Source organism: Phacochoerus africanus, chromosome 4 (assembly GCF_016906955.1).
Source record: "Phacochoerus africanus isolate WHEZ1 chromosome 4, ROS_Pafr_v1, whole genome shotgun sequence".
Lineage (NCBI taxonomy): Eukaryota > Metazoa > Chordata > Mammalia > Artiodactyla > Suidae > Phacochoerus > Phacochoerus africanus.
The window spans coordinates 52,838,301-52,909,856 of NC_062547.1; the positions used below are offsets into that span (position 1 = coordinate 52,838,301).

The window sequence follows — 71,556 nt, forward strand, 5'->3', positions numbered from 1 at the left end:
ATCTGCAGTATGTCACCAAAGCCTTGGTGACAAACTTCCAACAGGCCTGGTCTGGATATCTTGGGAAAGCTTCAGTTCTAAATGTTGCCTGTTTCACTGCAGGAAATCTTTACTTTCACGTCACCAGGTGTTTTCCTTAGATATGTCAAGTGAATTCAAGAGTTTATTCCTTGCAAGATAAAGACTTCATAAAGCAAAGAAAAGGCACAAAGTACAGATTTAGACTTACTTAAAAGGAGTCTAGTGACATTAGGCCAGAACATAGCTGTCCCTGGACATTCTTGACTTTTTAATGGCCCTTCAAGGACTTGTCACCCATTAACTTATATATAACCTAAAATTTAAAAGATACTATTTTCAACCTTCTAAACAGTTCTGTGTGCACTACTTTAATTGATGAAGATTTTGAATCTTAAGTGTGCTGGCTAACAAACTGGGCTCTAATAAAAAAAAATCCACCCTTGCATATTGACAACATTGTGCTATGGAGTTCCCATTGTGGCTCAGTGGAAATGAATCTGACTAGCATCCATGAGGATGCAGGTTCGATCCCTTGCCTTGCTCAGTGGGTTAAGGATCTGGCGTTGCCATGAGCTGTGATGTAGGTAGCAGACAATGCTTGGATCTCAGTTTGCTGTAGCTGTGGTGTAGGTCAGCATCCACAGCTCCGATTCAACCCCTAGCCTAGGAACCTCCATATGCCGCAGGTTTGGCCCTTAAAAAAAAAAAAGACAAAAGCAAAAACATTGTGCTACCACCAAAACACACTGCATAGTAACTGCTTCTACATACATCTTTCCTTCACTCAGCTGTTAAGCATCCCCAAAGTGAAGACCAAACAGGGACAGGAGGGAACAGATTTTATCCCCTTTCGGCAATCTGGCAGTGTTTAGATTTTTATCAAGTTAAAACCTCAACTAATAAAAGCTTCCAACCATCACCAATGGAGGAACAAGTCCTTACACTCTTCCTGAAAACCATGCTCAGGTTGTTTACACACAGCTCTGCTTTGGGGAGTATGAGTGACTGCTCTCATAGGGTTTTCCAGCAAGTTCAGACAGTCCTATGGGTTGAGAAACTTTTTGCTAAGTACATGCACATTGATCAGCTGTTGCCACGGATGCTCACTTCCAAGGCAACATACCCTCCTCAAACATTAAGACTAGGGGCTAAGCAGCGACTTGACATAGTTAAGTCTCAAAGGCCGTGTTACCACGCAACCAGTTAGGTCTCTGGTAGGCTGGAGATAAGGGGCAACCTAAATGTTTTGTGTACAGTGCACTTTGTGAAGAGGTAGTGGCTCTGAAAAGACTCTCTGGGGTAAGAGCAGCGGCTGTGTGCTGAGAATCTAGACACGCTCCCCACGAATACGCCGAGCCAGCTGGACATCTTTAGGCGTAATGGTGACACGCTTGGCAATGAATAGCACACAGGCTGGTATCTTCAAAAAAACCCACCAGATATGCCTCGCATGCTTCCCGCAGTGCCATCACAGTCGAACTCTGGAAACGCAGATCCGCCTTGAAATCCTGTGCAATCTCACGTACCAGCCGCTGGGAACAGCAGCTTGTGAATCAAAAGCTCTGTAGACTTCTAGTACAGGAGGATCTCGTGCAAGGCTACAGTATCAGGCTGAAATCTGTGCGGCTTCTTTACACCACCTGTAGCTGGAGCACTCTTTCGAGCTACTTTGGTAGCCAGCTGCTTTCGTGGTGCCTTGCCGCCGGTGCACTTGTGCGCCATCTGCTTTGTGTGGGCCAAGGCCCTTCAGCTGCTATTACAATTCTTCCTCTTAGTCGCCTGAGTCGCGCCCATTTTTATAGAGGTTGCTACCTTCCTATTGGCCAGTTTCCGGGCGGTGTGATGGCAGGCTGAGCGCTGATTGGTGTGTGAGGTATTCCGCTCAGCCTCCTGCCCCTTATCTTCATATTGCTTGGTCTTGGTCTCACAGTCAGCCTGGCATCCCGGACTTCGCAGATCTGCTTGCAGACTTCTAGGGTCTAGTTGGGAGTCCTCTCCTTGTGGGTGTCATGGACGGTATTGCATCTCCGTGCACAGCTCCCTTGTTTTTCTTGAGCACTACCCTTCTCCTCCTCCATGAGCTAAGGAGGGCAGAAACTACTAGAAGCTTGCACTGTGCATTTGGCCTGTAGGTGGTGACAATTTGAATTTTCTCCACCTATGGTTAAAGGAATTCTCTCACCCTTTGTGTCTTGCAGAGAACCTTTTTCCCCATATGACTCAGATGCGACTGATGATGGCTGCTTGTTGACCCATGGTGAGGCCAGGCACAGACCCTGCAAATCCCCATCCTTACTTCATGCATGATTATCTGAACTGCTTGTCCCCACTGCATTTTAATAACGTTAAAAAGCAAAACTCGGGAGTTCCATGTTGATCTAATGGTTAGGACTTGGCACTTTCACCACTGCAGCCCCTGCAGTTCAAACCCTGGTCTGGGAACTGAGATCCCACACCAAGCCACTGCATGGAGATTTAACTGAATAAATTTGATCTAATTGGTGTAGATTCATGTATCAGGAAGTATTCCATCTTAGCAGATAAACAGGAACTCCCAGGAGCTGGAGCTGTACAAAATGGAAGGCTTTTACAGGTAGAAGGAGTCAGGGCAAGGAAGTTATTCTAGCAAAGTGCTGATTGTTTCAGGTAAGGTCACCTTCCTTTGGGGAAAGGTGGGGGTCTATCACGCAGATTACCTCACTATTGCTGACCAGGTAATTCTAGATTGATTGGTTAAAGGTCACAATCTTTGGAGGGGCTGAAACTGCAATAAAGTTAGGTAGTAAGTCTTGGTTTGGTTTATTGAAATGGAACTAAGCACAAGTGACTCTATTTGTGGCCTGTTATTTCTTTTTTGATGATAATTTATCAACATCACAAGTCATATTTATAGATTTCCCCATGTTGAAAAGTCCCTGCATTCCTGTGAGTAAACCCAGCATCATTCTGGTGACAAAAATGAAGGGGTGCCCTTTAAAGGGCCTCTGGAAGTATCTTTGTTCTAATTGGCTGATGTCCCTAGCTGTTTTATCCAATTAGAGAGCTGAAAGCTGATGTTCATTTAAATGTTCTCTTTAATCCAGTCAGGTGTTCAGTTTCTCCAAGTCCTCATTTCAATGCAAACCATTTAAGTAGGAGCTTTTGTACCATCCACTCTTTCAAGGACTGTGCTGTCTCCACTGGAAGTATGTTTCTGCACCTAGGAAGGCTTAATTGTGAGATGTGACTGATGATCAAAAGAATGAATGAGCAGGGCCCAGTGACTTTGTATCCCACTCAGATCTCTTCCAGTTTCACCAGCTGGAAGGAGGCTCTTATTTCTAAAGCAAAGTAAATTCCAAGGCCCTGACTGTGAACCCAACTCTCCTACCTATCTATAAAACAGACTGCATGGAGTTCCTGTCCTGGCTCAGTGGTTAACAAACCCGACTAGTATCCATGAGGACGTGGCTTCAATCTCTGGCCTTGCTCAGTGGGTTAAGGATCTGGTGTTGCTGCGGTGTAGGTCGCAGATGCAGCTCAGATCCAGCATTGCTGTGGCTGTGGCATAGGCCAGCAGCTACAGCTCGGATTTGACCCCCAGCCTGGAAACCTCCATATGCCATGGGATGCGGCCCTAAAAACACAAAAGACAAAAAAAATTTCCTTAAGACCTATATGGTTGTCTTTTATTCAAATCACTGGGGATACCTAGTAAAAATGAAACTCATTCCTCTACAATGGTAGAGTTCACATTCTCATCAAAGACATTTAGTGATGCCTCAACAATGAAGCTGAACATTTCTTTTCGGAAAAAAAAAAAAACCATCACATGTTGGTATTGGGGTGTGCCAGAGAATCCTACTGCAGAAGCAGAAGGTACTATTATTTCTCTGAGTTTTTTGAGGGTAGAGAATTTTTGCTTGCTTGTGTGGAAGAATATGACCATTACTAGAGACCTATGGGAAGTTGGAGTAAGAAACTATTATGGTTATATATGGATATAAAATGTATTCAAAGCAGAGCTCATCTGCTCTCAATGGAAAGTGAAGATGACAACAATAAAAGTACACCCTCCTAGAACGTATGCTAAACATGACTTTGGTTATTACCATATGTATGATCAGGGTCAGGGCAAATAAGGTTACCTCAATAAGTCTTTGTGATTCAGACTCAAGAAGAACCAAAATATTGTGTTAAATGAGTTATTTTCTTTAAAGAAATAAGAAATTTAAAACATACAAAAGAAGACAAAATAGTAAAATAAACTGGACTTCAGCAATTATCAGCCTAAGACTGATATTGACTCATTTATACCTCTGCCCTTCTCTTGCTCAGATTATTTTGAAAAAAAAAATTAATCCAAAATACTATATCATTTCACATGTAAATATTTCTCTGCATTCTTAGGCCATCCAATTCAGCTGAAATGATTTGGTTTAATATTTCGGGGATATAATTAATCATGCTCATCAACAAATCACAGGTCCTATCTTCCATGTGTTTATCACTCACAAAATTTCGTAAGAGTATACTGCACAGAGCGCATATAAGCCTGAGTGTTTTCAAAGCAACGAGGAGAAGAGTGTTTACACAGAGTTCTGGAATATTAATTTACTAGGACTGACAAAACAAGGTACCACACCCTGGGTGGTTTAAACAGTAGGAATTTTTAGTCCCATAGTTTTGGAGGCCAGAAGTCTAGGATCAAGGTGTGGGCACGGCTTGTTTCTCCTGAGAAATCTCTCCTTGATGTGTGGACTCCATCTTCTCCCTGTGTCCTCATGGTCATCCATCGGTGGGGGTCTGTGTCCTAATTTGCCCTTTTTTATAAGGATACTCGATTAGCTCACTCCAAAGACCTTGGACGTCCTTGAGACTGGACCTGCAACACCAACTCTTCTTTGGTCTCCATTCTTCCCTGCATATTTCAGACTTGCCAGCCCCACAGTCATGTGAGCCAATTCCTTAAAATAAATCTTTTTTTTTTTTTTTAAATATTGAATCCATGACACTGCCTTTTTTTTTTTTTTTTGTCTTTTGTTGTTGTTGTTGCTATTTCTTGGGCCACTCCCGCGGCATATGGAGGTTCCCAGGCTAGGGGTCTAATCGGAGCTGTAGCCACCGGCCTACGCCAGAGCCACAGCAACGCAGGATCCGAGCCGCGTCTGCAACCTACACCACAGCTCACGGCAACGCCGGATCGAAAATAAATCTCTTTTTTAAAAATATATGCCAGTGGTTCTGTTTCTTTGGAGAATCCTGACTGATAAAACCTGGAATCAGTATTCTCTCTTTTCACTTTCACCTCTAATTGTAAACAAGCCAAGTTATTTTCTAAGCCTATTTTTTCTTTCTTTCTTTGTCTCTTTCTTTCTTTTTCTTTGTTTCTTTGTTTCTTTCTTCTTTTTCTTTTTTTTTTTATAACATCAAGTGCAGCTAACAACATTCTCTTGTGCACTAACACTCTATATCAAACAGTGGTTTCACTACACAAGGAGAAGTGTAGGTTTCTGGACTCTCGTTTCCTGTCATATGATGCAGGGACCACCTTCCCAGCTCACCATTTCTTCTATGATAATGCTGCATAATGACAGACTCGGTGACCTTCAGCAGGAAGCCCCAGGGCTACTGGTCACCATGGCTGCTGGCTCTAGCTTGCAGCTCCTACACACTAGATCTCTCTCTAGGCTCAGGAAGCAGTTCCTCTCCAGGGTGTGCAGTCTTGGAGTGCAGGATAGGAGTGCAAGGCTGGTGATGACTCATTGCACCAGAAGCCCTTGCTCTGGAAATAGGCATAGTCCCTTTTACCTAACTGCCATCAGCCAATGAGGGCCCAAGATGTGCAAGCTTCCTGGGGCTGCCCTAATTACCACAAATGGAGGGGCTTACCACACAAATTTACTCTCCCAGTTCTGGAGGCCAGAGTCTGAGGTCAAGATTTTGGCATGGCCTTACCCCTTCCAGAAAATCTAGGGGTAGATTTTTTTCTGCCTCTTCCAGTTTCTAGTGGCTCTAGGCATCCCTTGACTGTGGCTATATCACCTGAGTCTTTGCCTCCAACATCAACTTATTCTTGCATGTGGCAATGCTCCCTCTGCGTCTTGCCTATAAAAAGATATTTAGGGCTCACTTCAGTAATCCAGGGTAAGCTCCTCCTCTGAAGATCCTTGATTTAGTCACAACATTTTCACACAAAGTAATAAAACAGATTCTGGGGTGAAAATGTGACTATTTCATTGTGTGGCCATTTTTTGAGCCACATGCCGCTGCACCCAAGGTTATGGGGGGGTACCCCTGGAAGTGAGGAGTGGGGCACATGATTGGGGAACATTTGCTGAACTCAAACTAGCACAGGCAGATTTAGTGCAGGGCAAACCCTCCTACTATCATAACTGAAAACTAAATTAAGGAAACAACACAGTGGTGACCTTTCTAAAACTGTGTTGCCAAATGGAGTAATTTGCATGGAAAAATATGTATATAACTTAGCTGGCTATGCCAAAGGGAAAGGCCATTTAAGAGTTAATGTGGATGAAAGGAATGTTCTTAGCATGAGTGGTGACACCAAAACCCAGTTTTACCCAGTGTCAATTTGTGCTGGGTAAAACTGCATGGATGACAGAAAAACTGCCAAACTTGCAGTGGTTTTCATTGAAATAACACTAACATATTCTTTCCCTTGAATCTTTTGTTATTCACATATGGAACACTCGCCAAAACCGCTAGGCGGAGTCAAACTCCTGCTTTTAGAAATACTTTGTACAGTGCCCTACAGAGACAAAGTCCTGTGAAATTTTGGAGGACTGCTAGTGATTGCAGTGACTATGAAGATCAGTCTCCACAGGATGGATACCATTGAAAGACAGAACAATGAACAAGAGAAGCAAGATGGAGAGTCCCAGCTCTCCACACACCAACAAATATGGACAGAATAGAAGCAGCATTTGTTCCCCTTCCTCTATAGCCAACATCATGTATGTGCCTAGCTTTTCAATTCTATCTGAAATACTAATTTCCATAAAAAGAGAAACAAGCTTCAGTACAAAGAACAACAAAAATAGTTGAATCCATCCATGTCTTTTTAAAAAAAAATTTATTTTTTAATGGCGCCACCTAGGGCATATGGAAGTTCCAGGCCAGGGCTTGAATCCAAGTTGCAGCTGCAGATTTTTTAATCCACTGTGCCAGGCCGGGGATCAAATCCCCACCTCCACAGTGGCCCCACCTATTGCAGTCAGTTTTAATCCACTGCACCACAGCAGGAACGCCAGATGAATCCATGTCTTCAAAAACCAAAATCTGATGTGTGTTTGCCAAGGTTTCCACGCAATTCTCCAGTTCTTAGTAGACACTGAGTGTCCCACAGATTTAATTCAATTTTGACACCATGTACCTGGAGATAATGTCAGACCCCACAGGTTAAGGGCTCAGTCCTACAAGACTAAATTATTTAAAAAATTAATAAAATCCCACAATTAATTTAAAAAATTAACCAATAGTCAAATCTAAGAAAGAAATAGAAAATTTTATTTGAACCAACTTGAGGATTATAACCCAGCAGACAGTCTCTTAGAAAGCTGTGAGGACTGCTCCATCCATTAGAGGTCAAAGCACAATTACATAAATTTTTGAGGCAAAGCGTTATACACCAAAGTGTTATATATCAAGGTAGTACATTGGCAGGTTTTTTTATGTTAAATCTTTCTTTTCCTGTCCTAAAATAATTTTGTTTCATCACTGCCTTCACTTCAGAAGCCAGTCACAAGTCCAGGATGTCACCTGTGCTTTTGACTGACTGGCTATAGATCAGAAGTTCCAATGTACCTTGTGTTTGATTAACTTGTAAGAGAGGCTCACAGAACTCAGAGATAAAACCTTCCTTATTAGACTGCTGGTTTATTATTAAAGGATATAGTTCAGCAACAGCCAGATGGAAGAGGTGCACAGGGCAACAAGATATGGGGAAGAGTCACAGAGCTTCCATGTGCTCTCTGGGCATGCCACTCTTACCAACCTGGAAGCTCTCTGAGCTCATCCTCTTCTGTTTTTATGGAGGTTCCATTATTAGGCATGATTGACTAACTCGGCCATTGGAAATTGTGTTAACCTCCAGCACCTCTCCCCTCCCTGGGGGTGGGTGAGGGGAACTAAAAATTCCAACATTCTAATTACTTGCTTTTTTCTCCTGGTAATCGGCATCCAACTTCAAGGACTTTCCAAAAGTCACTTCATTAGTGTAACCAAAGACACATTTATGGTGCTCATCACAGGAAATTCTAAGCGTTTAGGAGCTCTGTGCCAGGAATAAGACCAACTATGTAACTTCGTATTATAAGTCACAACATCGCACAAAACAAAACAAAACAAAAAACAAATCAAAATTCCTTGATGGATCTGAAGTAACTTGTTGCTGTCAGAAAGTAAGAATGCTTTCAACCATCTCAGGGGCTGTGCTTAAAGGAGAAAAGAGCCATTTTATTTTGAAGGGTCTCCTTTCGGCCAAATTTAAGAATTTGAGAATCATGTAACAGTCATAATGGTTAATTAGAATATGCTTATAAAAGAAGAAAAGTTAAATGTATACAATAACAAACATAGAACAATTAAAAATGTAAATAATTCTGTGTTGCATTTTTACAGATTTCAGTAAAATAGAAAGCAAGCCTTTGACATATATGGGTATTTGGTTTTAAGCCTATGTCTGCTTCTAACGTTCAGATGTGGAAGTGTGTGTATTCCTTTAAGCGGGAAAGAACGAACAAAAATGAGACATAGCCCAGAAGAGAGATCGAGGAGATGCCAGGCAGAGAGGAGGCGGAGATAAATGTACTTGGAGAGAGCCAGGGGAGAGCACGTTTTGCTGGTGTTGCTAAGTAGGGTATTTGGGGTGTTCAATTCCCGAGCGCACAGGAACAACGGTGACAACCAAACCGTCATCATACAGAGGAGAAAAGGCTTCCCTTTCAGGAAGAATACGCCATAGCATTTATGTATAGGGAATGGGTTACCCTGTGAGAAATCGATGACACCAAGTGTGCAAAACCTGGAGAACTTCCAAGATTCTGAGCCGGGGAAGGAGCAGCAAGGCGGAGTTCACCGGGCGCAAGACAGTGGCCACAGCGGGAGTCCAAGAGGGCGGATGCGTGACCAATGCGGTCAGGCCGACAGCCTTTGAATTGAACAACCAGGAAACGTTCCCAAGTCCAAACAACAAAAACGGCTTTGTTTTACGCAGCGAGCCTAGACCACAGTCCACTGGAGCCAGAGCCTCCAAACCTGCGACCTTCGCTTGCGCTCTACGCTGTCCACACCGCTGTATCTCCACACCCGCCCCCACCCCGACACTTGCACCCCTGCATCTCTGGCCCTGTAGCCCGTACGCCTCCATCCCCGAGCCCCTAAATCCCCTCCTCCGTACCCTCTCAACCCCTAGCCCCTATATCCCTGCATTCCTCCTGCTCATATACTCCCGCCCCCTGAACAGCCACATTCCCTCAAGGTCCTGTATCCCCCACTTACTCACTTCGGTATCTCTGCAATTCTGCGCCTCTCTATCCTGGTGTCCCCTGTATTCCCACAGTCCTGCATCCCATAACTCTGCACTCTTGAGCCCACGCGCCCCTGAGTCCCCACGGATCCTCCTCAGAACCCACCACCCACCAAGGACTGCCGAGCCTCCCTCTCACGCGCTACCCTCCCAGCGCACACAGCGTCCCATCACCTAGGACGCAAAGACCGAGCCTCGCTGGGTCGGCACCATGGGAGGGTCTCTGCAGTCACTACGCGTGTGTACCACCCCGCCCAGCGCGTCCCAGTCACGCCCAAGGACCACGAGCTAACGCGCGGCATCCTGGGGATGTAGCGGGAAATGGCGACCTGAGCTCTCAGTAACATAAGCCCATGGCCCTTTTTATGTTGCAACAAAAACAGCTCTCTTCTGGGCCAGTCTCTGAAGAGGCTGCGCCTTCAGAGTCTCTGCGGGAGGTGTCCCTCATCCTTGGTTCCCTAATTTTCTTTTCAGGGTTAATATCCTGTCAACCGAACCTGGAGTCCGGCTCAAGGACTGTTACGGAAAAGGATCCAGTGAGGCAGCGGGCGGCGCCCAGCGATGGCGTGGCGCACTTCCTCCCCACTCTGGCTGTGTAGCCTTCGAAGTTCAATTTCATTATCTGCTTCCACTGACTAGAGGGAGAAGCATTCCTTTGGTTTTCCTCTTTCCTTTTATTCATCATATATTCACTTGGTACCTACTGTGTGTGCCCTGTAGAGCTCTGAGCACTTGGGAGAAAAGTGCCTTCATGGAGCTTACATCTAGTGGAGGTTATGACCAGTAAACGGAAGATAGAGCCGTAGAGGTTTACACACTAGGCGGAAATAGAGCACCATTGGTTTGGGGCATGCCCAGGACCATGAGAACGTGAGCGGAAACTTGAAGGTCTTCAGAGTGGGGATGGGATGGGGTGGGCTGGGCTGCAGCTCTGGGGACAGTGGGACCCCTGGTTTGGAGGGACAGAGACAAACAAAGGGTAGGAGGAGCCGGGGCGGGTAAGGAAGCCTGGTTCAGGTAAATGGAAGAGCGACTCCTGCTGTGCACGGAAAGATTGGGGCTGTTACTTGGAGAGCAAGAAGCAGTAGGAGCTGTTGGGCCTGCTAGAAGTGACCACCTTCAAGGGTTTTGAGGCCCTGCACCTCTGCAAAGTTCTCTCAGACCACTCATGTGACATTTGGGGGGGGGGGTTATAAATAGGAGGGTGATGGGGATTTTACACACAGCGTTCATGTTCACTCATTATCAGACTCAAGGAGCCCTGTGTACAGCACAGCTGTGGTGCTGGCTGGGCTGTGCCATTCCAAATGTGCAAGTGTCCTTGGAATTCTTGGACATGTCCTTGGTTGGCCACAGTTTCTCCCGCCCTCCAGGAGCTCGGCTTGAAAGTCATCCCCAGTGCCCATTGGTGAGGGGAAGAGACAGAGCTGTTCCATGGAAAGTATCCTGTCTGGGTCACCTGCCTGAGTGGTGTCCTGCAGCTCTCAGCTGGAAACATTAGGGGCAAACCTGCCTTCCAAGTTCACTACTATGTTGTGGAAAGGCTCACAGACCACATGAGAAGACTCAAACTACACGGTTGATTAAATTGATTTAAAACAGGCCGCAAGAAGTAAGGGAGAAGAGATGGGGTGAGCTGACAAACTTGGGACAGGCTTCAGTGAGGAGGAAAGCTGCATCACCTGGTCCTGGGCACACATGGACATGTGTGTGTCTTGTAGTTCCCTGCGACCTTGCCTCCTCACTTATTGTCCAAGTGACATCAGGGGCCCTGAGCAAAGGTGTACAGGTGCAGCCACACAGGGAAAGGATCTTCTGTTGAGAGTCCCAGCAGTGGCTGCTTAAGATTTATGAAAACTGAGTGCCTCAGGGGTTCTGAATGCTTAGTACCTACTACATACTTAGTGATCCTGAATATTTAATGTCCCTCATGCATTTACGATCATGAAAATTTTGAGGCTTTTGTGTAGTGATCAAGGATATTTAATGCTTCTTGTATACTTAATGATCACAAATATTTAGTGACCAGATGCCTCACATTTACTTAACCTGTGTCTGCATCCTCCTATCCCATCCATCAATTTGGGGAGAATTAGAATATTTGCTACATTATGTCTTCCAAGGCACAAATACTGTATGGTCCCCTGTTTATTTAGATCCTTTTTTCTTTCTTTCAGCATCATTATGTACTTCAGCAGCAAGTCCTGTCCATGTTTTGTTAGATTTATATATTTCATTTTCTTTGGAGTGATTTTACATGGTATTGTGTGTTTTTGCTTTTTTGCTTGTTCGTTTGCTTTTTTTTTTGGCCACACTCACGGCATATGGAAGTCCCCATGTCACATCAGGAATTGAATCTGAGTCAGAACTGCAAACTATGCCACAGCTATGGCAACGATGGATCCTTAACCCACTGCACTGGGTTGGGGATCGAACCTGAGCCACCACAGGGACAATTCAGGATCCTTGACCTGCTTGCCACAGTGGGAACTCCCATGGCACTGTGTTTTTAATTTTTTCACATGCTCACTGCTTATATACAGAAATGCAATTGATTTTTGTGTTTATGTTGTATCTTGAGATTTTATTGAACTTAGTTATCAGTTTTAGTTAATTGTTTCATAGATTTCTTGGGATTTTCTGTGTAAACAATAATTTCATCTGCAAATAGTTTTATTTTTTGTTTCAATCTATATGCTTCATTCATCTTTTTTCCTTCCCTTCCCTCCCCCTTCTCCATTTCTTTTCTTTTCTCTCTTTCTTTTCCTTCCTTCCACTGCCTCCTCTCTCTCTCTTTTCTTTATGGCTTATTGCACCAGTTAGAACTTCCAACACTTCATTGAATGAGTGGTTAGACAGACATCCTTTCCTTGTTCCTGATCTTAGAGGGAAAGCATTTGGTCTTTCACCATTAATCATATTGTTAGCTATCAAATGCATTTTTTATACTTTTTCTGCACCAGCAGAGATGATTACATGATTTTTCTCCTCCTCCTTCTTCTTCCCTGCCTGTTGATGTGGTGGATTCCAAGTGTGGCCATTGGGAGATCAGTATGGAGTCAACAAAAGTAGTTCAGGTATGAAATGATGTTTATGAGTTTCCTGTGGCTTCTGTAACCAACTATCGCAACCTAGGATGGGGTTAGGGAGGCTAAAACAAGAAATGTTTTTTCCTCCCAGTTCTGGAGACTAGAAGTCAGGGTGTCGGCAAGGCTGTGCTCCCTCTGGAATAAGCAGGGAGGGAAGGATCCTTCCTGCTTCTTCCAGTTTCTGGCACTCCAGGCATCCCTTCCCTTGTGGTACTTCACTCCCGTCTCTACCTCTGTCATCATGTGACCATCTCCCCATGTCTCTGTGCCTTCTCCTCTTCTGTCTCTTATAAGAATAGTTGTCGTTGAATTTAGGGTCCACTTCAATCCAAAATTACCCCCTCATCTCAAGATCCTCAGTTTAATTACACCTGCAAAGACAAATAAGATCACAGTCACAGGTTCCAGAGAGGGAGCACCCTTCAGTTACTGCAGATGGAGTCCTGGACTAGGGTGGTAGCAGCTGACATGGAGAAAAACCTGCTTTCTTGATGTTTACTAACTTGCTGTTGATCTCCATGTGAGCAACCATGGAAAGGAATGAGTCAAAGACAGCTTTTAGGAGTTCCTGTCATGGCACAGCAGAAACGAATCCAACTAGGAACCATGAGGTTTCAGGTTCAATCCCTGGCCTCGCTCAGTGGGTTAAGGATCCGGCATTGCTGTGAGCTGTGGTGTAGGTCGCAGATGCAGCTTGGATCTGGCATTGCTGTGTCTCTGGTATAGGCCGGCAGCAACAGCTCTGATTAGATCCCTATCCTGGGAACCTCTGTATGCCATGGGTGCAGCCCTAGAAAAAAAAAAAAAAAAAAAAAGAGGTTTTATTTGTCTGTTTATTTTACTTGAGTCACTAGAGTATCACAGGACCATCTACCCTACTGGGGAATAAATAACTGGGGAGGTGTTTGTGTGTATGTGGGTGGGTATGGGTGTGTGTGTCTTCCAGTGTTGGGGGGTAGTGTGGTGGTGGTGTCAGGCCAAGAGTAAGGTCCAGGCACCACAAATTTGTGGAAATCCCAAGCAGGGGTGTTGAGCCTGGCACTCTGGAAAGATATCTGCCATCAGTGATGCCTGGGCCCACTGAAGCCCGGCCTGGATGAAATCATGAGCAAAGAGGAAGCTTCTGGTCCAACCACAGAAACTGTGGTGGATGGCGATGTGACTATTGCTGCTCCTAGCATTGAGAGTAGAGGCTGTCGGTCCACACATGGGGTACAGAGGGCCTTGTGATTTGCTGTTGACTCCCAGCTCGGGGCCAAAGTGACAGTGTGCAGGCCAGGCCTTTAGGGGTCCTGAGCATTTGTCTTCTTTGGACTGTGTAAGGAATTTTGAATTAGCCACGCAGAGAGACTGTGAGAAGCACCAAAATGTCCAGACAAGTAAAAGAGGCTGCCAGATCAGTACCTTTCCAGGGACCCCACCCACTGACCCATAACTGATCAATCAACTGAATGCCCCAGCCCCCAGCACCAGCTGGCTCCAAATGCCTATGAGCCAGCCTTCAGCATGTTTAGTAACTACCAGCTCTCTCGAGGAGCCTGGCTCAAACTGCTGACCCACAGACCCATTATGACATTTAGGGGTGATCTGCCTTTCTGCAGGAGAAACCTGGAGGGACATGACCCAAATAAGGCTGCACATGGCTGGGAGTGAACTGAAGGCAGGGCAGCAGGAGACAGAAGTGGCTGAGAGGCCCAAGGGCAGCATTTGCTGGGTCTAAAGTTGAGAGGGAGGATAGAAGTGCCCTGGTGTCCCCAGAGACCTGTGTAGTAGGCAGCAGGACCAAGTTGCCCAGGAGGGAGGGAGGGAGGGGAGTGGATGGAGAAAGATGTGGTTTAAGAGCTTTGGCTGGGCATGAATTGGAGAAAAGCAAAGACTTCATGAGGCTTTGTGAGCAACGCATGGAAACAAAGCCCTGGTGAGGGTGCAGGGTGGGGGTTGGGGGCAGATTCTGATTACCAGGGCTGGGACAGCCATGTAACAGGGTGACAGTATGAGCAAAAGAGCTCAGCTCAGCTCAGCCCAGATCCAATAGCACTGGATGTCAGATGCTATGGGACTCGGGCCAGCCTGAGAATTCTGGAAACGGGATATTTCATCTGCAGTGGGCATGGATGTTTCTGAGGCTACCCAGGCTATATTCTTCCTCTGGGACCTCCCACCTCCATAACTCATCTTTCTTTAAATAAAGTACCTACCCTTAAGGATGTGTGTAGAATGAAGAAGATAATTCAGGTGAAGGGAATGTGTGACATGGCAGCTGGCTGGGGAAAGGCCTTGAAGCTCCACTGAGGCAGACAGAGGGAGAGGCTGCTGCTACTCATGCCCCTCTTCCCATGAGGTCCCATGAGGTCTTCAAGGGATACAACAGTCCATTTCACCCTTCACCTACTGATAGAAGGGACAGAGACACCCGGTCTCCTCCTTTTCTTCTTTTTGGTGCATATCTATGTATTAGGTTCATGTTTCTTTTTAAATTGAGGTGAAATACACATAAACATAAAACCATTCTAAAGCGAACAATTCAATAACACTTAGTGTATTCACAGTCACCTCTTCCTAGCTCCAAAATATTTTCATCACTCTAAAAGGAAATAGTCACTCCATATTCCTCCTTCTACCTCCCAGCCTTGCAACCACTAATTTACTTTCTGTCTTTCTGGATTTGCCTCTTTCAGATGTTTCACATAATGGGATCCTACAATATGTGACTTTTTGTGTCTCGTTTCTTCAACTTAGCACAATGTTTTTGATGTTTATCCATGTTGTAGCATGTGTCATGCCTTTTTATGGTTGAAGAGACCACATTTTGTTTATCTTTTTGTCTGTTATGGATATTGGGGCTGTTTCCACCTTTGGAATTATGAATAATACTGCTGTGACTGGGATGTGGGTGTTATGGACATCTAAGTCCTTGTATATATCTGGGGGTGGAATTGCTGTGCCATACAGTGCTTTCTTTTTTCACCATGAGTCTGATGAGTTTTCTCTAGCAAGGCAGGCAGCTCTGCATGTTTTATCAAGTTTCTGAACCTGATAACCCTGATAAATGATCAGATTTTGGATCTGAGTTGCCTAATAGAACTTTCTGTAATGATGGAGACCTAAATCTGTTCTGTCCAATGTGGTAGCCACTGGCCGTGTGTGGCGAGGGTGATTGAGAAATTGTGTCTTTGTATTTACTTTTAATTAATCAAAAATTAAATAGGCCCTGGGGCTGTATATACTCAACATTAGAGATGACAAATGACCCCTTTAAGCACCTCCCACATCACGGTTCCTCTTAACAGGAATTAAAAATCTGGAGCTCCATGATGACACTTGGAACACTCAAGCCCCCTGTTCTTGAAAAATCTTTTTTTCTTAATTAAATACCACTGAAGAGGATGAAGACATATAATAACCTACAGGAGAATCAATGCAAAAATCGAATTTAGGCTAGAATGAAGGCTGTCACTAGAAACAGAAGGTATTGGTCTCCAGAAGGCTCTATAATTTCTTGCCTCATCCTTGGTCCTTGCACTGAAATAGGTCCCACCTGGCAATGTGGGTCCTGCTATCTACCTACACTGCAGGTGAGTCAGGTGTTTTTCACCCACACTGATTGCAGTTCCTATCAATTTCTGGTGAAAGTCTCATAGCGCTAGGATATTTTCTGAAGACTAACAGATATGTGATTAACTCAATGTCTAGGCAGCCCTGGTTTGAGAACATCTAATTTTAGTAAGATAGATATTTATTAAATATCCCTGAATTATCTCACTAGCTTGTATTTATCGTTGTAATAAAAAATAACGACAGCAAGAATAACTAACATTCACTGAACTCTTATATTGTGCTAGAGCTTTTTGAACAAGGGGATTATTATGGATTAATTCATCTAATCCCTTCATCCCACGAAGTAAGTGCTAATTTTCATCTCAGTTGACTTTGCAGGAGCATCTCTAAAATAAACAAACCCTCTTTTTTTTTGTCTTTTTTGTTGTTGTTTTTGCTATTTCTTGGGCCGCTCCCGAGGCATATGGAGGTTCCCAGGCTAGGGGTTGAATCGGAGCTGTAGCCACCGGCCTACGCCAGAGCCACAGCAACGCGGGATCCGAGCCGCGTCTGCAACCTACACCACAGCTCACGGCAACGCCGGATCGTTAACCCACTGAGGAAGGGCAGGGATCGAACCCGCAACCTCATGGTTCCTAGTCGGATTCGTTAACCACTGCGCCACGATGGGAACTCCCAAACCCTCTTTATAACAGAAGGTACAATTCGTGAAAAATCATCTTCTGAAATATCCACATGTATATTACTTAATCTAGTCCTCTAACAATGTTCATTTTAAATATACTAAACCCATCAATGTAGTTTTCCTTATCAAACTCAATGTGCAAATTATTTTATTCTGATTTTAGCTGTCGACTTGAGGTGATCTCTGATTAATGTCTGGCAAATCCAAATTTAACAGTTTAAATTCCTTTAAATAATTGTTCTTTTTTTTTTTCCTTTTTTGGCCACGCCCACAGCATGTGGAAGTTCCTGGGTCAGAAATCGAACCCGCGCCACAGCGACCCAAGTCACTGCAGTGACAAAGCTGGATCCTTAACCCTGTGCACAAGGGAACTCCAATAATTACTCTATTTTTCTAATTTACACCTCTTTTCAAAATAACTTAATACTTCTCAAATACTGTACATGCTTCTAGCAAGACAAACCTATTCTAAGACCTTAGAATTTTCAGTGCAGTAAATTAGACAATTGTAGTAGATAGCATGTTCTTTAAAATACTAGTTCATACATTATACACTTAGAAATCATGTCTGCCTATCAGAACCTGAAACTACGATTTTTCTCTTAAGTTTAAATATTTTCAATACCAGATCACTCTACACGTTTTTCCTGGGATAAGAAAAGTCTGTATTGGACATCTAAATGTCACACAGTGACACTTTACGGAGCTAAAGCAGCTTGTCACTGGTAATAACATACACATCTTCAGGATGAATAGGACTGAAACCTCATGAGAGCTTGGGAGAAAGATTCAAGGAAACGAGTTGCATTTTCGGCGACATTCCTCGCAGTAAATGAACTCTCAGCCCTCTGTGCCACTAGGCGCACCCCAATCGTACCTCAGGTTCGATTTCCCGCGAGCCCTGCCTTGAGCAGGTGAGCTGTGGAACGCCATCACTAGTAAGCAGCCCTCAGCCAGTGCTGCTCTTTTCTTGAAACTGTGGGTGGCTCTGAAAAGAGCCTTTGGTGTCACGGGGCCCCCAGGGGGCGCACGGCCGTTTCCGGCCCGCCTCCGCGGCCTCACTTGCCCTTGGCCTTGTGGTGGCTTTCGGTCTTCTTCGGCAGGAGCACGGCCTGGATGTTGGGCAGGACGCCGCCCTGAGCGATGGTCACGCGGCCTAGAAGCTTGTTAAGCTCCTCGTCGTTTCGGATGGCCAACTGCAGGTGGCGCGGTATAATGCGAGTCTTCTTGTTGTCGCGCGCAGCGTTGCCTGCCAACTCCAGGATCTCAGCCGTCAGGTACTCCAGCACCGCAGCTAAATACACAGGCGCGCCCGCACCCACGCGCTCAGAATAGTTACCCTTGCGAAGAAGCCGATGCACTCGACCCACAGGAAACTGCAGGCCTGCGCGCGAGGAGCGCGACTTAGCTTTTGCGCGCGCCTTACCTCCCTGCTTGCCTCGACCAGACATCTCTCAGTCAGGCGCGGGTAGAGAAGAAAGTCGAGAAATAACACCCCAAGTAACGATGAAGCAAGCCTCAGTGAGCCCTTATATATGGTCTAGAGGTAGGTGAGTCGGAGCCTTCCCATTGGGTGGTGATAGAGGCCAATCAGAAAAGGAACCCGCTATCCCCTAATTTGCATGTGCCTTTTGCTGTGATGACGTATGGGGCGCTGGATCCTATCAGAAACTAGGAGCTCTTGATGCTTCATTTGAATACAGGATGTATAAGTTGAGTGGTTTAGGAGGTTTGGAGCTTTTTGTGTGTTGGTGTGTGCGAAGATTTGCCAACATGCCTGATCCGTCCAAATCGGCTCCGGCACCCAAGAAGGGTTCTAAGAAGGCTGTTACCAAAGCGCAGAAAAAAGACGGCAAAAAGCGCAAGCGCAGCCGGAAAGAAAGCTATTCCATCTACGTGTACAAAGTGTTGAAGCAGGTACATCCCGACACGGGCATCTCTTCTAAGGCCATGGGCATAATGAATTCCTTCGTCAACGACATCTTTGAGCGCATCGCCAGCGAGGCTTCCCGCTTGGCGCACTACAACAAGCGCTCTACCATCACGTCTCGGGAGGTGCAGACAGCTGTGCGTCTGCTGTTGCCTGGCGAACTGGCCAAACACGCCGTGTCTGAAGGTACCAAAGCCGTCACCAAGTACACCAGCTCCAAGTGAGGCGCGCCGAGGCGCCGGGGAACCCAAAGGCTCTTTTCAGAGCCACCCACAAGATCGAGAAAGGGTTTTGAACACGTGAAGGGTTATGTAAACGCATCCTTTTCTGCTCCATAGCGGTTCTTCTGTTCCTTAAGAGGGCTAGATCCGTTTATCTCCCCCACAAACGTGTGAGCCCGTGTGTATGTGAGCAGAATGCGAGAATGCCCCTGCTTCTTACAGTGGTCGGATATGGGAACGAAACAGCTGGATCGTGGGGGAGGTGATCAAAGAACCGATGTTGACTCTCGCCTCCGCCCAGGGCTATTAATGCTTCACTAAGCAAAGTAGGAACTTTGACCTCAAGTGTGCTTTTGTGTTTTGAGCGTGCCACTTCCAGGGATTAAGCGCAAGAACCCCACCTAGGTCCAGTCCTTTACTCCCCTGGCGTTCACCTGTGGCTGAGGGGCGCGGGTCAACTCCCATCTCCCGCCCAAGGGACCTCCGCCAGTTCCCCTCACCTCCGTTTCCCTGATGGGTGAGTCTGAAGGTGCACTATAAAGGACCGCTTGATGAGGCTCTGGGTCTTGTGGCGCAGCTCTGGCGGTGGCGCCTGGCGATGCATCCCACCTAAACCAGACATCTTTGTCCTAAGGCAGTGAACACTTAAAGGAAGATGTTTGCATGTCTGGATCCTTCAAGGGCAGGATGTTTGAAACCGAAAGAAAAATGGACGCTTGGTGGAACGCAGCGCCCTGTGCAGGGGAGGCGGATATAATAAGCCGACCCCCTGATGCAGGTGGCTTTAATCTTTATGGGGGACGGGGGCGAGCGGCAATTTAAGAACAAAATAACCTTTTCCCCAGCAAATGTAGCTCTCTCCCACTTCACCTACATTATTTTCTGTGATGTGCTTAATGATGCAGAATTTTCTTTTTTTTTTCTTTGAATTCATGGCATTCATTTGGCCAAATGTCATCTTAGCTCGGGGATGCTTTGGCGTGAAGAGACTTCACTCTGAGAACATCGCCTACCTGTTTTCTTGCTTTGGTTCTTATCATTTGTAAGAATGAGATTCCAAATAATCACTTTCCTGAGCTGTTTTTGAGAATTACATGTATTGAAAGATTATGTCATCATCTCAGGCAAGGGGCAGAGCTCATTAAAATGTAACAATTGTGTTTTTTTGCACACCACCTCCAAAGGAAGGGGGTTGCATGCTCGGGCGGGCAGGGAGGGCTGGGCTGGGCTGGGGAAGAAGTGTTGCCACCACCACTCAGCCAAAGCGGCTGGCTGGAAGCCCTTCTCCCCTCATACCTTTTCTTATGTGGGTCCTCTCAAATAATTTATGAAACCCTACACATTTTAAAGTTGGCATCCAAAATATTTTTATGATTAATTCAAATAGTTGCAAGGATGCAAATCCCAAGATACAACTTAAACAAAACAAAACAAAATGGTTTCACATCAGTTTTTTGAAGGTATCTGTTAAAATAGCAATTTGATATAATAATTCATAAAATACACTGTTAAATTCTTTGGTAACACTGAGCTATTTTAGATGAGCTTTTTCATCCTGAACTCCTATTTCCATTCCACTTCTGCCTAGAATTTCATCCTAATGTAAGAGATATGCACACACACACACATATATATATTTTAAACTATTTTATCTACCTACTTTCTATACAAAAATGGAAATTGAAATTTAGAAATACTCTCAGGTGACCAAAAGTCAATGTTTAAAAATTGTCTGGACACTACACAATTATTTAAAACCTAAATAAGTTTTTATAGGTTAATATAAAACAAAAAAGAAAACTTTAGTGAAACCTGCCTCATTTAATGAGATGGATTGTTGTCCCCCCACCACCACCTTTTCTTTCTGCCTCAGTTAGTTCATGTATCCATGGACATATATAGTATTGTTATGGTTACAATGATAGCAGTGTGCAGCATCATTTCTTTTCCTTTGTTCTCTTTCAAAGATAAGGGCTCTGAAACAGTATTTACAAAAATAAGTATATAGGAAAAGAAATTACATCATAGCTTTACTCACATCTTTGCCTTCCTAGTTTTAATGCAAAAATTAAAGTCATATGTCATCAAAAGTCTGTACCTTTAATCTTCTCAATCAATAGCTGATTCATATTAATAACTACAAAATCGAGTCCTCCACTTTTAAATGAGGGCCTGCTGACTGGGTCCAAGCCCTCAGCCTCCTACCAAAGTAGATAAGTCAGTATCTTAGCGAGCATTTATGGTCACATCTAACTAGTCTCATAGATCCACATGATTTGTTACTTTAATGACCTTAAAACATAAGTTTAATAAATGAAAATTGTCTCCAGCAGAGAATGTGATAGATTGTCCTAGCAACAGCATTGCTAAATACCAAAAATAAAATCAAGAAGTAAAATGAACATTTTACAATAATTTGCAAATATGGTATTATAAAAAACATTTTTCTGGGAATAATGTAAAATATCAAATTTCTCAGTACTTTTGACTCCTCTGGCACGTAGAAATACCTTGAAGTAAAAAAGACTGCTTCTATTTGCTGAACAGTTCAGGGGAGACTATATAGATAGTACAAACACAGGAGACTTGACCCTCTCCTAGGAGAGGAATCAGTTAGGAAAGGAGCAAGCTGCTATGGAGTCTCTGCTGTTGAGATTTTATGATTAAGAAAAATCGAGAGAAACTGTATTCAGAAACTATGTCTATAATATTGTTAGAACAGAGAAAGACCCAGAATATCCAAGCCATGTTGAGAAGAAAGCTACAGTAATCAAAATTAGCATGGTACTGGCACAAAAAAAGAAAAATATATCTATGGAACTGAATGAATAGAGAGCCCAGAAATGAACTCACATTTATATGGGTAATTAATCTATGACAAAGGAGGCAAGAATATACAGTGCGAAAAAGACAGCCTCTTCAATAAATGGCATTGTAGAAACTGGTGAGCTACATGTGAAAGAATCAAATGAGACTACTTTCTCACACCATACAAAATAAACTCAAACATAAACTCAAAATTGATTAAGGGAGTTCCTGTCATGGCTCAGCAGAAAAGAATTCGACTAGGAACCATGAGGTTGTGGGTTCGATCCCTGGCCTCAGCTTAGTGGATTAAGGATCCGATGTTGCCGTGAGCTGTGGTGTAGGTCACAGATGTGGCTTGGATCTGATGTTGCTGTGGCTGTGGCATAGGCTGGTGGCAACAGCTCCTATTAGACCCCTAGCCTGGGACTCTCCATGTGCTGTGGGTGCGGCCCTAAAAAGACAGAAAAGACACACACACACACACACACACACACACACACACACACACACAAAATTAAGGACTTAAATGTTAAGACCTGAAACCATAAAACATCTAGAAGAAAACATAGGTAATATGCTCTTTGACATCAATCTTAGCAGTGTTTTTCTGAATATGTCTCCTTAAACAAGGGTGGCAAAAGCAAAAATAAACAAATAGTACTATATCAAACTAAAAAGCTATTTTGCACAATGAAGGGAAACTATCAACAAAATGAAAAGACTGCTTACTGATTGGGAGAAGATGTTTACAAATGGTATATCTGCAAAGGATTATTATCCAAAGTATACCAAAAACTCATACAAATCAACATTTAAAAAAAATACCCAATGAAAAATGGGCAAAAGACATGAGTAAGTGTTTTTTTCAAAAAGACTTACAGATGGCTAACAGGCACATGAAAATATCCTCAAAATCATTGATCATCAGAGATATGCAAATCAAACCCACAATGAGATAATACCTCTCAGCTGTCAGGATTGCTATTATCAAAAAGACAATAACTAACAAGTGTTGGTGAGAATGTAGAAAAGGTAATCCTCATACACTGTTGGTGGGAACGTAAATTGGTGCAGCCACTATGAAAAATAGTATGGAATGTTCTCAAAAATTTTAAAACAAAACTACCATGAGATCCAGCAATTCCATTTCTGGGTATTTATCTGAAGAAAATGAAAACACAAATTTGAAAACACTCCTGTGTTCATTGCAGCATTATTTATAACAGCCAAAATAAGGAGGAACCCTAAGTGTCTATCAATAGATGAATGAGTAAAAAGATGTGGTTTATATATTCGATGGAATATTATTTAACCATAACAAATAAAATCTTGCCATTTGCGACAACGGGGATGGACCTAGAGGGTATCATGCTAAGTGAAATAAGTCAGACAAAGACAAATTTTGCATGATTTCACTTATATGTGGTATCTAAAAAACAAACCAAATGAACAAACATAACCAAACAGAAACAGAGTCATAGGTACAGAGAATAAACAGCTGATTACCAGGGAGGAGGAAGGTTGGAGGAAGAGAGAAATAGGTAAGGGAGATTAAGCAGAACAAACTTTTCATTAAGAAATAAATGAGTCACAGATATGAAACATATAGTATGAGGAGTATAGTCAATAAATTATGTAATTTTTTGTATACTAACAGATGATGCCTAGATTATCATGCGGACCATTTTCAAATGTATAGCAGTGTCAAATCACTATGTTGTGTACCAGGAATTAACATAGTCTATGTCAATTACATTTAAAAAACAAGCAAACAAACTCATAGAAAAAGAAATGAGATTTGTGGCTACCAGAGGCAGAGGTGGGGATGGGATAGGGTATTGAATGAAAACAGTCAAAAAGTACAAACTTCCAGTTATAGGATGTAGTATACAACATTATGAAAATAATTAACTATGCTTTATAAATGAAAGTTACTGAGTAAATTCTGAGTTCTCATTGAAAGAAAAAAATTTTTTCTCATTTTTTTAGGCTAACTTCAGTTGTTATCAGAATCTCTCTCTCTCTCCACACACACACACACACACACACACACACACACACACACACACACACATTTTTTCCTTCTTTTTATAGCCATGCCTGTGGCCTATGACAGTTCCCGGGCTAAGGGTCAAATTGGAGCTGCAACTGCTAGCCTACGCCACAGCAACATAAGATCCCAGCCACATCTATAACCTATAACCTTGTGGCAATGAAGGATCCTTAACCCACTGAGTGAGGTCATGGCTCTAACCTGCATCCTCATGGAGACTACATCCAGTCCTCAGAATGGGAAATCATTTTCTATTTATTTAATGTTGTAGCTACACAAGATGATGGAAGTTCACTAAATCTATTGTGGTAATCATTTCATATATGTAAGTCAAGTCATTATGTTGTACATCTTGAACTTGTACAGTATTATGTCAATTATATTTCAATAAAACTGAGGAGAAAAAAACTTAACTATTTAAGAGGCTTATGTTTTTTCAAAAAAGTATACATGCATTTCAGATAAAAGAATACTAATATCCTAGTTTGAAGGATTTTAGCTGAATATGAGGGTTTATGTTAGTGTCTGTGCTCCTATCTTTTTGATGTTTGGAGCAGGACAACCTTAGTGCTCATAAAGAGCTGCTCAAACTCAGTGCTGCTTAAATGTTCTGGTCAAGAAGCTCATGCTGCTCTGCTGTTGTAAAGGCGAAATGGATGACCCCAAAAATCACCACCTGGCTTGCCTCACAACACCCTGGATCTCATCAAGTGTGATGTTCAGCACACCCGGGGCTGACCCGCGAAGGGGCATACGTAGAGAAAGAGGCTGGCACTAAGCCTTCTTAGAAGTGACCGGCGCCCCTCACCTGCAGGGCGCCCGTCACACGCAGACAAAAGGTGCTTGGACAGAGTCCAAGCATTCAAACATCAGGGCTACATCCTTTCAGGCTTGTGGCTAGGGCCAAGGTCCTTTTGGTGACTATGCCGTTAAGAAGCGAGGCTTAATTTTATTTCAGGATTTACACTCCCACCAGCTCACTTCAGCTCCCCTATAACCCGGACTGAACAGCCCTTCATGACTACCCCACATGGCATGCCCTTTTTTGAGCATGGGGGTGGCTGTGATAAGATACTTCGGTTTCCCGGGTGCCAAGGCGCACCTCACTTGCATCTGGTGTACTTGGTGACCGTCTTGGTACTTTCTGCCACAGCAAACTGCTCGAGTGGCAGCAGCAGGCGCACATCCCTCTGCACCTTCAGGAACGTCACAGTAGAGTGATAGTTGCCCTGTGCTAGGCGAGAGGTCTAGCTGGCTCCAGAGCTTGAAAATGTCCTTGAACAACGTGTTCGTGATACCCATGGCCTTGAAAGAGATGTCAGTATTATGCTGCACCTGTTTCAACATTTTATATGCGTGCGGATAGATATGCTCTCCTTCTGGCCACCCCTTACTATTTCTGTCAGCCGCGTCTTTTCGGAGCGTGTTTGGGATGAGCCCCTCATACATAAAGGCGGAGGGGAAGGGAGTAGGTTGCCGGCACCGCTATTTATTTTCTCCTTATTCAAATGAGGGTTCCAAATTTCTACAATATGATTGGACAGCTCATCCAGTCTGCTCTTCTTTTCTATTGGACAATAGCCTAACCAATCCGAAAGGGCGTCTGTTCTGCGCTTGGAGTCAGGTTGAGCAGTTGTTCGAACCCTTTGTTGTAACTCGAGAGGCGTCTTTCTTTGTTACTGTCTGGACCCAGGACAAAGAAAATGAAGAAAGTAATAAAAACCGATTTTAATCCCACTTCTCCACATTTTCTGGATAGGAGACAAACACAAGGAGACATTTATTCTTTAGCCCAAGAGCTTGGGATGGGATGCTCGTGCTTATTCAGCAGGCGGAAAGGCGACTTAAATCTCATCTACATCATAGTGACAGTTGTATGCTATGTTTGTTATGTATGATCTCATGTACTCTCCTAATAACTCCAAGAAGGAGATACTGTTATTGTTCACTAATTAGCCATCGGACGCAGGTTATGAAACCGTTAAGGAATGAATTGAGGTCTATTACATTTTTTAAGTTTATTTGAGCAAATACCGGTTTGAATCTGGCAGCATCTAATCTAGCTGTTAGAAATTAGCTTGGAGGTGCCATACAAAACGAAAGACTTTTATAGCCAGGAGGGAGCAGGAACAAGGAAGGAACTAGGCAAAAGAGCAGGTTGGTGACTCCAAGATTACTTCTCTTTAGAGAATGGCAGGAGTCTGTCAGGCAGATTACATAACTCGTGCTGTCAGACTCTTCCTGATTGGCTGGTTTAAGATTCTATTTCTAGGAAAGCCAAAACTATAATTATAAGTCAAGTCTTGGTTTGATGAGGTGGGGCTTAGTATGAAGAGATTTTATTGGGGGTCTCTCGTCTTCTTTTTAACTGAAGTCACCAGTACCCAAGTTGACTTCTTATTAAATTAATTCCTATATACACAATGTTAAGTTCCACTATTATATTAACTCCTAAGAAAGAAACATAATTACTTATGAATTCACATTCCTCTCTAGCTTCAGCACAGCAGTACCTGGGGAGCCAGTTAGAAATGCAGACTCTTGGCCCCACCCCAAATGTATTGCGTCTGAATCTGCATTTTAAATAGATTCCTGTGCACATCATAGTTTTCAAAGTTATGGTCTGGAGGTCAATTACTTGCCAATTTTGACCATCCAGAGCATTATCCAAACAGGTCAGGTATGGTAATTGCACACACAAAAGAGCGGCTCACTGCATTCAGAGCAGTTAGCAAAGTGTTTCAAGATACCTACAGAAGCACAAGTTTGAAGAAATCCAAACAGGATACTTTTTGCCCTAGTTTTGGGAATGAAGAAAGTGGAGGAAGAGAGATGCCTGGGGGCCACTCTTAAGAAAGTCTGTGATAGGCCCCCTACCTGGGGCTAATAATTATCTTCTTTGCCCTTCTACTTCCAACCATGGGATTTCTGTGAGTGAATGCTGTATTAGGCAGATGGTAGGATGTGGGCATGTATTTAACGCTCAAGTCCTGTTGGCTCCATTTTATCCTTTCCTTTTCAGAACAGGTGGGGCTGCCTCAGCTGAGCTCTCTCTGTGCCATGGACAGCTCCATCCCCTCAGTATGGAGCCTTTCTCTTGCCCACCAGAACACGAACTGTAATCTCCAGGGTAAAGAATGTGTCTTTCACTCTACATCTTTGTGAGGGAATGCAGAGCTTGGCACATAACAGAGATTCAACCAGCATTCCTTGAATGAATGAATAAGTTCGTGAGCCGAGGCAGCACTTTCTACTTGCAAGTCTGTCCTCTGAGGTGCATCAGGTGTCTTGAAATCTTAGGTCCCCTGAGCTGCTCTGGACATGCTCAGTATTAACCATTTTTTCTGTTTATTTTAAAAATAGGTAGCTGATTTAACAAACCCTTCTAGAGAGCTCATCATGAGGTAGGTAACCACTTAATAAATATTTAACTCATTTGAATGTTCATAACATCCCTTCTTCCACGTATGCACTATTATTAACTCTATTTTTGCAGATGAGTAGCTAAAGGCAGGACAAAAATACATCTTAAGTGAAACAGCTGATGAAGTGGGGAGCTGGCCTGGGAAATCAGGCCAGAGGTGCTAAGCTCTGCACTAACCACAACTTAATTTTTTAAGTTTTTGGATATTGAATTTCATTTTGAAGAGAGAATAATACTTATGATGTGGCAGGAATAAAAAAAATATTAAGGAGTTCCCGTTGTGGCTCAGTGGGTTACAAACCTGACTAAGTATCCATGAAGATGTGTGTTCAATCCCTAGCCTCACTCAGTGGGTTAAGGGTCCCATGTTGCTGTGGCTGGAGCTGTGGTGTAGGCTGGCAGCTGCAGCTCTGATTTGACCCTTAGCCTGGGAACTTCCATATGCTGCAGGTTTGGCTCTAAAAAGCAAAAAGCAAAAAAAGAAAAAAAATTATTGAAATCAAAATGCACTGCTCTGTGTTTAAGTTTCTAGGAGGAAAAAAAAAAAAGAGAGATCCTAAAATTTCTATTGCTGTAGAAAGCTGAAAGTACTGCAGATGAAATTTCACTAAATTCTACAATCTCCAATTCAGCTTTCAAAAATAGTCTTTTAATACAAAGCACTTTAATAAAATGGACAAATGCTTACTTCTGGATCATTTATTCAAACTGTTTTTGTAACTATCATTATGTTTTAGTAACAGAGACTTAATGATCAATGCATACAAATGTTTGACTACCCCCCCCCCCCCCCCCGACCCCAGGGCCTTTGGAAGCAATCTGAAGCTAGATCTTGCTTAGGAGTTAGGTACTCAAAGCAAAAATCTCTTTCTTTTCACCTGTAGATGGGGTTAGCACAGACTCTCTGACGGCAAACTGCCTCCTGTTCTTAACAACCCACCGTTCTGAAATTCTGCTGTGGCACAGCAGGTTAAGAATCCAGTGCTGTCTCTGCAGCCTAACATGGGCTCAATTCCTAGCCCTGCACAGTGGGTCAAGGATCCAACCTTGCGCCCAGGAACCTCCATATGCCACAGGTGTGGCCATAAAAGGAAAACAAAACAAAACCAAACAAACTTACCCCATTCTAAGCAGGTCTTTTTGTCCCAGTTAAAGCTCATTGGTTGTAGTTATTGAAGCTGTTAACAAATCTGTAACGTCATGGGAAAAAAACTTTCCTTCCACCTTCTTGGATTCAATAGATGGGTCTATGAAGTAAACTGACAACAGGCAGAATAACAGGATAAAAGTTAGACAATATTTTTTTAAAATGTTATGTTCATGGGGGCATTGCCAGGGGAAAAAAGTGAATACCTCCCCAAAGCAATGAGATTTGAGAGCTTATATATTGTCTTAATAGGAGAAGGGGAGAAGTAGTCTTCTTAGCAGAGAGTAAGTGATATTAGGAAAGCTGACTGAGCTCTTAGGAGACTAGACAGGAGTTATGACAGTTTGTGACACAGTCTGTCTGGATGTGGCATTGACTTCTAAGTTCCTTTCCTGTGATGACTCAATCTTCCTCTGCTAATGAAACTTGTAGGAGGGAATTGATAGCAGTTGAGTTCATTCTAAAGAATAGATTTTTAGGCAGATAAGGGGAGTTCAGAGAAAGTTTCTCCCAGCATTGGCTGTTTCTCAAGTGGCTTAAGCCTCAAATAATCAATATACCAAGTGTGGCATATTTTGGTGTGGTAGGTCCCAATTTCCTTCAGTAGCAAAAGTACTGATCCGAGGCATCTGGTATAGAAAATCTGTGACTTGAGGTTTGGGTGGGATATGATTTGAGTATGTTACAGGACCAGCAACATGATTTCCAGGGCCCAGAGCAAAATGAAAAAAATAGGTGTCATGTCAAAAAACTATTAAGAAATTTTGTTTTCAAGTGGCCAAAACAAAGCATTGAATCAAGCACAGAATGCTTCTGAGAGCTACCCAGGTGTCAGCCCAGGTCACTAGACCATGAAGCTGTTCTGAGATGGCCCTTCGCCTGCAAGCCATGTGGGAGGAGGGGTTCCCAGCAATTTGAACCACCCATAGTCCCCTCCCTTTACCTGGTTCCTGCTAGTTCCTGGAAAGGTAGTTGTCCCATTGGGGTCCCGGTGGCTTCCTTGTGGCATGAGAAGTCTTGGAAGAAAACCTGGAGTGGGGTAGGAAGTGAACATTTCTAGGAAGAGGTTTGGGTAAGAAGTTGTCTTCCCATGTAGGTGCTAAGATTTGGGAACTGTTCTGCACCTGCCACTTTCATGTAGAGGTTGGTTAATCCCATGAAATCAAAACCAGAGTGTCATGGACTGAATGTTTGTGTTCCCCCCCCAAATTCATATTTTGAAAACCCTAATCCCCAATGTGATGGTATTTGGAGATGGGTTCTTTGGAATAAGATTGGGGCATGAGAGTGGAGCCCCCATGAATGGGATTAGTGCCCTTACAAGAGACAAGAAAGAGCTTTCTTCCTCTCCTACTCTTCCTCTTTCCTCTTCTTCCTCCTTCTCTCCTTTTTCTCTTCCTCTGTCACCTCTTCCTCCTCCTACTTCTTCTTTCTCTGTTTCAAGTCAGGACACAAAAAGAAGGTGGCCATCTACAATCTGGAAGAGGGTCTTCATCGGAACCCTCCCATGCTGGCATCCTGATCTTGGACTTCCCAACCTCTAGAACTATGAGAAATAAATGCCTATTATTTAAGCACCCCAGTCATAGCAACCAGAATGAACCAAGGACAGTCTTCAAGATCAAGAGCAACAGTTTATATTACAGACAAAACACTATAGGGCAAATCTGAGGTTTTCCAGAAAGAGAGGAAGAGGAAAGGAAGGAAGGGTGAGAGGAGGAAGGAGAGGGAGAGAGAAAGGCAAAGAAATAACAGAAAAAGAAAGAAAAGCAAAAGAAATAGAGTCTTCATCTTAGCTACCAGGGACAGACAGTGCTTGGAAATAGTAGCCTGGAAGAGTAATTTATAAAGGGATTTGGATGATTTAAAAAAAAAAACCTTACAACACACTTTTTTCTCTTATTATTATTTCTAGAGCATGTGGCTTAGATTCCATAAATACATTGAATAAATGGTTTTATACATGATATGAGCACATTTTATCATCCTGGATTTTTGTTCAGCACGGATGAAGCCACCTTTTTATCCTAGAGGAATGTGTGGTAAGCTCTCTCCTCACTCAGCCAAGAAGCCAAATGTCTTTAAAATTCTCATAAACAAGCATATCATATAACTGAAACATTGCAATGGCAAACACATAGGGTTTTTTTTTGTTTGTTTGTTTTTTTCTTCCTCAACAGAATACTGATTCTCCCCATATCAGAATTGCTTAAAATACAAACTGCTGGGAGGCAGGCAGGGAAGGATCTGCCTGAAGACAGCACCCTGTAAGTTCAGAAAAGACACTGTGAAGGCTTACTGAGGAAGAATTTTAATTCTTTAGGGTTGAGCGCCACAGGAAGGTGGGTATTTGAAATCTTAGGGCATGCAGTGGAGCTCTGCAGTGAAAAGATACACTTTACAGAATGCTTGCAGGATTGCGAGGAAAGAAAAAGATGGCTTAGGCAGCCTTTGTCCTTAAGCACAACTTCCTGCCAACACCCTTCGGGCAAAAGCCATCTTCCCGACGGATGCATGGCAAGGGGCTGGAGACCCCTGTCTCCAGAGCCCCGTCCTTTTCCGTGCTGGCATCTGAAGACCCTTGGACCACACACTCATGCAAAATGCAAGATAGTCAGTTGCTGGGCCACCTCCTGCGCAAGACGACTGATTTGTTTCCCTGGTGGTCTTTTCTAAATGCTGGTGTTGGCCAAAGCGATTTCTGTGGCCATTTGATTTCAGCAAATTACAAAAGAGTAGGGCTGCAGTCTAATCCCAGAGCCAGGTGTAAATGAAAGGTGACTACAGATGAAGAAATGAGACAGGACCTCGAAACAGAATCTGAGAGCACCGCATATACCATGATGAAAGCACAGTTTGTGGAATGTGTCCTCATTCCAATCTCAGGGCCCACACAGACATACATACAGAGGCAGAACATGCTCACCTATCTGTTCTTGAGCTGGGACAGTCACACCCAGACGGACTGTGGGGGTGCAGAAAGTGACAGAAGCCCGGCTGGTGTCACTGGGGCACAGAATACTCCCCACCACCACACAGAACCCTCCCCACCACCATTGCTTCTTCATACTAAGGGTGGTTCTGGCTATTTGTTCTTCCTTGGGAGTGTCACACCTCCCCATGCATATACTGTGTTTTTCTGTTACTTCCTCTCTGATTATAGTAATTCAAAGATCTTAAGAGGCGTTGAAATCTAGTATCTTCCGGTAGTATTGAAGGAGATACAGAAAGCAGAAAACACATAGATCTGAAAACACAGGACTTAAGATTTTATGATAATGATTTTCTATATTTTATTTCTATATTTTTAATATGTTCAGGAGGTGTGATCTGGACCTGGGAAAAGAGAGTTGGAGGATGGGTGGGGAGGACTGTGGAGAAGGGCATGGGGAGCTTGGGGAGGAAGGACAGAAGAGGGGCTAGGAGCTGGGCTGGAGGAAGGATTGGAATGGGGAATACATAGCAAGGGATGCTCTGGGCAATGTGAGGGGTAGTAGGGAGGGTTTTGGGAGATGGAAAGGGGGATGAATGGAAGATGAGAGATGGGTGGGCAGATGGTCTCACTCTGGATATATCCAGGGGATACCCCAGTTTTCCAGGGTGATTTTGCCTAAATCCCCCACCAGCACCCTCAAAGCAGCAGCATTCCTGTGTTACATGCATGTCAGGAAATCATGATAATATCCCAAAAAGGTGTGAAAACATTAAAGCAAAAATATGCATAAAATACAAGAAATTCCAAATTCAGACAAGAAATTGAAGAATGCCACAGAGGTGGTGGAATAATGGAAAGCTTTGGAAATCTTGAGAAAGCTCCTTAGCAGATCGGTTTTGTGGAGTGTTGGCAGGATTGAGTCTGAACAATGGAGATGGGCCTTTTCAGGTAAATAACGGAGGCTGCTGCTTGTCCTGATCCCGCGCGGGCAGTTGTCAGACTGTGCGCGGGAGCTGGCCACCGCGGGGAACGTTACCCTTCACCCCCAGTCCATCTGCGCCTTTGCACTGCCTGCGCTGCTTGTCACCCCATTGCTTCCCGCGTTCTTGCACTCCTCTATCCAGCACCCTTGTGGATGCTGCAGCTCCAGAGCACCAACGCGCTCCTGCGCTACTCTTGTGTCCTGAAAGCCTGGTTGCTCAGGACCCCAAGCTCCAGGCCGACCTGGAGGGGCTCTGCGGTATCCACTTCACCCGCACCGTCCCCACTCGGCGATTCCCGGTCAAGCGCCGCAACTCAGCGCGCCCGCCGTATTTTTGAGAAGCTGGTGGAAAATGGAGACTCTGGCAACGCGACTGGCTGTTGTCTAGACACCCCCTCACCCCCCGTCCCGTGTTTAGTGGCTAGTGGGCTTTTTCCGGGTGCCCTTTGTCTTCTTTCGTTGTCTTGGGGGGTGGGGCACAATTTTGGGAGGGGTGGAGTTTTTCCGACATCTTTAGGAGGGGGAAGAGCAGGCGAGGGGTGGGGGGGATGCTGGGTTCGTGTTTGGCACTCTACGATCTCAGACCAATTAACAGACCTGGACAGGGCAATTAGCTCACCTTCAGGTCTGCCTAAGAAATTTCGTCAAGTTTGACCTCCTTGAGCTGAGAGCCCCAGCTTCGTCTTCCTTTGGTATTGCCTGCAGCCATAGACTCTGTGCCCAGTTTACTTCCCAGAGTCCTATACTGGAACACCAGATAAATCCTCATATGTAAGCGCGAACTCCTTTCTAGAGAAGTTACAAACACCCCCAAGATTCTCCGGGCAGACTGGGAGTACAATGCCTGGTGGCTGTGTTGGGTGGTGCCATTGATTGACATTTATTTATTTATTTATTTATTTATTTATTTATTTATTTATTTATTTATTTTTAGTGTTTTAGGACCGCACCTGAGCATATGGAAGGTCCCAGGTTAGAGGTTGAATCAGCTGCTAGATCCCAGCTGCAACTGCCACCTATCCCACAGGTCACTGGCAAGGTAGGATCCTTAGCCCACTGAGCAAGGCCAGGGATAAAATGCACATCCTAATGGATACTAGTCGTGTTGGTTGCTGCTGAGCCACAATAGGAACTCCACATTGGCTATTTTAAACTCCTATTCCAAGTATCTTCACCTGCATGCGTTTATCAAAGGGCATATGCTACTATCTGCCTGTCCCCCTGCTTCTCACTGCACTATCCCTACCCATCTAGAATAACAACTTTCTACGAATTCTTTCTTATTATTTATACTGGTAGGGGTGTGTGTGTGGGTGTGTGTTTTACAATATGTGATTCTGATATGCACAGATTTACCCAATTTTTCTTAGAGCCTCCCTTCAGATTTTCTGGGAAAGTTCCAATTCTCTTCTATGGCTGCATAGCTCCCAGCTGCCCAGCATACACAACTATTGAATTCAACCTTGCCCCTATGGATTGATATTCACTGTATTTCCAGGGCTTTGTTTCTCCTCAATCAACAACTGGTTTTACCCTTAGAAATAAGAAGTTTTAATGCTTTTTGCAATTTTCTCAGAGTCTATAAAGGGGCTGGGTTCTATTGCTCCTGGGAAAAGGGCAGATAAACTTGCTCTTGGCCTTTCTTACAACCCTGTACTTGGGCAGTGGGACATTGGGACATTATGGAACCTGGTCACATTTCCCTTCAGTGTAAGCCCTTGCTCTGCAGGAAGTCACTGGATGTCCATCCATATTTGGCAGCTTGCCTCCCAGACACATCCCTTGTTGTGTCTTACTCTCAGCTTTGTCTCTGTTTTAAAATACAGCAAAAATTCACTATACTCTAAATTTCTACTTCAGGGAATATTCAATTCTAACTTGAGATTCCTGATAAAGTAAGCATTATTTTTCCAGTTTAGCAAAAATCATTGCTTAAAGCAAAGGAATTGTTAGAAGCAAGGGAATCCAGTATCTATTAAAATTTCTTGGGTGGGTTTCTAAAAAAAAAAAAAAAAAACCTCCGGATTGTTTTTGGGAAATTGAACATATGGGTAGCACATTATACATTATTTGCCCATAAAATCATTTCTAAGTTAAGTGCCTAGGTATTTATTATTTAAAACTACTAAATAAAAGTTTCAAATTTATTAAAAAATAAAGTACAGCCAGTTTAAAAAATTATTGTTTTTATTCAGGTATGGTAAAGCCAACAGATTAAGACATGACTGCCATTGAAAAGACAGACGGTTTCCAAGAGGAGGGGCACATTCATATGACACAGGGGCACACTGGGAAGCACCAGGGTCTGTCAGGAAGCAGAGGGAGTGAGGAGAAAACTTGGACAGGGCCTTTGTTGTGGTTTCTTCAGGAAAGATGAGGTAAGGTAGAGCAAGCAGACTCAAGATTGGCTGGTTTGAGTAATTTCAGCCGGCTCTGGGGCATAGGTCCTGTCCCTGTTTCTCTGGTACCTGCCTTGGGGTGATGAGAGCAGGTAGACCATGGCTTCCTCATGAATGTGAGAGGAGGTGGTTGGGGGTGTGGCCTCTGGACTGGTGAGCTTGCACACAAAAGATTTGCTCCTGGGTCTTTTGTTTCTGCCCTATCATTCATTTCCTTCAGATACCAATCCCAAGTCCAGGAGCAGCTCACAGAACATGAGAAACATTTTGCTTACTAGATTACTGGCTTATTATTAGAGGGTGTAATTCAGGAAACTCCAGGCAGAAGAGATGCATAAAGCAAGTCCTGGGGAAAGGGCTTCAAATTCCTTGCCCTTTCCCCCAATATCCACCAACCCAGAAACTCTCTGAAACCAGTCCTTTTGGGTGTTTTGGAGCCTCCACTTAACAGGCATAATTGATTAAATCATTGGCCATTAGTGGTTGACTCAACTTCCAGATCCTCTCCATTCCCTGGAAGTCAGGGGTGGCACTGAAAGTTCCAACTCCCTGATTACATGATTGATTTCCTTGACAACCAGCCCCAATCCTTAGGGGATTTTCAAAAATTACCTCATTAATGTAACAAAAAAACCCAACATCTTAATTTCTTTTCTTTTTTTTTTCTTTTTTTGTCTTTATCTTTTTAGGGCTGCAACCATGGCATATGGAGGTTCCCAGGCTAGGGATCTAACTGGAGCTGTTGCTGCCCCGCCTATGCCAGAGCCACAGCAACGCCAGATCTGAGCCCCTTCTGTGACCTACACCACAGCTCATGGCAACGACGGATCCTTAGCCCACTGAGTGAGGCCAGGGATCAAAACAGCAACCTCATGGTTCCTAGTCAGATTCGTTTCTGCTGTGCCACAATGGGAACTCCTTAATTGTTCTTATCATAAGAAATTCCGGAGTTCCCGTCGTGGCGCAGTGGTTAACGAACCGGAGTAGGAACCATGAGGTTGCGGGTTCCATCCCTGCCCTTGCTCAGTGGGTTAACCATCCGGCGTTGCCGTGAGCTGTGGTGTAGGTTGCAGACGCGGCTCGGACCCCGCGTTGCTGTGGCTCTGGCGTAGGCTGGTGGCTACAGCTCCGATTCGACCCCTAGCCTGGGAACCTCCATATGCCACGAGAGCGGCCCAAGAAAATGGCAAAAAGACAAAAAAAAAAAAAAAAATTCCAAAAGTGTTGAGGAGCTCTGTGTCAGGAAAAGGAGGAAAACCAAATATATATTTCTTATAAATCACAATAGCACAATTTACTAGGCTCAGATTTCTTTTGGTAGAGGCTGAAAGCTGCCAATAGGAGACATTTACCTGGGGGGTATCCCACCAGAAGGAAGAGTTTGGAGAGAAGAGATGGCATATATCCTGAAGACATTTGGCCCCTTGAGCTCTGCTAGACAAGAGCTAGATGGCACAACACCTTTTGGGATTGCTGTGATCTGAATAGCACTCTTCCACAAATTCATGTTGAAGTCCTAAGCTGATGATGTTAGGAGGTGGGGCCTTTGGGAGGCAATTAGCTCATGAGGGTGGTGCCCTCTGGAGTGGGATTAGTGCCCTGTAAAAGAAAGCTTCCTCACCTCTTCTGCCATCTGAGGACACAGTGAGGTCATCCATCAGCGAACCAGGATATGGGCTCTCTCCAGAACCCAAATTTGCCAGTACCTTGACATTGGACTCCTAGCCTCCAGAATTATAAGAAATAAATGTCTGTTGCTTTTCAGCCACCCAGTCTATGGTATTTGTTATAGTAACCCAAATGGGCTGAGATGAGGTACAAAGGAAATGTGCTTCCTCTTTTTTCAGTTCTATAGTACAAATTTATTTCTGTTGCTTTTGGTCCTGACACATCAAGATGAGATGATTTCACTTCCTAGAAAATTTACTTCTGTCATTTTATTAAAGTATTACTATGGTATTTACTTGAGCTGATGCAAAGTAGCCCATTTATTTTTCATCTTAGATATGAGAACTCTGTGGGGTAAGACAGTAGTCGTTCATTTGACTCATTTTAGAGAAGTAAGAACAGGATTAAATAATGCAGTTTAGATTTTAAAAAAATCTTAAATAATGCAATTGAGATTTTAAAAAACTCAGGGAGAAATTTCAAATTTTTATTTATTTATTTCACTTTGTTAAAAAACATGAGATTTACCCTCTTAACAGATTTTTAAGTGTACAGCACAATATACAATTATTACATGGATTTTGCTCTTTGTAGAATGATTGAGTTACCAATCATACTTCTCAGCTCAAGGCTCATTACCATCATTTGTCTGTGTAAGGATCATCTCTTATTCAAAATTATCTCTTATTCAAAATTCAAATGTATGCCCATTTTCCTTGCTTGCCTGTTTTCAGTGCCCTTTTTAAAAAAGTAATGAAGATATTTTGAAGATGTGATATTATGATTTATAAGGAACATATATTTGGTCTTCCTCCCTATTCCTGACACAGAGCTCCTTCTAAGACCCTTGGAATTTCCTAAGTGAGAAGAATCATAAGCGCCTTGATATTCAAAATGAAACTCTATCAAGGACACCAAAGTTTGTGTTAATGACAGGATTTTTATAAAGTCCTTGAGGATGGGGACAGTTTGCCTGAGGAACCAATCTAGTAAGAATGGGTTGGAAGTGTCAGTCCCACCCTGACCTCTAGGGAGAGGAGAGGGACTGGAGGTTGAATGCCAATAGCCAATGACTTAATCAATTCTGCCTGTGTAATAAAGATTCAACTTCCAGTAGATCTTGAGCCTCATTATATGCTCATCGTAATAATTAGCATCTAAATGCCATACCACAATCCCTTATGACAGTTCTGAGGCTGACCAGAAAAGGCCAACAAGTAAGCCATGGCCCAATTCCTCAAAATCCTTGCACCTTCTCCAAGATAATTGGAATACTCCTCCCACTTGTTAGCCTATAAAATTATCCAGTCCATAAAACTAACCACCCCCACACCTGGAGCCTGCTCTCCCCTTCTGAGACTGGCTGCATTCTGTCTATGGAAAGTGTATCTCTGTTTTTCCTTTATTACTGCTTGCTCTTGAATTCTTTCCTGCATGGAGGGTAGGATACTCACATGGCAGCCTGTCCCAGGAACCCTGGGACCTGAGACATGACCATTCTCCTGCATCCCGTTTTCCTGCAACCTCTTTACCAAGGATATTAATCTACTCATCTATCACTTTGCCTCTTGCTGAATTTCTTCTGTGCTGAGACGTAAAGAACCTGAGCTTCATTAAGTCCTGAGACCAGGTGGGTGGTGTGTCAAGTCCCATCTGAGGCATGACTGGGTTCAAGTCCCACTTGAGGTATGTGGTTTCAGATTGGCTTTGATGCAAGGTGGGTGAGTGAACCCAAGTTTGGTTCAGTAACACTATGTGCTAACAGTGAAAAAAGTCTCATTTTATGGTTTTTTCTTTTTTGGGGGCCGAACCCATAGCATATGGACGTTCTCAGGCTAGGGGTTGAATCAGAGTTGTAGCTGCTGGCCTCCGCCACAGCCACAGCAACACCAGATCCAAGTCAAATCTGAGACCTACACCACAGCTCACAGCAAGACAGATCCTTGACCCGCTTAGTGAGGCCAAGGCTCCAACCTGCATCCTCATGGACAATGCCAGTGTAAACAAAGAGAATAGAGTCTCATCATCCTGTTATAGAAAGGTTTAAGTTGCAATCCTGTTGTTCCCATCAGTGGTTAATGAATCCGAGTAGGAACCACCATATGCCATGGGAGCAGCCCAAGAAATGGCAAAAAGACAAAAAAAAAAAGTTGCAATCCACTGCAGTCACCTACTGATGATGTGTGCAGAGGGAAATTCATGATGGGAAAAAAATGGATGAAACATTCTGCGCTTTGGATTTACCAGGCCCCCAAAGGGGCAAAATGCATATCTAAGGAATAGTTTTAATGACCCCCCATTTGTGTATCTTCCCATAAATAAAAAAGCATTAAAATAATTGACTTGAGATATCTGTTCTTTGCCATTAGCAGTAACCTTTAGATGTAAGCTTGACTACACGAATTTTGTTTCTCAGCCAAAACAATTCTTGTATATACTGGCTCCTCCTCTACTTCTTTGGAGCAGTGACTTCAGAGCTACTGAGAGGCTAGGAAGACTGTGGCCTGTCTTATAAGTAAAAAAAGGATATTGTAGCTCTGCAGCTGTCCTTCTCCTCAGGAAGGAGAAAAACAGGATCCTAGCCCTAGATAGTTTCAGTGAATAGCAAAGGAATGATTCAAATAAGTCCAGAATGTTTCATCTTCCCAAACATAGAAAAGCACGAAATTCATTAACTTAAGATGTCTTCCTCTAATTAAATATAATCTTTTGATGTTCTGACTACCTGGTTTTGTTACAAAAGCTATCTCGCCTCCTCCCTTACCTCTGCAGAGCACTTCCTCAGACCTGACTGAAAGGCAGCTAAGCCCTCAGCAAATCTGAATAAAACATAATTCTCAAGTTTTACGTTACGCATTTTTTTCAGTTGATACCTGTTTCTCAGGTTATAGGCTTCAGTAATTCCCTGAATAAAACTTCTACATTGTGCATTTTTCTTTAAGTCAACACCAAGTTTTTTGTTTTTAAAATCTACAAACCCAAAAAGCAATACCTAGGAATCCAGTTTTGTACTTAACACGGAATAACAGACTCACTTAAAAAATTAAAAATTACATTAAAAAATTTAAAACCACATTCTTGTTTAAAAAAAAAATACCCAAAAAAACCCAACAGAAAACCCCACCACAACGTTCTTCCCCCAAACCATTTTTTGTCTTTTCTAAAGAAATAACTAACAAGTGTGGGCCTGGAGACTGGTAGCTCTGGGTCTTCGGTGTTTCCCTGCCTCCAGATTCCTCCGTTTCTGGGCTTGATGGGCAAACAGCCGCCGCAAGGTCCGTCTCCGGGAAGGATGTGAGACCTCCGCGCAGGGTGGCCCTCACAAGACGGCTTCCCCTGCAGAATCCTTGTAGGACCCATGCAGGCCGGGCAGGCCTACGCGGTTGGGTGCCTGCAGAACGACTTCACACCAGTAGGTGGACTGGAGGGCGCCCACGTCTTTTCTAGCCTCACTCCCACCCGGTGTGGGCGTTGAGCCAAGAGGAGGTACTTGCAGCTCAGGTCCTAGCAGGTTACAAAAAATAAAATAATTTTTAAGTGGACTCCAAATAAAACTTGACTTCCCTGTCGCACACACGAGTCATTTATGGGAGAAGTGACAATCACTGTAAGATTTCACTGTGCGAGGACTTGGTCGGCCTGCGGGTGGTAGAATGCAGCGAACCACTGCCAGCTGGGCGAGGGAGTGGGATGTACACCGCTCCCAAGACCTAAGCGACGTTGAGCGTCCTGCTGCCAGAAACCGGGAGTGTAGAGTACACCGCTGCCGGGACCTTACGTGGAGCACACCCCTGCCAGGACCCTGCGCCGGGCGCCTAGCCATCCCCGTCGCCATTCTTGTCTTCTATTCCTGATCTGTACCCCCGTCCGCGCGCTCCCGTCCCCAGCTCTCTGGCCGCGCTCTTCGTGCGTCCGGTTCCCCGGGTCTCCGCCTTGCTCCGGCCTCGCCCGTCCAGCCACCCTTACTCCCCGGTGCACGCCTCTGTCTGAGCCCTCCTTGAGGGCCCCATCACCGCCGCCCTGGCGCTTCCCGGGGGCCCCGCTGAGGCCGCCTGCGCCCTATGCCAGCGCGCGCCCCGCGAGCCAGTGCGTGCCGATTGCGGCCATCGCTTCTGCCGGGCGTGCGTGGTGCGATTCTGGGCCGAGGAAGACGGGCCCTTCCCGTGTCCCGAGTGCGCCGACGACTGCTGGCAGCGCGCGGTGGAGCCCGGCCGTCCGCCGCTCAGCCGCCGCCTCCTGGCGCTGGAGGAGGCGGCCGCGGCGCCCGCGCGCGACGGTCCGGCCTCTGAGGCGGCGCTGCAGCTCCTGTGCCGTGCCGACGGGGGCCCTCTGTGCGCCACTTGCCGCATGGCCGCGGGGCCCGAGCCGCCCGAGTGGGAGCCCCGCTGGAGGAAGGCGCTGCGCGGCAAGGTGTGCACGGACGGCGTCCGATGCGCTGCCCTTCCCCTGGAGGGTGCCCTGTTCCCCTCCCCACCCATTCTCCAGATGGCGCCCTAGCCCCCATTTCCATCTTTTGGATCATGCTCTGTTGGCCCTTTTCATACCTTAGTTGGTGCCCTGTACCCTTGCCATCCTCTGTGCGGTGGTCAGCACCCTTTTTCCCACCTCTAGACGGTGCCTAGTTCCCCCATTCCCTACCCCAGACGTTGCCCTCTCCCCTCCCGCCGCCTCCGGAAATCATCCTTTTCCCTTTCCCCATACCTGGACTGTGTATTTTCTCTCCACCTCCCCCACCCCCCCCACTCATGTTGCCGCTTCCACATTCCCGGAAATGTAATGTTCTGCCCCACCCCCCACCCGCAGACTGTCCTACGGGCCCTGCCCGCACCCCCAAGCTTTGCAGGTTTGTGTCACTGCCCTGCCCCCAGCATGACATCACCCTATAGTAGCCCTCCTGCTCCTACAGGCTATGAAAGTGTACCAGACCTTAGGCCATGGGCCTCTCTGAGCCGTTTACCCCTCTCCCATTCTGACTTATCACCTGCTCTGGGCCTTCTGGAGTCCCTTCATTCTGTTCTGGAAACTTCGCTATGCTCTCAGCCATTATATATGGCACCTGACTCTGGGTCGGAACCCGCCTTTGTAGAGTCTGGTCACAGCTGGGGCCTGGGGACCCACCGGTGTGTGTAGGGCACAGCATTATTTCTGAGAGAATAGACAGCCTGGCTCCTGGAACAGAACCAGAGGGGAGAGAATAGCACGTTTGGGGGTGCTTGTGTCAAGGGTTGGGTCTTGGGGTCCCCTTGGTGAGCAGTTGGGTGTGGAGTCCAGGGGCTGCATCTGGACTCCAGCCCAGGACTGGAGTTGGGCTCTCTTGCTAAAGGACTCCACTTACCCAGTCAGTGCACTGGAGCAGGGGGCAGGCCCTGGGTGTGGCCATGCTCACCCCAAAGGGCCACCCTTCATCTCTGCTAGGGACAGTAACTCTGGGACCCAAATGGATGGTCTTGTATACAGTTACCCTGTTAGAATCTTAACATGAGTATTTCTATTAGACTTCCTCCTGGAGAGAGCATAGTGGGTCACTAAGACCCCCTCTGGTGCCTCTGGGGTTTTGAGGTGTCTGCTGGGTCTAGACTATGAGCTGGGGCCTTTTGGACAGTCAGATGGTCAGCTAACTCTGGTGGTACTATGTCCCCCCCTGGACTGGGCTAAGGTGGGCCCCAGACCTTCAGATGTGGCCACTCATCCTATAACTAGTCTCTCTTTCCAGGAGAACAAGGGGTCTGTGGAGATCATGAAGAAAGATCTGAATGATGCTCGTGACCTGCATGGCCAGGCTGAGTCTGCAGCTGCTGTGTGGAAGGCAAGTCGGGGGTAGGGTTGGAGTCCATGTTAACAAGGGAACTGATCCTATTTGGCTGGGCCTTGGAATGCAGCTGAGTGCCATACAGTCAGATGGTCAGGGGACTCTCTTCTTCCTGAGGTGGTCACTGGTAAGGTGGGAATCTCAGGGTGTTGCCCGAGGACACGGGTGTCCCTCCCTGCTGCCCACCCCACCCTGTAGGGACACGTGATGGACCGGAGGAAGAAGGCCTTGACTGACTACAAGAAGCTTCGGGCCTTCTTTGCCGAGGAGGAACGGCGCTTCCTGAAGGAAGCAGAGAAAGAAGAAGGATCCCCAGAGGATGAGGATGAGGACCCGGCGGAGAGGTTCAGGTCTCTGCTGCAGGCTGTGTCGGAGCTGGAAAGGAGGCACCGCAACCTGGGCCTCAGCATGCTGCTTCAGGTGGGCACCCTATCCTGATGGTTGGGAGGGCATATATTACACAGATTAGAGAATTGGTAAGGTGGTAGCTTACCAAGAGAGAACCCTCAAGACCACTGCCTGGTTTCCATTTGGAGCTGAATTTCATGAATGAGCAATCCAAGAGACTTTCCAGCTTCCACGTGGAAGGGGACATTCACAGAGAGGAAGGACTTGCATCCCAATATTGAAGCACTGATCCCCTAACCTGCCATGGGGCTCTACAGGTAGGAGCTGGCAGTGAGGTCAGGAGAGGCAGGGATCCTGGGGAGGGTGGTGGTTGCTATGCCTTCCTCCTGAATATCCTTATACTCTGCCCTGAATTTTTGCCTAAATCTGGAGATTCTGGGCTCTTTGTGCCCCCAAGTCTCTGATCATTGAGCCAGCAGCCTTCACCTCTTCATCTGAGTTGGGAAGTGTCATTTCACCTCTGGCAATACAGGTTAACCAGCATCAAGAGGTTGGTGATTGCCAGTGATGAGACTTTGGCCTTGGGGAATTGTGCGGGTCTGGTGGGGCTGGATTCTCCAGTCACCAGGGTTCTAGGATAGAAGCTCCCTCTCTCCTTCACTCTCCTTTTCTCTCTCCCCACACAGTGATATGCTGCTTGTCCAGGTACCAGGCAGAGGAAGCTTGCTTTATCCCTGGCCTGAAGCAGCTCCTCCGTTCACCTCCTTCTGGACCCCCTTGTCATCCTTCAAGACATCCCCTAACCCTGAGCGTCTTCACCTGGGTGTAGATATGGGCTGCGAACCGTAGGTGCCCAGCTTGGGTTGTTTAAGACAGTGCTCCTCAGAAGAGTGTTTGTGTTTCCTTTTCCTCTGGATGTTCATGTTTATAGACTGTAACCATTTCACTATAGAGATCTGTATTGGGGATAAGTTAATCCAAGTGTATACTGACTCCATAAAGCTCTTCGCTGCCCCAAGCCTTGTCACATTTGCCCGGGTCTTCATGGGCGTGGTTGTCATCATCTCTAGGTGGCTTGGGTTGTCAAGACCTGGTACCTGCCCTGTTTAAATGCAGCCCATATTCAGGCTGCTCCACCGGACATACACACCCAGGCACACGGACCCCTACCCATGCATCGGGCATGCCAATTAAATTTGGGGTGAGCAGTGAGGGAGAGGAATGTTCAGGGTGCCTGGGTGGGTAAGGCGGGCAGGTGAGACCTGTCACCTCTGTTTCAGGTCCTCTGACTGTGTACATTGCACAAACCTACACCCATAGCTTGAGTTCTGTGTTGGGACAGTGCGGCCCCTGGCTGGCCATGTTCTTGAGACTCTGTCCCCATTCTGCCTCCTAGTGTGTCCACTCAACCTACTGTCATTCTTGTTTTTCATCTTCTGTCCCTTGGATGCTTGTGGTTTCCCAAGAATCTGCCTTAGCATCACTGTTCATCTGACCTGTCTGCCCACTCGCCTTTCACTGATACAAGTTTTTCCTGGGACAGGAGAAGCAAAGCCAGGCTCAGGCCATCATCTGGCCTCACTGTATGTTTCATTTCCCTGTATTTCTGACTTCCCTTCATATTTCCTCAGCTACAGATTTAGCAAAAACCCCTGACTTGGTAGTAATTTCATTGTATAGTTGAGTTCAAGTGACAAAAAGCACAGGGCAAGGTGACAAGGGGTCCAAGGGATCCTAGAATTGAAACAGACAGATGTTTAGGATAGTGGTTGTGTCTGTGAGTTAACCCTAAAAGTGTAGCTTTGTGGTCAACGGCCCATTTATGGACAAAGCCTTCCAGACTTGGGAGTCATTGGTCTTTTGTGCTGCTGAGCTTTTGTGTTTCTGTGAACTTGGTGGCGGCCTGCCTGGCCTGGTAGCTAGCATTCACAGAACACAGTAAATCACCCAGTTTGCTTGATTTCCCTCCTCCCATCTGTCTCCTCCCTATGCCCTGCCCAGTCTCTGAGGAGGCACTGTGACTGCATGGCCAGGCTTCTGTGGGTGGGACATCTCTCTGAGGAGACCCCCCCCACCTCTTTCTTCCATGCAGTGAAATTGGGGAGCTGCCTCAGTTTCCTGTGGCTCAGATATAGCTGCCCACTTTGCTCCTTTGCAGAAATCTTTGAAGAGGCCTGCCCATTCTCCTCTCAGTTGACTGCTTGGAGACTGATGTGCTAGACAGAGCTGGAGTGCAGCCCAGAAAGGTGGTACCCCGGGTTCTCAGTGGTGGGGAGGGATGGGAGGTTGTGACACCAGCGTGGACTGGCTTCTTACTGAAGGTATATGGATAGAATTCTCTGCTCATGGGCTGTTTCTCTCTTTCATATACTGTCTACATAGGACTGAAGCAGAGGGAAGGAAAAGTTGCTTGGTCTGTATCAGAAAGAGAAGGGTTTCATCGTCTTGGCAAACCTATAGGACCTTGGCCAACTAATTCTAATAAATAATCCAGACTCCTTAGGTCAGGGGTTAACTAGGGGTGCATCTGGACCCCTCCCCAGTTCCAGTTTGAGATGCAGCAGGGACACAGGAGGGAGCTGCCTGGCCTGTGTCTGGCAGGTCTGGAATGTCCCTAGCATGTATGGCCTTTGATTCCAGTAAGGTTTGGATTCCTGCAGCTCTTCTGAGTGTCCAGTGGTGAAAGCTTCACACTGGCCTGCCAAGTTGTACAACCTATGCCTGTCATTTCCTCACTCAAGTCACCTCTCACTTTCTGCTCCCTACGGACTGGTCATAGTGGCCTATCCATCATGGGTTCCTATCCTCTGTAGAATAATGTTCCTCTTCCAGATGTATGCATGACTGGTTCCCTCATCTTCAAATCAAATTTTATAGAAATCCTATGCAATGGAGGATCTGTGCAAGCTCCTGCCCTCGAAGACGTGGATGAGCAGGGTTCCAGTGAATGTGTGACTTCACAATTCAGATTCATTTGGCTGGCCAGGATCACATCAATCTCTGCATGTCTGAGGTCAGCGCAGAAGGATGAGTGAAGGGAAACCTAAGCTAGGCTTTTCATGATATACAAGAAGCCGTTTTGTCTGCCAGAAGGTAGGGAGCACGTTTTAAAGAAATTGGTTTATTCAGTACTTAGATCCCTTTTCCTTCTAATTCTTATTATTAGAGACTAGTAGGGAAGTAATGGATAGTTGGGGCCTATGGCCTGTTTTCAGTGTCAGGATCCTTTGTCTGAGGGGAGCAGAGACACATGCCAAGGGTTGTTTTCATACTCTTGGTTGAGTAATTTCATCAAGTTGATGATAACGAAATAAGAGGATATACTTTCACTCTTTGATACTCAGACTTACATGTGGAAAGGCCAGTGAAGTATTGCTCCAGCTCTTAGGCTGATGGAAATTAGAGACCTGAGTGAAGTCAGGCTTGAGTCAGGAAGCCCTGAGGGGATATGGACTGGTGCTGCTCTTTGGGAGAGCAGCCTGAGAGGGTCAGACTAAAAAAATAAACTTAGGAAAGTCAAGCTATCTGATTGCTTAGAGGGAACCAGTGCCCAAGACCTGCTTCATGCTGGATAATTTTCTAGAAAAGCTCCCAGAGCTCACTGAAGGCCCTTAGGGTGAAGGTTTATCACTGAGAGAAGAGATAGGTTAATATAAGCCAAGTGGAAAGTCACATCAGGGAAAGTGCTGATTCTGTTGTCCTTTCCTCATGGAGTCAGGTCAGTATTGTGTTTTGGTGTCTGTGTGTGATCAGTCAAGTGAAGCATGGCCTATGGGGGGATGTGGGAGGCTTCCTGAGTCCCTAGCCTCCCTTGGGTCCATTGCATCTGCATGCTGACTCCCCACAGGGCTGGTCTTATCCTGCAGCCACTCAGGAGATAGAGCTATAGAACCCAAAGCCCCTGCCCCACATCAAAAGGTCAGACCACCCAGTGTGGCCCATGACCCTAGGCACAGACACTCCTATCAGGCAGAGTGCCTAAGGGTTCAGAGGTCACCTCCTGGTAGTTGACTAGACAATACAGTATGTGCTACTCTATGATGTGGTGATTCCAACCCTGGGTTGGAGTGCCAAAGAAATGACAGCATGGTTCTACGAAGTGGCATGTTCAGGACAGTTACTGAAACTTGTTTGTAGCATCAAGAGGTTGGAGGTGACTCAGATCCCTGTTACTGAGGTAGCAGAAAGGTGGCCATGGGGGATGCCAGCATGGGAGCAGTGCAGTGGAATTGGTTCTGCTACACAGCATAGGACAGGGGTGCCCCGACATGCTCTGCATGACCAAGAGGTGTGGAGAACTCCAGAGAAGGTGGTCTGCTGACAGTGTTCTCCCTGCAGATGCAGCTTTTTCAAAGAGTATGATCTGCTGGGAAGGGTGGGACAGGCCTCAGGGCTATTGCCAGTACTGAGGATAGGCCTGAGCTCTGAGCACACCTGTGGACTGATGCCCATCCTCTTGTCATTTTTAATAGGATATCCGCCTAGCTCAGCCCTGCCACAGGTTGGGGGGTAAAGGGGGGGGGCATGGAACACAAGAACTACCCACAGCTTTTTGACAAGAATACTGTTGTCACTTTTCTGCCACCAGTGGACAGGCTGGGGACCACCTGGTGCTGGGAATGGTTTTCTCAGGTGAGATGGTGCGGCTTATAAAAAAAAAAATCCTCCTCCACTGAACCAAGTGTGTCATGGCTACAGTCAGTACAGACAGGTGGAGTGGTAGAAGATGTTTGCAGTGTTCAGACCAATGTGGTTCATACCGACAATGCAAGAAACTCCCACAAATCATGAAGAGCCAAAAGTGGCTGGAGTAAGATAACATGGCAGAGATATGGACAAACATGTGCATAAGAGGAGCCAGAGGGCTCAGAAACCCAGAAGGAGAAGCTTAAACTCTTTAGTTTTTGGAGCAGAAAAATTACACACCCAGGGAGTAATGACTCACTGTTGAGATGGAGATGGGAAAGCTGCCACCCTTTGTCCCTTGCCCTTCTGCTGGGTTCTGCGGCACTGCTGCCAGATGTTATGAGATTTAGGGCATAATGACTCTGGACCCAGTGGTCCCACTCCCATGTGTTTGTTCCTTAGTCTTCACCAGGCCCACAGGGGGGTCCTCAGGCCAACTTGGGCATCTTTTGCACTACTGTCTTGGGGGGGGCAGGGCAAGTGCCAGTGGTCCTTACTGGGGGAGGTGGAAGGTCAGGTGGGGGATGGAGGCTACAGAGCATGCAGAAGCCCTGAGATAGAGAGGAGCTGGACAGACATGGTAAAACTTAAGTCATGGAGCTGTGGCGTCATGCTGCAAACAAAGTATAAGATACAATACTGTTTACCTAAACTTAATGTGCACATGGAACACTTCAAGATGATAAATGGAACCCATTAGTGTGATTTCCTATGGAACAGGGAATAGCACCAAACAAAAGGTAAGGAACCAAAGTAACAGGACTGTGGGGTGGAAAATGGGAAGGGGAGGTTGTTTGGTTGTCCTGGGACCACCCTAACTTAGGACTTCACATTGGAGAAGAAAGTTGGGTTCCAGAGTACTTAAAGCCACTCTGGGGTTTCTGTAGTGGCTATCTAGTTCTGTAACTAGTTCCATATCAAATTTGGGTGTCTGGGTGTGTGTGAAAGGATCCTTAGAAGTTTTGGAATGTTAAGGTGGTATGCATCCTAGAAAAAGGGGTGCCCCTGCAATAAATAAACCATTAAACCTGCACAAATTAATGTGCAGGCTCACTGGTTTGATCTTGGGGAATCAGTAGTTCTCTAGCCACACCTCTCATTCAGATTTCAAGAGACCTTCCTCCAGACTGTTTTTGAGATCTTTGGGAGCTGTTCCCTCCCACCTTGGAGTGTCTTCATTTCTTTTTGCTCTCTCCATTGAGCCCCAGTAATGGCAGCTTCAAAGCCCTTTGCCCTGGACGTCCTTGCTTCGTCTTCCCCCAGGTGTGGGAAGAGTGGAGGCAACTGTTCTTACATCAGGTCCAAAAATGTCCCCAGGGCACTATTAGTGCTTTCTCAAGGGAAGACTAGTGCCTGTGAGGGGATGAAAGGCTACAACCTAGCTAACAGTTGAAATTACTCAGAGAGACTCCCACAGGTTCATGCTGGGGGCAGAGAAGCAGTAAAACACTGCAGGTGCTCCAGAGGCATCCTCTACTGTTCCCACAGGTCAGGTGGTACAAAGTTATGGTGCTTCATTTCCTAACAGAATTTTAGTCCATTGAGAGGCAGGTAATTTAAATGGGACCAAGATCTTGAAGTCTTTTTTTTCTATTGAGAGCTGCACCTGTGGCATAATGGAAGCTACCTAGCTAGGGGGTCGAATTGGAGTTAAGATGCTGACCTACACTGCAGTTTGTGTGGCAACTCGGGGTCCTTAACCCACTGAGCAAGGCCAGGGATGGAACCTGCATCCTCACAGACACTGTTGGGTTCTTAACATGCTGAACCACAACAGGAGCTTTTTTTTTATTTTTTGGCTCAGAATTTTAAAAATTTATTCATATCTTTAAATTTTTAAAATTCTTCGTTCCTGAAGAAGGATGTGCTTGTCACTTCTACTTGACAAGTATTTGAAATATTTATAAACTAGAAATGCCAGTTAAACACTGTCATCAATACAACAAATGATGGGGTAAAACAGGATTAAATTCACAAGCTAGAGTAACAATTGAAAGGCGTCTTTGGCAAAGGAGAGGTTCCTTGTGTCGTTTGTGAAAAACGAGACAGATTTGAAAAAACCGAACTATTGTAAAAATTCTCAATCCCACTGAATTCATTCAGTGGCAGATAGTGTCTCTTCCTCTGCGGGAGCAACTACTCCAGGTTGCCTTTGCCACAGACTCCTTTCTTGGTTAACTGTGAAGATTGTCTCCACTGTTAGGCTCCAGGACATCACCTTTCGGCTTCCTGAAGCATTATTAGTCTGTAGGAGCGTCCCCAGCTACCTCAATCCGGGACTAGGCTGAGCTCAATGCCAACTGTGCCTGAGAACTGGCCACCAGCGCGTCCCTCCTTCCAGGGTTTGGCGCCCAGCAGTAAGATGACACTCTTGGGCAAGGTCCGCCTGGAGCCCTCTAGGCCACCTCCCGTTAGGGACATCTCGCGCTACAACTCTGCCCCCCGTCCCCCGCCCCGCCTCTGTGCCACCAGCATCGTAGGAAACCTGAAGGTAAATTGGGACTGAGGAGTGTGGCTGAGCCAAAATACCCTTTCCCCTGCCTTCCAGCTGGCAGAGGCTACCGAGCAGAACCTGTGAGTCTGGGGAGGCGACCATCAGTGAAGACGCACATTTTCCGGACGCACATTTTCCGGCGCTTGCAATACGAAGCTGCGCTTCCGCCCCAGAGTCATATGCAAATGAAGTGACTTTCTAGGTCTCGTCTGATTGGACAAACTGAAGGGCATAGCAGCCAGTGGGGCTGCAAGGTCGCAGAGCGCCTTTATCCCATTGGCGGTTGCAGCATGCGGCAGTGCTCACCCGGGTATAAAACCTCGCCCGCCATTGACACAGAGGAGTCTGGCTGCCAAAGCAGGGTGGTGAGGTACGCACGACCTACTTTTAGCCATACGCAGCGACCTAGAGCTCAACAAGCTGCTAGGCTACCGCGCCGTATAGTGTCCTGCCCAGTAATCAGGATTTGCTGCTGCAACACCAAAGGGCCCTGCAATATCAAAGGCTGTTTTCAGAGCCACTCGGATGGTCAGAAGAGCTATGATATAGCATTCTCTCTTTGCTCTGTCCTTATCTTCGCTTGCCACTATGCAGCTGAAGTCTGAGGTGAGATAAGTGCACAAGCTCGCGATGGTCCTGGCCCTTAAGTAGGGAAGGTGTGCCTATCACTGTTGGCCACAGCAGGCACTCTGGACCTGGGCCATGCAGCGAGTTGTGCGCCTTAGTTCTCTGCAAGAACGCTGTATGGGGTTGGAGACATGTATGGGCATCTTACAGCAGGGGTGTGAAATGGTTTTCCAGGGTGCTACCCAAGGGATACCCTCTGGAGTCTGGGCCCCTTTGGTGTGCGGAAGGCCCCCTGCCGGGTACATAAGTCATCCCTAGGAAAGAGCTTGGCTCAGTGCAGACTTAGCCTGGGTTCTACCCTCCTAACTGCTTCACGCAGACTTTTACCTCCAAAGCTTTTAATGCCCTTATCTAGAACATAAAACTTTCTGGGGAGTTCCCATCGTGGCGCAGTGGAAACGAATCCGACTAGGAACTATGAGGTTGTGGGTTCAATCCCTGGCCTTGCTCAGTGGGTTAAGGACTCGGTGTTGCTGTGAGCTGTGGTGTAGGTCAGCTGCCGTAGCTCTGGGGTAGCAGACGTGGCTTGGATCCTGCATTGCTGTGGCTGTGGTGTAGGCCAGCTGTCGTAGCTCTAAGTATACCCCTAGCCTGGAAACCTCCATATGCTGCGGGTGCGGCCCTAAAAAGACAAAACAAAAAAACTTTGTTAGATTGTTCAGGACACACTACCAACAAACATGGCACCTTGGCAAGTTGAATATCTTAAGCTTGAGAAATGACAGAGTTAGAGAAAATGGCAGAATCAGGAAGGTCACTGACTTGCCCCTGCCTCATCCTTCTATTCTGAAACAGGACATAAACCCTCGAGAGGTGCCCTACTTATACTGGGAGGAAAGGAGCATCCTTATTTCCAAAGGCAAAGGGACTCTGACCCGAATCTGAACAAACAGTCCTTGCTTAGTTTTTTGCAGTTCACAACACTTAACCTCCTTACATGTCATATTTCTCCACAAATATCTGTTCTTCATACCCAGCAATAAGTACTCAAGTCTAAGGAAAACCTTTCCTTCCCCTTTGATTGACTTACCTTTTTTTCTCCACTGCGTTGTAAATTACACTACCGAGAACCCTAACTAGGTAGAGCAGCTCCTGGTTCTTCAAATTGCCATGCCCTGGAGGAAATCTGGCACAAAAGACTCCTTTCTCCTGGAGTCTCAGCCCAGTACTGCCTGTGGAATCAGTGGACTCTGGTTGGGATGAGGGAGGCAAATTGGAGGGAAAGAAAGGTAAAGCCAGAAAATGTGTGGTCTTTTGTGCAGAAGGGCAGCAATTTTTCTACTAGGATGCAGAATCTGCCATCCAGAAAACCTTCCTCTATTGTTGACTTCCAGTCCCTGGTCACACAAATATCTGAGCTCTTCCAGAATTTTTCCCTCACTTGGGATACCTGTTGGGTGTTTCTGAATTTGGACAGAGCCTGAGAAGTTTGTAGGTGCCTGTTAGCCAGTGCAGGGAGTTAGCTAAGGAACTTATGAATACAGGGCAACTCACTAGCCTGCAAGAAAGGAGCCTTTTAAAACAAGGATTTCAGGCATCTACATGGACATGAAGAGCAATTTGGCCATCCTGTAAATTCCCCAAGCTCCCAACCTCATCTCTGGTGTATGGGATTGCTGTAGTGTGTGTGTGTGTGTGTGTGTGTGTGTGTGCTGTCAGGGGTGTAATTCACATAACATTAAGTTAACCATTTAAAAGTGAACAAATTCAGTGGCATTTAGCACATTCACATTATTGAGCAACCACCACCTCTAGTTCCAAAACATTTGTATTGCCCCAAAAGGAACAGTCACATCCCACTCCCTTCTCAGGACCATGATATATGGGAAGGCTGGAACTCAGTAGCTCTTTCCTGGAGATATTCTGAGGATCTCTGAAAGCCCAGTCAGTGATTCCCAATATGATCCTGGGGATCTTTGACAATGATTTTCATTTTGTTCAGCTGTGTTCTCCTTAACAGGGAGGGTAGGTTTCATGTCTCATCTTGGTGCCTTTTTCAACCTGAGCTGTCTGCTCTGTGTCAACTTCACATGCCTGTCTGAACACAAGTTTTTTTTCCTGGGGCTGTATTAGGTTTGTAATTAAACCCAACTCTAGGAAACACTGGGTTGTATTTTCCTGGTGATAGGCTGTTTTTTTTTGTTTGTTTTGTCTTTTTGTTGTTGTTGTTATTGTTGTTGTTGTTGTTGCTATTTCTTGGGCCGCTCCCATGGCATATGGAGGTTCCCAGGCTAGGGGTTGAATCGGAGCTGTAGCCACCGGCCTACGCCAGAGCCATAGCAACTCGGGATCTGAGCCGCGTCTGCAACCTACACCACAGCTCATGGCAACGCCGGATCGTTAACCCACTGAGCAAGGGCAGGGACCGAACCCGCAACCTCATGGTTCCTAGTCAAATTCGTTAACCACTGCGCCACGACGGGAACTCCAAGGCTGTTTTGAACTCTGGAAGTGTCCTGAGTGTAGGAACTTCTGTCTCCACAGAATGTGGGGTGCACCCTCCTCCTGGCATGGCATGTGGTATGTTCATTGATGAAATAAAATCCATATTTTATGGAAGACAAGAAAAATTTAAATATAAAATTTGTTCTCTGCTCATTTGGGCCTCCCCCCTCCCTTTTAGTATGTATCATGCATCTGCATTAATCAGACTTCCTTAAGAGATAACACTTCTTAATTTTATAAGGGGGTCACTTTGCTTATACCTGCACATCTGGATTGTATAAACTAAATATGTCATTTGATGTTTAACTTTTTATCTCAAAAACATAACTGCTTTGGCTGCTAACAGGCAGAACAGTCCTCAGAGCTTTCTGAGAGACTGTCTCCCAGGTTATAATCCTTAGGTTGGCTGGGATAAAGTTGATTATTCTTTTGTTGATATCACCATCCTTGAGGCTATCTGAACCTTCCCTTTCGGGTTTTTTATGAAGGCTTCATTACATAGGCATATTGATTAAATCATTGGCCATTGGCGATTGATTCAAGCTTGAGCCCCTCTCTTCCTAAAGGGGAAGGGGTGGAGATGAAATTGCAACCCTCTAATCCCTTGGTTGGTTTCCATGGCAACCAACCTCTATTCTTAGGTGCTTTCTAAAAGGCACCTTATTAATTATTTTACCCCTGTCATTACAGAACATTCTCAGGGCTTTAGGAGCTCTGCCAAAAACTGAGGGGCAGAGACTAACATATTATTTCTTATTATGTCACACTTTGCTTTGCAACTTTTGTGCACACTTTCAGGAAAAAAAATTAAAAGCTTTAACATAAACAGTTCTACTGCATCAATTCTATCATGATTCTGCCCTCCTGTAGACACAGTTGGGGCCTGCAGCCCTTCTCCCCTGGCCCCCTAGAAGAGGCTCTTGACTCTTTCTCTCCTGTTCCTTTCTCCACAGGGCCAGTGGAGCATCCCACTCCCTGCCAGCCCTTCCGTAGTCTCTCACTGCCTCAGGAGAATCTTCAAAGGCCTTTCTGGGCCTCCTCTTACCACCTTCTCCACCACATCCTTCCTCCCCGCTGCCCAGGGATCCTCAGCTCCAGGTTCCTGTTGTCCTCCCTGTTCTGGGAGTGTCCACAGCACACACACTTCTACCTTCCCTCAGTCTGGAACACTGCCTCTGCCTCTTCTCCCTCTTCTCCATAAGGACTCACAGGCTGACAAAACATCAAGAGTCCCCAGCTCGTTTTTCACCTGGCACTTGATTTGTCCTTTGGAGGCACTCAGACCTTGAGGGCACCTGAACATTTCATCCACTGAAGTTCATTCGTGGACATACCTGTTCCCCTTGCTGACCTGAGGGGCCAGTGGTGGTCTCCCACAGCACCTGGCCATTACTTGGTGGACTTGATTTGGATAAGGAGGGGGCCCAGGCTTTTTCACACTGTTTGCTATTACTCATCCTTAAAAAGGAAGGAGATTCTGACACATGTCACAAACCAGAGGAACCTTGAAAACAGTATGTTGAGTGAAATAAACCAGTCAGTAAAGGACAAATATATGATTCCATTTTTATGAATGAGATGTCTAGAATAGTCAAAGTCATAGGCACAGAAAGATTGCACGGGCTCAGCGAGGGGGGAGCCATTGTTTAATGGGTTCAGAGTTTCATTTTTGGGGGATGAAAACATTCTAGAGTAATTGTGTGACAATGTGAACGTACTTAGTGCCACTGAATTGTGTACTTAAAAATGTTTAAAATGGTTAAGTGTTATGCATATTTTACCACAATAAAATAAAAGTGGCACAATGTATTTTTTCCACAAGACTGGCTTTTCAAGATTCTTCACCTTGACCCATGTCTTGGGTTGGGATCCCTGGGAAGCTGAATCTGAGGTGTGTGCAGGTGTTTCTTAGGGACACTGGGCATAGTGTGTAATGATGGGCATTAGGCTGGAAGTATCACCACATCTCTGAGCTCTGGCACTGGGCAGCCCTGCAGAGCTGTCCCAAATGGAGGACGCTACTATGGTCCAGTCCATGCATGACAAGTTCCTGTAGCATCATATCATTTTATGTTTGAAACATTATGCTTTCTATTCTATTTCATTTTAAAAATGTATTTTTATTATAGTTGATTTAAGTGTTGTGCCAATTTCTGCTGTATAGCAAAGTGACCCAGTCATATATGTATATATGTGTGTGTATGTGTATATACATTCTTTTTATTATATTATTTTCCATCATTACATATCCCAAGCAATTGAATATAGTTCCCTGTGCTATTTAAAAAATGTTGATCACTACCCACTAAATGGAGAAGACACTAATGAGTTGTCATCGACAGTCTGGGAAGTTCTACATGAGGGAAGTAGGCAAGGAGAGACCCTTTGGGAGGCCCAGAATACTCAGTCTCATTTCATTGTTTCTGTGGTCAGTTTTGCTGGCTTATGTGCCAGAAGCAGCCTTCAAATGCAGCTAAAGAGGACAGGAAGGAGATTGGAAGGGAGTGTGTTATGAAGAGAGACAGCCTCAGAGGCTGCAGGGGAGGGGCTTTCCTGACTCTTCAGCATTCTGATGGCTAAGTCACCCCAATCTTTGATTCTGTCATCACATTGTCATCTCCATTTGTTTCTGGGTCTCGAATCTCCTCCATTGTCTTCTGAGGACACTCGTCATTGGATTCAGGGCACACCCTAGTTCAAGGTTATCTCATTCCAAGTTCCTAACCTAATTATATCTGCAAAGATGCTTATTCTAAATAAAGTCACATTCCTAGGCTCATGAATGTGTCATTTTGGGGAGTTACCATTCAACTGCTACATAGGGTGTATTAATACCAATTCTTTTGGCCATATTTTGAGGAGGACATATGTACTTAACCTCCCCATTTCACTGCTGGTGAGGAGATCAAGACAACATTGAGACACATAGCTACTATGGTCCTGCATGTTTGTTTCTTCTGTTCCTTTCATCTGACTTCTCTGACTTTGTGTACCCATTGCTCCCAAATCAAGCCTTAGGACCTTATGCCATAAGTAAATACCATGGAGGCCATGATTGGGTAAAGAAAGCTGATTAACCACAAGTAGCAAGCTGCACCATAAATTCCACAGCCATCAGAGCTGCCAGGGTTGTGCCCTCCCTGAGGAAGTTTTCTGTACAAAGGGGCCTCCACTCCTGCCTCTGAGACACACCTCACATTACTGAGATGGCCCTTGTTCTCTGATGCTATAGGCTCACTGAGGGTGTTTCCAGTCCAGGTGTCATTTCCATAATTCATTCATCTGTATTCCACATTGTGGGGAGTCCGGGGGTGTCAGTAAACACTGATGAATAAGCTGGTGACCACACATGTTCATCCTGGCAGATGATGGCATCTTTCTCCTCACCCTTCAGAGCAGGTTTTAAACTTTCAGATGCATGAGAAGCAGTTTGAAAACAGTTGTGGCTGGATTGTGTCCTCTCAAATCTATATATTGAAGCCCCTACCCCCAGCACTTCAGAATATGGCTATATTTGGATATGGGGCCTTTAAAGAGGTGATCAAGGTAAAAGAGGTAATGTGAGTAGGCCCTAATCTGATAAGACTCCTGTCCTTATAAGAAAAGGCAATCACGACACGGATTCACACAGAGAGGGACAACTACTGGAAGGCACAGGGAGAAGATGGCTGTCTACAGCCAAAGAAAGAGTCCTCGGGAGAAACCTGCCCTTTTACACTGAGATTTCAAACTTCCAGCCTCCAGGACTATGAGAAAATAAATATCTCTTTTTTAAACTTCACTATCTTTGGTATTTGTTTTTCAGCCCAAGTTGACTGATACAAGAGCTTATGGAAAAATGTAAATTCCTGCCTCTTCCCATGGAACTAGTCTTGTAAGTTTGTGGTGGGGTCCAGATTCCAAATTGCCTCACACATGCTCCTAAGTCCGTGGAATTTATTCTAAGTAACTCTGCATTCCAGTGTAGACTCACAGGGGGGAAGAAATCACGGGATAAGTTGGTGCTTCTCAGCCTTTATTTCATCTTCGTCCCCACTAAGACTTTCTAAGACATTTTTTTCTAACTGTCCCCATCTCCATGAAATTTTCACACCACAGATACACTGGGTATCTGTTTTTGTCCTGGGTCTTTGGAGGGCTACAAACCACTGTGTACATGCTTTCAGCCCCAAGAACCAATTTTTTTTTCCCTATAGGAAGGATATTACCCTCATCAAGAACGCATGGGACAGAAAAAGAATTGCCATATTTTTGCATAAGGAAAAATACTGCTTGAAAACATCTCACCCGTGAGGTTGGGAGCTCCATCTCATACCACCTATGCATTTGCAGAAAGCCCCAGGATCCATTCTGGGATCACATGGAGCAGCACAGTCAGTGGCAGGTGGATATTCATGGGTGAAGTAGGTAGATTTGGGCTTGAGTGTTCTGGCTCTGAGCTAGACTCTCATTAAGTCTGGCTCTTTGGGGTTCATTATCTGTGCAAGTGAGACCCTGATGCCTACCTGCGAGGTTTTCAAGAGGTTAGAATGAGTGTTACAGAAGGCTCAGTGACCCATCTGTGTTCTCCAGGTGGTAGTATTTCCCCCATTCTCATTTCATCCTAATCAGGAGAGAGATGGGTTCGACTTGGTCTCAGGCACTTACCAAGTGTGCTGAGGTGGTGTTTTCATTAAATCAGAGGCGAAACCATAGACCTTACTTGTTAGGCCATTGAGGAGCCCTGGATTCCTTTGCTCATACAGTAATGAAAATCTGCTTTGGATTTGTGTGATGAGAATTTTGCTTCCTTCTGGCTCACAGGAAGGAGATCAGTGTCTGCTTGGGAAACAATTCTTCCCATCGGACATCCATGGGAACAAGAATCCTTTGGGCTGCTGAATCCTCAAGGCCTCATAAGTTAAGGCATTTTCTCACAAGACTGCTTCTATTTCAGGTGCCATTCACAAATAATAGGGCCCACATTACCCAAAACTTCTGTCTGACTTGGCTGCAAATTGGAGATTCCCACTTAAACATTTGCTAGAACAGTTTACAGAACTCAGGAAACGCTTACTAATATTTACTGTTTATTATAGAATAAAGGATGTGATGAAGGATGCAGAAGAAGAGGCACATGAGGCGAGGTCTGGAAGGGTTCCAAGCACATGAGCTTGTGTTGCCATAGAATTTGGGTGCACCAACTTCTGGGCATATGGATGTGTTCACTGATCCAGAAGCTCACACACTACTATTGGGATTTTAATGGAGGCTTTGTCATATAGGCATGATAGATCATTAACTTCATTTTCAGCCTCTCTCCTCTGGAGAATGCAGGATGGGACTGAAAGTTCCAAGCTTCTAAGGATAATTTTGTTTTTCTGGTGACCAGCCCCTCTAGGAGCCTACCCAGAGTGACCTCATTAGAACAAAAGATACTTTGAGCACCCACGAAATTCCAAGGTGTTTAGGAGATCTGTGTCAGGAACTGAGGTCAAAGACTAAATGTGGAGTTCCCGTCGTGGCGCAGTGGTTAATGAATCCGACTAGGAACCATGAGGTTGTGGGTTCGATCCCTGACTTTGCTCAGTGGGTTAATGATCCGGCGTTGCTGTGAGCTGTGGTGTAGGTGGCAGACGTGGCTCGGATCCCACGTTGCTGTGGCTCTGGCGTAGGCTGGCAGCTACAGCTCCGATTCAACCCCTAGCCTGGGAACCTCCATATGCCGTGGGAGCAGCCCAAGAAATGGCAAAAAGACTATATGTTAGAATAAAAAATTCTCTTGTCATCTCTCGTTATGGGGGTTTCAATTGCTCTGTGTCAGGAATGGGGACCCAAGACCAATATATGTATTTCTTATTATTTCACAGCAGGGAAGAAAGGAAGAGGGAAGTTCCCAGAAGTAATGCCATTGCAGGAAAACCCAGTCTGTTTGTGGATCTCCAGGACAAGTCCCTGAACTTGGCATAAAAATCCTGAAGTGTTGCACCAGGCCAAAAGTTAGTTGCCATAGGGAAAGATGCACAGGCTGGAATTATAAGATAAGGAAATTAGACATTTTAATTTTATTTGTGTGACTATTGCATGTAGGGCACTGTGCCAAAACTTCTCTAGGCTTCATAGAGTTTAGAATTAGAGCAATGGGCAGACACAGAAGAAAAGGACCCTGGGGACCAGACTTAACACTGTTGTCTCAGGTAACATGAGACCGTAGGAACAGAGGGGGAACATTGCCCAGCGCACCTAAGTGACTGCAGGACCAACACTTTAATTATACATTTCTCAGTAAAGCATTTGGACATATATCCTGGCTACAAATTGGCTTATAGTTTCCAAATACAGTTGGACCTAAAACTCTGCTTTGATGGCTAAGTGATGTGAACCTGACCAGAAAAGAATGACCAAGAGTGTAATAGAGCTCTCCTGAGAAACAGTATGAAGAGGATATGTGTGTGTGTGTGTGTGTGTGTGTGTGTGTATGATATATATGATATACATATTACCTGAGAGAGAGACTGAGACAGAAACAAAAATAGTTATTTCAAGGGAATGACTCATTTGATTGTGGGGCTGTTAAGTCAAATCTGCGGGGTAGACCAATAGGCTGGAGACCCAGGGAAGAGTCCATGTTGAAGCTCATGTCCAAAGGCCATCTGGAGGCGGAATTCTCCCTTCTTCAGGGAATGTTAGTCTTTATCACTAAGGCCTTCAGCTGATTGGATGCATCCCACCCACATTATGCATTCTCATCTGCTTTACTCAGAGTCTATTGATTAAAATGTCAATTGTATTTTTAAAGAAATACCTTAATAGCAAATCTAGACTGATCTTTGACCAAATACTTGGGGACTTTGGCCTGGCCAAATTGACACATAAAATAACCATCACAAGGAGTAAAATGTCAGCAGGTTAAAAGGTTTCATTATCAGAAAGTTGGGAAAGAAGTTACCATTGAGGCTCAGCGGAAATGAATCTGACTAGTATCCTTGAGGATTCATGTTTGATCCTTGGCCTCACTCAGTGGGTTAAGGATCCCGAATTGCAGTGAGCTCTGGCGTAGGTCAGAGACAGGGCTCAGATCTGGCGTTGTATAGACCAGTGGCTACAGTTCTGATTCAACCCTTAGCCTGGGAACCTCCATAAGCAGCAGGTGTGGCCCTAAAAAGACCAAAAAAAAAAAAAAAAAAAAGAAGAAGAAGCTGGGAAAAGGAGTGGATGGAGAAGCTAGACTCAGGTCTCTTTGTCAAAGCTTCCATTGTTGCCATGTTCCATTGTTTCTTCATTAAAACAAAACAAAAACCCTTTAAATAAATAAACAAGAAAACAGAAAGAATTAGAATCTGAGAGATTCTGCATGACACTCATTCTGGAGCAGAAGCTCAGAGACTGGGCTGGATGCGGGCTCTACCATTTGGTTGCCAGTCCCTTGAGATTTCCTGGAAGAGGCTGGGCCAAGGAGAGAGGTGAAGAGGCCTTTTCCAGGCTCCTATCTCATGCACTCAGGTCCACCAGACCCTGTGGTGCCCAGCCAGGGAGACAGGGCCAGATCCTAAGCCAGAATGCAGAGATGGTCAGCCAAGCTTCCACAGAGGAGCCCTGAGGTCCACAATAAGTTTGGAATACCTTTTTCCTGGAGATAGCTCTCTGCTTCCCCTACTCTACAAGAGCATGACAAGATCATCCTTGTCTATGGATTCATGTGGACACAGATCATGAAATACAAAGACTATCTAATCTCTACCCTAGTCCACACCTCTTCCATCCCAGCCCCTGATCCTTATTCCTTCATCCTGAGCCTCATCCCACCTCACCCCAGTGATTTCAACAGAAACCCATCTGTGCCCAGGTCCTTGCCACTCATGATTATGCCCCTTGGCTCCTTCATCCACTGGTCACTGGACCTGGGAGAGGTCAGCACCCCACCCCCAGCCCTGGCCTCTGAAACCCGGTGACCACACATCATGCTGTCTTTGCCATCTACCCAGGCATTGGTTTCCAGCACAAATTGCAGCTTCTCCTGTCCTGTTAGCCCTGTCTGCCCTTGGACCTCCCATCTCCTGGATCAGAGATGCCAGCAAAAGCAGGGAGTGATGAGGCAGACGCTGCACACCTGTAAAAGTATAGGAAGACTAAGGGTTGGGGGATGGGGGGGAGGCTGATAGGCAGGTGTACAGCCTCCTTGAAGACCTTACTCTACCAAGATTCCCTGCCTAGCCAGGGGGACAGCCATGATAAGGGGTCTTCCCAGTCTGAGACTTAGGTTTACAGTGGGGTATTTGGTTTCTTCATCCACAAAACCTGCACAATTTGCCAGCAACAGCAAGAAAGTCAGGCAAGTCTGTAAGATTCAACAAAGTTAATTAAGTCTAATAAGCTGCCAAGGCAGTGGGGACAAGTGAGGCTTCATCATAGCCTTGGGCACCTGGGGCAGCTCCTTTTGGCCTGGCCCGATATTCTGTCAAATCCCAAGTTTTCCAAAGTTCCCTTCTGCTCTAGCTCCTTCTAGTAGATTTCAGGGTCATCTTCAGATTGTGCCAGGTGCCATCAGCAAGCCTGTCCCGCTGAAAACCCTTCCTTGTTCTCTACCTCTTTCTATTTTGCACATTTTTACAGCACTTATCACCACCTGCTATTTTACTTGTGAACAAATTTAATTCGATCATTAAAATTTTCATCTATAGAATAGAGAAGGCTTTTAAAAAGATATTTTTCGGCATGTTTTGTTTGCTGCCCTGTCCCTATTGCCTGCTAACTGGAAGAGGTTTAATGAATGAATACATGAAACATCAGAGCCTTAAGGTGATATTTGCAAAATCCACTTAGTTTATAGATGAGAAAGTGAAGGCCCAGAAAAATGGAGGGATTTTCTTGAAGTCACATAGTCAGTGTTGACTTGGGATCTTTGATGGACTCTTAGCTGCCATGAGGAAATAGGGAGCTCCAGTCATGTGCAGGGGAGAGCCATCCTCTACAGGATGAGACCCAGGCTTCATTTCTTTGATCATACACACAGGGCCTGGAAGACAGGTCTTTAAGATTGGGTTCTCTCTGCTCACGACCACTCACCCTCTTCCCCTCTCTTCCAAACTTCTGTCTTGGTAAAAGTGGGGGAAAGCTTACTAACTTTATGGGACCATTGTATGTGAAGTTGCCTTGTAATGATCTGAATAATTTTGCAGGATGTGACTTGGGACCAGGGTCCTCTGGGGCATCTTAACATCCAAGGGCTAGAACACTAGAGGTTGGAAGCTGAACATCTTCTATTTATAGGGGGGACTGGAGATGGAGTGAAATGTGAAATATTGCAAAGGAAAACCACAAAGCTTGTTAGTTTCCAGGCTACCTGCATATACTGGATTCACAACAAAGATGAGCTACCTTTCTGGCACACTGTCAAGGAGTTTCATGAATAATACTTAGTGTCAAGGAAAACAAGATTTCCCCCAAATTATGAAGTGGACAAATTGTCTTTTCTGACTTGGTTTAAAGAAGAATCAGAGGCAGCAGCTTGGTAGCCAAGCTTTCACCTCTTGGCTTAGCTGCTCCTGTCTGTACAAGGGCTCCTGCCTGCTCAGCTGCTCGTGCATAAACAGCCTGGATTTTCCTGCGGCTTACCGAGTGGAAAACCAGCAGAGGGAGGGTGAGTTGACAGCCTCAGAAGTAACCTGATTTCTCTCTCTCTCTCACACACACACACACATTTTTTATATTTAATTACTTTTTTGGTTAAAAGCCAACATTCCTGGCTTCTCAGAACATCTTGCTCCACATTACCTCCTAATAATTGATAGGAAGAAGCTATTTTTAATCTTGCCTTAGACAACAAAACTTCCATCTTGATCTGATTTGCTACTTCCCTTTTCTTTTTCAATGGGCCACTGTTTCCCAACTCTATCATCCTTCTTTTTCATGCCCTCTCTGTACTTGCACACATATTTCAACTTTTCTGTTTGCCTTGCTAGTACAACATTCTATTTTCCATGGACTAAAGTTTGATTTGTCTAAGAAATTTTATTTTTAACATCAGAAAACTATCAGTGCTACATATTCATTGGAAATGTAGTATTATTTAACATTACAACTCTTTTCTTGTGTGTGTACAATTTGCATTATGATTATGCAAATAACAATCATAATCTGCATCATGCTAATCTCACATTCCAATGGGAGGGTGGGGTGTGAATTGTCACTCAGCAGAATGAAGATTTTAAAAGCAATTACCCTTCCATTGCATGGTCCCCAGTAGAGAATGGAACTTCTGCTCTTCAGAAGAGGCTGCTGCTGTTAGCGCGAGTCCCTGTGCCTGACACACAGCGAGGCCAAACAAATAAAAATGTTGGAGTTTGGAACAGAGAAAGGTTTATTGCAGGGTATGAAAGGGGAGGGGTGGCCTATGCCCCCCAAATATCCCCTAATCCCTGAACCCAAATTGCAAAGCATTTTTAAAGGCAAAGTGAGGGAAGGGCATGGTTGGTTGTTGCAAAATTCTTGGTACAGAAATCGTTTGTTCTTGTAGATGTCCACAGAGGTCAGGTCAAGATATTTCTGTAAACCATCAGCCAAGATACATGTGATACTTTAGAGAGAAGCTAAAGCAAAGGCTATGGAGGAAGAGTCTGCTCCAGGAAGGGCCCATAGGGTCCTGCTCGGTTACACTGCCTCGTGTCTCTATCATGTCTATAAACAACAGGAAACATTTCAGTGCAGAATGAAAAGAAATGTGTGTTGATAAAAGGGAAAGGAAAGGGAACAGTGTTCCAGGGATAAAGAATAGCAAAGGCACATTTCCTAGTATTTGTTTCACAAATAATATTAATCCAATTGAGTCCACTCTCTAGGCACTACAGAGTCCTACTTCAGCTGTGAATCTCTCTCTAGTAACACAAACCCTCTGATTACCCTCATTCCTGGTGGCCTAGAAATGTCTGCATACCTCATTTGCCAAGTCCTATCAAGGTTGTGCATTACTGTTTTCCCTATGATTTCTTCTTGGTTTCTCACCCGGAGCATGGCGGTATCCTTAAATATGTTAGGAAAGCTTAGTATAAAATAGCCTTTGTTCCCCACCCCTTCTGTGGCAGTCTTCCAGACTTCCTAGGAAGGGCTCCTTGTAATCAGGGAAATGACCAGGTACTCAGGTCAGAGAGGGCAAACGTGTACCAGCAGAAGGAAACGTCACCTAAACTCTCTTTCCTTTCCCATGCTTGGTTAAGTTTAGATACAGCCAGGGCCAAGCCCAGTCATCCAGCTTGCAGGTTGCTCTGCAGGTAGCTTCTTCTCCCTTCCTGCCTGCTGGCAGCTGGAGGAGAATCCACAGTGTTTGCTTTGATAGGCCAATAAATCACATGACTCGGCAGCTGGGTCTCACATCTTCCTGGCTGCAGAACCTATACATCTGATCTAGAGAAAGACATTCGTTTTGAATGGAGTCAGAGTTAGCCCAAGCTACATTGTCAGTTTCACAATACATCTGGAGTTCTCTTAGGTCTGTATCTGGGGGACAATTTTCCCAAAGTCTGCAATATGTTCTGATTATTTGTGGCTTTTCTTTACTATCATTAATGATTTGCCAACCCAAGTGACTTGATTTCCTTGATTTGAACGAAGACACCTAGTTATTGGAATGTAAAATGTGCCATAGTGTTGATTTACAAAAATCTGTTACTAATTGGCTCTCTTATTATTTTCTTTCTCATAAAACATAATTGCTATATGGTTGTCCAACCATATGCAAACTTCATCAGAGTCATGCCCCCTCAAATCCCCTCCCTCACACATGCACTAGATACTACTGACATTGTGACAAATTCCTCACTAGTGCATTTTAAGGGGCTGGATTTCAACATGATGTTTAAACAATAAATTCCCCTACTTAGATGTATAAAACCCATTATAGGTGATTTTGTGAGCAAATTTCTAATTCAAAATGTGAAAATAGCTGTAAACATTGTCCTTGGGTTTGACTTTGGCTTCTGTTTTGCTTTATTGGCTGAACTATAGCTTTGGTGGCACCTCCTGTTTTCCAGAGCAGCACTGCTTGGGTGCTGGTCACCTTGGCCTTGAGAGTGAATGGTGAAAGGTGAACAGACCCCGAAGTCTGCCACCCCATGATCCCATTTTGGACTCCCCTTCTTTCAGTCCACAGGTGGAATAGGCTGTTTTTGCCTTTAGTGGATAAACACCATTTTTAAACTTCGTTTCTACTCCCATCAATTTCATTAGGATTGTAAAAACCCTAAATTTTGATCTAACCAAGTTCAGATTTGCCACCATGACCCGTTCTGTCCTGTACATTCACACTGGCATGCCAGGGGACTGAGGCAGGAGATGGGCACCACAATAGAAATTTACAACTAGTCACTTTTATGTTTATATTTCAAGATAGAAGTAACAACAGGAACAAGGTAAATAACTGGAATTTGTCTCGAACACTTTAAAAAATGGTAATGGCAGGGGTAGAGAGGGGCTAAGCCCTGTTTGGGCAAAAGATCAAGAGGTCACATACTTCCCATCCTCAGGATCAGGGACACCCTAACTCTATATGTGCAGAAAGATGCCTCAGGGTCATAAAGGGAGCAGGGATCAGGCCATAATAAGTCCTGATAGCCACCCCCAAACCCTTTGGTCTGGAATCCATTTTGGCCAAAAGATCCGCATGCATATTGGGGAGGGCCCTGGGTCAGGTCGGGTGTGAGAAATAAAACAAGATAATTGGCCAAAGAAAAACAAAGGCCCAGAAGAACTGTCATATGTAAGTGAATCAAATCACCTCTCTGGAAAGCTCCTCATTCAAAATGGAATCCACATTACCAACAGAGCTCTCAAAAATGGAGCCAGAAAGCCACTGAAGAAATCAAAGGGGATATTAAAAAATACCTAGAGACAAATGACCACAAAGACACAATGATCCAAAACTTGTGGGATACAGCAAAAAGTGTTCTAAGGAAAGTTGATAACAATACAAGTCTGCCTCAGAAAATAAGAAAAAATCTTAAAGAAACAACCTAAACTTACATCTAAAGCAACTAGAGAAAGAAGAACAATGTCCCAAGTTAGTAGAAAGAAAGAAATCATAAAGATCAGAGCAGGAAAAAAAAATAGAAAAGATCAATGAAACCAAATTCTTTATAGATGCACCTGGACAAATGAGGGCCAGCATAAGTTTTTTTTTTTGTTTTTTTTTTTCCCCCAGCTCTGGTCAGACCTTTGCTTCCAAGAAAGGGGGAGCCAAATGCTTTTACCTCAATCAAATCTTGCTTGTGATGATTGACCTCCACAAAATTGGGACATAAAAAGCCACCATAAATCTTTCATCTTGTGCAAGAAAAAAAAAGAAAATTTCAAAAAAAAAAAAGTCTTACTTTGGGTCCTAAAAATTGCAAAATTTGGGAGACACAGATTTAGTAAAACCAATAGAGTGTTCTGGGTAAGAGAAAGGGTCAGGGGCTTATAATTACAAAGGTTGTTAATATTGCTTTTCAAGAATTGTGATGGACTCTGATGCATGTCAGGAAATATTTATCCTTAAGGAATCACAAGTTATTTTAGGGTAAGCATCTGTTAAGTCTCTTGTTTCTGGCTGTGTTCTAGATGCCTTTGTTAGGACAGTAAGCGGTCAAAAGATCAGATTCTGTCCAGGCTGAGATGTGCATAAGTCACACATCCTCAGTGGCTTTCTGGCTCCATTTTTGAGAGCTCTGTTGGTAATGTGGATTCCATTTTGATTTTCCTTCCACAACCTCCTGGAGAACTCTGCAAGAAATCTTCCCAGTAGAATGCTCCTGAGGGGAAAGTAGCTCACTTCCTCATAAATCAGCGCTTTCATCATCTGTAGTCCCACGAGTTAGAAAGATCTGGATCTGAGTCTTAGGTCCCAGATACTCACTCATTCCACCAAAGATAGATTTGCACAATGGCATTTCTAAGTGCCAGGTGCTCTTTTCAACCTTGGTCCTTAGATGAGCTCATTTCTCCCTCTCTTACAATTATAGCTCTTTTACAGATGAGGAATCCAAATCACACAAGAAATTAAAGATTAGTCCCAAGCCACAAAGTTTACAAGTGACACCAGGGCAGTCTGGCTTCAGGCACATTTCCTGGTCAGCACTGGGGTGAATATCTAGGCAATGGGAGGACTTGTGACTGCCTCTGTATCCCAGTCCCAATCGCAGTGTTTTTCTTCCTTCCAGTCAGACCATCTTGGAATGCTTTCCTCCTTTGAGTTAAAAGCGAGAGTGACAGTCCTAACCAGTGTCTGTTAAACATGAGAAGATGTGTCAGTTTTCACTATGAAAATGCATTTGGCCTTGGGAACCATACATGGGCTGGTAGAGAAAAGTCACTTCTTCTCAGGATGTTTTGTCATTTTGTCCTTTTTTCAGCAAACTCTGAGCACCTACAATATGACAGGTTCGGCTTGATCTAGGTGTTGAATGTTCAAGGATGAAGAAGAAAGAACAGCTTGTCCCAGCCCTCAAGTCTGTCCTGATATAAAGGACAAAGTTGATAAAGTGATCATTAGAAAACATTGTTTTCTGTGCTACAGCAGAGGGTATGTGACAGGATTTCATGGGAATGGAGAAGTAGTGCCCTGTTCCATGTTGGGATAAGGGTCCAGGAACATTCTCTACAATTGAAATTTCCTATTCTAGAGAGAACCAGGTGAGTGAAAGTGCAGGATTATGACTACCAGGTGGAGCTTCACAGGGCTCCTATTCATCTCTGTGACCTTCGGCATTCAGGTGAAGCCTATCCAGAAAAGCATGTTTAAGTGTCTAAAATAAAGAGAACATAGGCAAAACATTCTCTGACAGCAACTGTACAAGTGTTTTCTTAGGTTGGTCTCCCAAGGCAACAGAAATAAAAACAAAAATAAACTAATGGGACTTAATAAAACTTATACGCTTGTGCATAGCAAAGGAAACCACATACACACACACACACACAAAGACGACTTGTAGAATGAGAGAAAATAGTTGCAAATGACACAACTGACAAGGGCTTAGTCTCCAAAACATACAAACAAACAGCTCATACAACTCAACAGGAAACAAACAAAAAACCCAATTGAAACATGGGGAGAAAATCTAAATAGACATTTCTCCAAAGAAGACATAATGATGGCCAACAGGCACATGAAGAAATGCTTGGCACCACTAATTATTAGAAAAATGCAAATCAAAACTACAATGAGGTACTACCTCACACTGGTCAGAATGGCTATCATTAATAGGTCTACAAATAACAAATGCTGGAGAGGGTGTGGAGAAAAGAGAACTCTCCTACACTGTTGGTGGGAATGTAAATTGATACAACCACTGTGGAAAACAATTTGGAGGCACCTCAGAAAACTAAATATAGAACTACCATATGCCCCATCAATCCCACTCCTGGGCATATATCCTGACAAACCTTTCTTTCAAAAATATACATGTCCTAAAATATATATATATATATACACATACACATATATATATATATATCCTTGTGATGATCATTGTACAGCTATAAATGTAATAAATTCATTGAGAAAATATTACATATACATGTTCTCCTGTGTTTATAGCAGCACTAGTCACAATAGCCAAGACATGGGAACAACCTACATGTCCATTGACAAATGAGTGGATTAGGAAGATGTGGTACACATACACAATGGAATACTACTCAACCATAAAAAGCACAAAATAATGCCATTTTCGGCAACATGGATGGAACTGGAGACTCTCATACTAAGTGAGGTAAGTCACAAAGAGAAAGAAAATACCACTTATATGCGGAAACTAAAATATGGCACAAATGAACCTATCTACAGAACAGAAACGAACTCGAGGACATAGTGAGCTGACTTGTGCTTGACGTGGGGGAAGTGGAGGGAGTGGGATGGACTGGGAGTTTGGGGTTAGTAGATGCAAACTATTGCATTTGGAGTGGATGAGCAATGCATTACTGCTGTATAGCACAGGGAACTATATCCAATCACTTGTGATGGAACAAGATGGAGGATAATGTGAGAAAAGGAATGTATGTACATGTATAACTGGGTCACTTTGCTGTACAGCAGAAATTGACAGAGAATTGTAAATCAACTATAATAAAAAATATGCTTCCTAAAAAATAAAAATAAAATACATGATATTTTAAGAGAAACCCAACTGTATTGAAATACACCCTCACCAGCAGTATATTTTAAAATCTTTTGTAATATTATAATATATGAACTTTTGGCTAACTCATTAAATAACAAGGTAATATATTTAAAATACAAGCAATTTAAAATTCATATTTTAATAGTGTGAAAACTATTACAGCTTAGCTTGAATAAGAATATTATTAAGCTGTGTGTGTGGGGCCATCTTGACAGTCAATGCTTAAGTCACAGGGGCTATCCATCATTTTCATATTTTGAGTTGATAATTATAAATGTTGAACTCCAGCAGCAGTAAGAATTCTGACCTGAGAATGAGGAGTTCATCTCTGACTCCATCATAATCTATACCAGGTGATGAAGAAAAGCATTGCAATTCATGGCACAGTGTTGACGCCTTCAAGACAGAAATAATTTTTTTCAGAAGTTCTGAGGTGTTTCCAAGTATTTACAAAACTTTTCTTTCAAGTATGTGGACAAAGAACATTGTAGAAAGGGAGAATTGGAAAGTGGGTCATGCCATGTGGATGAGAACATATAATTTCACATCTGGTGGGCACAGCTCTGCCCACAGCTGAACTATTGTGTTTCCTGTGTTCCCAAAGACAGAAAGATTTCAGTCACATGCAATCCATTGCAGGCTGTGATTTGCAGCAGAAATATATGAATAATATTTTTAGATATTTCTAAGAACTATGTATTAAATCATGTATGAAAATGCCTGTGGTTTCTGTGGGTGACAAAGTCATAGGTACTGCTAACCTTATCACAGTTTGTTGCTTACAATCATAGCAAAAGAAATGCTAAATTTTTTTTTTTTTTGCTTTTTCCTTTTAGGTCCACACACATGGCATATGTAGGTTCCCAAGCTACGGGTCAAATTGGAGCTGTAGCTGCAGGCTGACACCACAGCCACAGCAACTCAGGATCCAAGCCATGTCGTGACGTACACCACAGCTCACGGCCATGCTGGATCCTTAACCCACTGAGCAAAGCCAGGGATTAAACATGCATCTTCATGGATCCTAGTCAGATTCATTAAGCACTGAGCCACAAAGAGAACTCCAGAAGAAATGCTAAATTTTATTGCAGGTTAATGAAATTGAAAAGTTTAGTTTTTTTCTCCTGAAATTCATTGATCCATGGAATTGAGAGCCCAGCAATGAATAGTGAAGATGGAAGTGGCTGGGAATGTTCCCATTCTTGCAAGGAAAGTTCCTAGGGCCACATCCAGGGTATTTAATTCCTTTGTGTTCAGTGGGACATGACTGAAATGTGTCAAGTGAGAAAATGATGGCTCATATTTGTGTTTTACATTCTGTGTAAGGGGGACTTAACGGGGATACAATTGGAAACAGGTGAGCAGGAAGATAATTTAAGAAGTTCAGTTGAGAAAATATGGGAATTGAACTGGGTAGTGACAGGGGAAGTAGAATTTGAATATATCATTTATATATTTAAGCATTGTTTACATGTATCTATATTGATTTATATATTTTTATATATACCCATATAATTTAAAGATGAAGTAAGTGGGATTGGTCATTTATTTGATATGGTGAATGAATGGAGAGAAAGGTGGCAAGAGTGAGTTCCACCTTTCTAGCTTGAGTGACTGGGTTGATGTGATGGCCCCAAATAGAAGATAAAAAATGAAGCAGTTGATTTGGAGCAAGTTGGGCTTGGTGGGGGAACCTACTATATACTCTCAAAGCATGAAAACAACCCAAATGTCCATCAACAGATGATTGGATTAGGAAGATGTGGTATATATACACAATGGAATACTACTCAGCCATAAAAAAGAATGACATAATGCCATTTGCAGCAACATGGATGGAACTAGAGACTCGCATACTGAGTGAAATGAGTCAGAAATACAAAGACAAATACCATATGATATCACAACTGGAATCTAACATCCAGCACAAATGAACATCTCCACAGAAAATAAAATCATGGACTTGGAGAAGAGACTTGTGGCTGCCCGACAGGAGAGGGTGGGAGTGGGAGGGATCAGGAGGGGTTATCAGATACAACTTAGAATAGATTTACAAGGAGATCCTGTTGAGTAGCATTGAGAACTATGTTTAGGTACTCATACTGCAACAGAACAAAGGGTGGGGAAAAAAATGTATACATGTAAGAGTAACTTGATCCCCATGCTGTACAGTGGGAAAAAAAAATAAAATATATCAGGTGATGAAGAAATGATGGACCAGATTAAATAATGGATGAAATGAAGTTGCTTAGAAGAATCCATAAGTTAATAAAAGTCATAAACCAGGTGGCAAAATACCTAATGCATGAACAGAATGTGGAGAAAGCTGGCAGTTTGACAGTAATATGGGGTTGAAAACAGAAAGTAGGAAAATAGAATGTAATGGACCTTAAAAAAATAGGTTTCCTTGCCCAGGCATATGTATTAGATTATTTCATGGGGATGGGTGCCATATTGGAACTTGGAATGAGAGGGACACCATTGCCATGTGATTGATAGTCATGGACTGACACAAAGAGTATAAACAAGAATAAGTTACATCCATAGAATTTACAAAATTTTAACTCATAT

At 44.6% G+C, this 71,556-nt stretch overlaps 4 protein-coding genes across 5 annotated transcripts; 2 read left to right on the forward strand and 2 right to left on the reverse strand.

Moving 5' to 3' along the window:
- Nucleotides 1-1,348: 1,348 nt before the first annotated feature.
- H3-4 (H3.4 histone, cluster member) lies at nt 1,349-8,075 on the reverse strand. Its single transcript, XM_053743497.1, is given in 4 exon segments — nt 1,349-1,417; nt 1,419-1,556; nt 1,558-1,765; nt 8,014-8,075. Coding segments are annotated over 4 exon segments (477 nt in total).
- Nucleotides 8,076-12,357: 4,282 nt separating this feature from the next.
- Nucleotides 12,358-18,407, reverse strand: LOC125125404 (histone H2A type 3). 2 transcript variants are annotated; one of them, XM_047776355.1, is made up of 2 exons: nt 17,760-18,407; nt 12,358-13,010 (listed from the first exon to the last, which is right to left on the reverse strand). In XM_047776355.1, the coding sequence occupies exon 1, from the start codon at nt 18,331-18,333 to the stop codon at nt 17,941-17,943; it is 393 nt and encodes a 130-aa protein (XP_047632311.1). In that variant the 5' UTR covers nt 18,334-18,407; the 3' UTR covers nt 12,358-13,010; nt 17,760-17,940. The 2 variants fall into 2 exon arrangements, with proteins under 2 accessions (XP_047632311.1, XP_047632312.1); XM_047776356.1 differs by lacking the exon at nt 12,358-13,010 and adding an exon at nt 13,410-13,429.
- Nucleotides 18,309-20,193, forward strand: LOC125125403 (histone H2B type 3-B). Its single transcript, XM_047776353.1, has one exon. The coding sequence runs from the start codon at nt 18,587-18,589 to the stop codon at nt 19,034-19,036; it is 450 nt and encodes a 149-aa protein (XP_047632309.1). The 5' UTR covers nt 18,309-18,586; the 3' UTR covers nt 19,037-20,193.
- A 20,246-nt stretch (nt 20,194-40,439) lies between these two features.
- RNF187 (ring finger protein 187) lies at nt 40,440-59,627 on the forward strand (the record flags this gene model as incomplete). Its single annotated transcript, XM_047776357.1, has 5 exons — nt 40,440-40,859; nt 42,163-42,255; nt 42,457-42,678; nt 56,664-56,732; nt 58,708-59,627. Coding segments are annotated over 4 exons (774 nt in total), but the record flags the coding sequence as incomplete, so codon positions are not given.
- Between the last annotated feature and the right edge of the window lie 11,929 nt (nt 59,628-71,556).

What these genes read in the sequence shown, in the direction of transcription:
- LOC125125404 (XM_047776355.1), bottom strand. Translation starts at nt 18,333, where the DNA reads ATGTCTGGTCGAGGCAAGCAGGGAGGTAAGGCGCGCGCAAAAGCTAAG.
- LOC125125403 (XM_047776353.1), top strand. Translation starts at nt 18,587, where the DNA reads ATGTATAAGTTGAGTGGTTTAGGAGGTTTGGAGCTTTTTGTGTGTTGG.